General features: G+C 43.3%; 1 pseudogene; it reads left to right on the top strand.

Annotated features, from left to right (window-relative positions):
• Window positions 1–36,800: 36,800 nt before the first annotated feature.
• Window positions 36,801–36,917, top strand: LOC136656706 (5S ribosomal RNA; annotated as a pseudogene).
• Window positions 36,918–72,089: the final 35,172 nt, after the last annotated feature.

Genomic DNA, 72,089 nt, shown 5'->3' on the forward strand with positions numbered 1-72,089 from the left:
CCCGACCAATAGGGCCACAGCCTTGAAACTACGCCCCAGCTTGCCCCTCCCCCGACCAATAGGGCCCCAGCCTTGAAACTACGCCCCAGCTTGCCCCCTCCCCCCGACCAATAGGGCGCCAGCCTTGAAACTACGTCCCAGCTTGCCCCTCCCCCGACCAATAGGGCCCCAGCCTTGAAACTACGCCCCAGCTTGCCCCCTCCCCCCGACCAATAGGGCGCCAGCCTTGAAACTACGCCCCAGCTTGCCCCCTCCCCCGACCAATAGCTGCTCACCATGTCATGCAGGCCGGGAACCGGACAAATTTCCCTCCACCTGCATTAACAGCATTCCCAGGTTGGGAACCACTGTTCTACTGGTATATTGTTTACAGTGCACGGATAGTGTTTACAAAAAATTGATGAAGACCAGAATTTAAAAAGAATAAAAATATATCTTATGATCTTTTAGTATGTTTTTAATAAATTAGAGGCAGTACAGTTCTTAGGTAACAATTAGTGGTAAGTTATTTTTCAGGATCTGGCCTCGGGTAAAATCTGAGCACTGAGATTTTAGATTTTAAAATCTGAGCACTGAGAATTGCACTGAGACAATGTGCAAGAACATGGAAACAGAATTTCAGTGCGGACAAGGAAACCCTTATGCCATGCAGGGCCAGGAATTGCTCTCGGCATCTGACAGTTCAGCAAGTGAGAAAGCCCATAGTTGCTGGGAGCTTCATGGGTGCATTGGGCAACCTGAAGAGCTTCAGATTAGGGTGAACCAAAGTGACTGCCTGCATACTTCAAGTTGTTTTTCTAGTTAAGAGTAGGTGAGCTTCTTAAAAGAATCAAATGGGATACTTAACAGATGTTTTCTTATTTAAATTTGATTTAAAGCTTTAGCGGGTTTTCAGCAACTGCTTTCAAAGACTTTTCCTATTTAAATAATGGATTTATTTTATTCTCCAATAATTCAGAGTAATCCCTTGCTTTGCAGTTTACAGTTGCTGTAGCCAAGGTTAATTAATTAGAAATATTAAAGCCAGGATTAACACTTGCAATGGCTTCACAAATCACTTGCTTGCCAGAACCGGGAGCTGCCCAAGTAAGGGTTTTTCATACTTTAGCAAGTTTGTATTTATTTGGTAAAGAGTGTCATATCCAGTTGTAACATTAATTCAGAGGCATTTTCTTAAAGGCATAAAGGGAACATTTAAATTATGCTTCCATATGGAGTGAAGAGATAAATGTAAAATTGACAGCCGAACACTTGCACGCAGGAGAACACTCTAGAAGGAGCTGCCCCTGCGATGAGGCATGTGGCTGATAGCCCTCTTGGAGCAAGGATGTTTTGGCCTTCCTGAGCAGTTGCAGCATTGTGCAATGGCCTGAGGGACACATACAGCCTAACCATATCCCCCACCATTTAACGCTTTGCATCTGCACTGGAGAGTGCATGCTGCATGCTATGATGGGAGGAGGGGGTGAGCAGATGGCCTGGGAGAGTAAAGTAAATATGCTTTACTTAGCTCTCTACAGGCCACCTGGCTGTCAATGGGTGTCCTTGAACCTACGCCAGCTGTTTTGCTGGTGTAAGTCTGAAGAGAGCCGGGGGCATGTTGGGCTGGGAAAACGGGATAGGAACCCAGCATGTGCTTTGCCAAGATCAATCCCCTTACTTCCAAATCTCCCAGGTCCCAGCCCGCAACATCCTCCTCCCTGCCCGTGACCGTGTGGAGGAGGATGACACACCTCCTCTGTAAGGTATGCAAGGCAGATGGTATCACTCCCAGTTATAGTGCATGCTGTAGAGCAGCCAAGGGACAATACCACATCTACCAAACATCGGTCCCGTAGGACTGCATTGGTACCAGGACAATGAGAATATTACCAAATTAACACACATTAACATGAACACATGGGGAAAATCTACCTTGTGTTCTGGGATCCAGGACTGGCCTTAGAAGCTGTGGGGCCCAATTGGAAATATTTTTGCAGGGCCCTAAATTCACAGCCAAGGTCTGTAGAATCTTACAGGTATAAATAACATATATTATAAACTTTATATATGTTTGATAGAATGGAAAGTAATCAAAATATGAATTTAAAAAGTGCATGTGAGTTAACAGACCAAGGGCACAATCCTAACCCACTTTCCAGCACCAACATAAGGGCAACGCAGCTCCGAGGGAAGGGAACAAACATTCCCTTACTTTGAGGAGGGCTCCGTGAATGCCAGCCAATTACAGGATGCAGCACATGTCCCATTGGCCCAGCTATGCGAGTGCTTGAAAGTTGGTTGGGATTTGGGCCCAAATGGATCTAAGCACATTTTAATATAAAATTGCATAAATGTGAACTTACAAATAATCATACAAACATGGGGGGGGGAGAAGGGAGTAAGAAGGATGTCAGAAAATGAAAAAGGTATCCTAGGGGCAACTGGGGCTGGAGAACTGGAGTTTAGAGGGAAAGGAGTGGAGCTGACAATAGGAGTGAAGGAAACAAGTGAAAAGGGTCTCTGAGATTTGGGCAACAGCAGAAGGCTGAGACTGAGTTATGGTTCTCTGTAACTTGAACCATGGGCTACAGGCAAGAAGTAAGCCCCTCAGTGGCCATGAAGTCTCTTCAGTCACATAAAATGGTGAACTAGTCTCTTTCATGCTTTTAACCATGATAGTCAATGGGCTTACTCCTGGGTAAGTGTGGATAGAATTTCAGTTTTTGGGATATTTGGGACTTTTTTTTTTAACAAGCAGCTGCTTGGGAGAGGAAGGAGGGTTCTTTATTTTAAATAAGTTTTTAAAATTATACTTATTGTAAACTTTAAATTTACTTGATTAATTGATTAGATTTTGTCTTTTGGGAGGGTGTTAAAATTTTCCTGTTTGATGTCACTTCTGGCCATGACATCACTTCAAGATTAATGACATCACTTCCAGTGGGTCCTGACCAGTGGTGGACTTACTCCGCTCTGCCCAGCTTCCAACTGCATCAGGAGCCTCAATGAGGCTTCCTGCTCAGTCCTAGAGGTGCATGGACTTAGTGCCCAGGGCATTTGTCCTGTTTTCCCAGTGCTAGGTCTGAAGTTGGTCCTGACAGACTGTCATTCTAAAAATGGGTCCTGGTACTAAAAAGTTGGAGAACTACTGAGATAGAGGCACTAAGCATGTCAACAATTTGACTGTTCACAGGGCCACTGAGAGCTAGTATTGGGCTTGGGGCAAGATGACTAATTGCTCCCCACCTAAATTTCTTATAGCTCAGTTGTTACTAAGGCTGCAATCCTAACCTCACTTGCCTGGGAGTAAGTTCCATTGAAGACAATAGGACTTACTTCCGAGTAGACCTGGTTAGGCTTGTGCTCTAAATTTTTAAAAACAAGTTTTTAATTGACAGTTTTAAGTTAGCATGAGCAAGACTGAAAGTAAATGAAAATATCAGAATGGGATAATTTCCTTACTTTGAGTAGTGCTATTGCGTTTCCAGATCTGATTCCTCCTCCTCCCCACTCTATCGCTTCTCCTTTCCACCCATCCTCATCCTGTTGCTCCTATACAACCTTACATAAGGCTGCAAGAATCTGTGGTCCGTCATCATGCAGGCCCAGCCACTCACCACTTCTGCTAGCAGCCAGACTGCCTGCTCCGGTGTTGTCACATTTGCAACAACCAGAACACACAGTGTGTCAGCAGAATATTTGTTCTTCTGGCATAATACACTGTCTAGATTGTGCCCTGGGTTGGCACTTAGGAAGGGAAAGGAAAGAAGAAGATTAGAAATGAAAAGGCAGCAGACAGTTAATAGTCCTGGCTGAGGGTTGGCATGCTGGTTCTTGGTTCAGCAGCTGGAATGGGGGGGGGGGTTTCACAAAGCACTAGTGAGTCAAACAAATGAACAGACTTGCAGCAAGGCAGACAGATGATTAAGAGATGAAAGATACAAGGATCTGGGGTCCTGGCTTTTTATTCTTTATCTTCCCATGGAATCTTGTAGGGTCTTTTTTAGGGGGGATAAGCTAATCAAGGGACCTTCTTTTGTGACTTGATGACCCTTTGATTGCACAATCCTTGGCCCTAAATGGATGCCATTTTGCACCTTGCCAAGAGTGCAACAAAAAAAACTTGTGATAAACTTTGGAGGCCTGTTGCATCTGGATATCCTGACTGAATTTGGCCCTGGAATTGGTGAAAACAACTAGGGTTGGAGGCACTTCTTCTATGTCACTAACAGCTTTGTTCACCCCAGGTCAGGAAGTCTCAGGATGTGGCTTTTGTACACGTCCTCAAATGTGTTGTGCAATCATGGCGTGGCCACTCATGATTTTCCAAGGAGGAGCAAGAGCCAGGCAAGACTTCTTCCTTGCCAGCCTGATGAGAGGTAGGGCTGACAAATTAAGAAGTGTGATTTTCCTGTAGGCTTGTGGGTTCTGTGACCTCTTTGCTATCAATTCTGCTTTAAGACGTGTTATGATCTGGCTTGTGCTCCTTGGCACCCAGTATCACATACACTTGTAAGAAAGGTTATCTGGCAAAAGGGGACAGTAGCATGTATACATTTCAGAAAAAAAAAAAAAACTATACATTTCAGAAAAAAATCAACATATCCGACTTCTGTCAACATGAGTGTCGATATATTCTACTACTTCCCCCTTCCCAAGAGTGAAACTTATGAACTCATTACATTAAACTCAATGTTCAGTGGTTTCAGTGTTCAAACCCCAGAAGACGATAGTCTCTATACACACTTACAAGCAACTAATATTTCTACATTTTTTAGTGCTCAATACTGTAGTTTAAGGAGATTTACTTTGCACCAGGATGGATTACTTGTTTATGAACTATTATCAATCAACTTGAATAAATATGTTCATTCTGCAGTTTTTTTCCTCCTCAGTGAGTTAATATAGAAGCAGTTTCAGATCCATTTTTTGCAGCAAGTTAATTTAGAGCCTTCTATTTTTGAGCACACATATGGAAGAAATTATTGATTGTGTTTGTGTTTGTTCGGATATGTTAGTGATATTTCCAGGGCAACAGTAACTCTGAATTCATAGATACTTGCATATGAATTCAAGTGGTGTGTGAATTGATGCACTTATGAACAGTGAACAGTATGGGTGACAGCCTATTTCTAAACTACAGGAAGAAGCTGCCTCATGTTATTCAGGAAAAAAGAGGGTCTCCAAATTTCCCTCTGTTTGATATTAAGGTTTGAGACTGAATGCCAGGATCTGGAACCTCACAAGAATATGACTGAAATAAGTTTAGATTTTCAAAACAAAAATTATATTTGAACAGTGTCTTTTACATAGGAAGTGGGTCCATTCAGGTCAGTACTGTGATATTGACAGGCATTGGCCCTGCAAGGTTTCAAACAAGAAATTTTTTCTCTTCTATCTCGGGATTGGCTTCGGGACTGTCTGCAGTAAAGACTGACCCCCCCCCCCCCCCACTATGCTAGAGCCCTTTCTTTTCTTTGGTGTGACCTGCAATCTCTCTGATTTTCAGTCCAAGAACTTTGTTGAATTGGAAGTCATTTCAGCTTTCATTCTAAGAGCCCAAAGGGGCATTTAATCAAATTGCATTGACCACCTATTTAAGATAATGGAGAAAACGGATGAAGGGTGAACATGAAAGGTCTATGTAGTCTGCTAGCAACAGTGATTTATCCCTGTATGTTTTATTCAACTTGGTTTTATCCCCAGTCTTTAATGTTCAAGATGCACATCACTGCAGGTTCAGTGATATCCATATTTAGTAACCCTACTATAAGGGTAATAATAATAATACAGGTATTTATATACCACCTTTCTTGGTCGTCAGATTTCTCATCAGACTTTAATTCAAGGCAGTTTACATAGGCAGGCAATACTAAATCCCAATAGGGATTTTTACGATTGAAGAAGGTTCTTGTCTTTCAAGAACCACAAAATTTCAGATGGATCTTTAATGATGTGGTATCACATTCTGGCCTCCATTTTCCTCCCACACAGGCTGACAGCGGCCAAAGAGCAGGTGGAATAACTCAGCATAACTCGGCTCGGCTTGTCAGCTGCTTCAAGGTCTCGCTGTTCACGGTGCCGGTGGCCTCGAACTGGCAACCTTTGGATGTTATGTTCAGGCAAACGGAGGCTCTACCCTCTAGACCAGACCTCCTGCCCAGGGTACGCAGGTGACCTGTTCCAGCGTATGTTTATTCAGAAGGAAGTTCCACTATATTGAGTACTAACAAGTAACAGCTTGATCCTACCCGGCGGCATGGTCCCACAGCGCCGAGAAGAGTCACAAACATGCCGTAAGGCATGTTCGTGGGGCTCACCACCAAGCTAGCACCAGTGATAGCTTAGTGCTGACCGGTGCTGGGCTAACCCTGGACTAGCACGGGGCGGCAGTGGAGCTGCTGAACGGCAAACAGGGCCAGGGACAAGGACGTTCCAGGGAGGAGGGAGGCCAGTGTGATGCAGGGAGGGGGCATGCCAGAGATGTGCAGGGAGGTGGGCGGGAGGAGGACCCACGTAGCTCCGCAGAATTCTAGGCGCTCGTGAAGGCTGCGTGCCTTACACGAGTGCCTTTACTTTAGCTGCGACTTTTTGGTTGCCGCTAAAGAGAGTAGCCCCATTGCGGGGCTGCCTCCCTTACCCAGGGGAAGGGGACGAACGTCCCCTACTCCCAAGGTGCCTTCCGCGGTAGCACGGGAGGCACTGGATTCGGCGGCAACCCTTGCGGTGCCGCCGAGCTGAGCCGCCCGGGGCAGCTCAGGATTGGGCTGCCCGTTAGGATTGGGCTCTAAGTCCTGTATACAGAACGGTGGCAACATGGGTTATCCAGCTTGAATGTTTTACTCTGAGCTCATCCAAAGGCATTCAAAATACTTTTGCTTCACAAGTGCACTCTGTTCCTCACTCCATAAAGCAGCACTGCAGATAAAAGCTTATGGAACCAGCAAGTCTTAAGCAATAAGTGCTATTAAAACATTTAGCAAATAAAATAGTCTTTAGTGAGCACCATAAACAAAGTGAAGTAGGCACTCAGTAGATATATCTAGGAAGAATGATCCACAAATGGGGTGCCACCACAGAGCAGGCCATGTCTCTTGTAGCCACCCTGCGCACACTTTGCTGTCCCCTATTCCCTACCCAGTTCCTGAAAAGTGATATGTATTAGCTCTGGATTTCAATAGCAGTGTCTTTTCCTCATTAATGGCCCAATCCTATGGACACGTTATGCCAGCAGAATATGCGTTCCACCAGCATAATGTGCTCTACGACAGTTGCAAACATGACTATGCCAGTGAGCACGGCTTGGCTGCTGCCGCAAGTGGTGAGCAGCTGGGTTTGTGCTCTGATAGGCTGGGGATGCCCGCTGGTGCAGGGGATGGAATGGAAGACCATGCAGGAGATTGTGCAGGGGATGGAATGGGGCAGGCTGGGCAGAACATGGAAGAGATGGGGGTGGGGTGAAGGGTGGATCAGGCCCTGGAAGTACAGGTTCAGCAGCAGTGGCGCCCACTGAATCCTAACCCCCTTCCGGGGCCTGATCCACCTTCATGGATCAACATGGACTTGTGCATCAGTATCACTGTCACAGGTCTGAGTTGAGCCATGGCGGATGCTGGCACTTACCCCAGGGCTAGGGAAAAAAATGTTCCCTTACCTCTGAGGAAGCCTCAACACTCCAAAACTCCCCTGTGGGATACATTGAGTGCCAAGTTGGCGCATCAAAGCATGTTGGGTTAGGTAGGACGTTACTTAGGACTGATTCATGCAATTCATTCATATGAAGATGGTTCTAGATTTATTTCTAACGTATTTGGTATATTCCTTCTCCAGAGCAGAAGTTTTGGCTTTCCAATCACCCTGTGAGGTAGGTTAGATTGACAGATAATTACTTTCAAAAGTCTGGGTTCAAACTTGAGTGGAGATTTACTTGGATTTCTGTCTAATAAGTCCAAACTCCTAGCTACTACTCTACCCTGTTCTTATTCTTCCATTTACCTGCTTAACTCCCCAGAGGTGACATGGATGCCAGGGTATCATGTGGATTAGATGAGTTTCTCCATACCACTACTAATCTTATTAACAAGTGGCACACTGAAAAGATGCCCCAGGGACATGGTAAGTGATGGATACACTGTGACATTGGGTAAAAAGAAGTGGCCGCATGTGGCAGGTGCATAATTTGCACCACCCTTTGAAGGGAAGAGAGTACAATTTCTTAGTTTTATTATGATTTTTGCATATAAATGATGAGCAGAGATTGTTATTTCATGTGCAACCCACGTTAGAGCAAGCCCACTACTGACTAATCAATTTTGGTCTGATAGGCACTTACTGTTATCCTTCACATGCAACAATAAGGTTAAGAAGGGTAGCTGGCTTGAGAAATGACTGCTGTCATCGAGCTGGGGTGCAGAATCAATTTTAAAATGAAAAAGAATTACTATGTGAATTACCACTTTAGAAGAAGCACTTTACCTTTAGGTTTTCTTTAGCTGTTCTTAAAATATAGTCATCAGCCTCACTATAAACATTATCTTTCTTACTCATGAGTGTAACCTATGACAGGTTTCAATATAACTTGCCAGACTGTATTTCCAAGGAAATCTTCAACTCAACAAGAGTTGAATTTATGCCGGTATCAAATCCTTCCAATGAGTTAAAGGGTGAGGGAGAAGTAGAGAAGGGTGAAATATATTTTTTCTCGCCTTTCAGGCATTCCTGACTTGATTTGCTTAATATGAGAGTTATTTCACAGAAGAATCAGTATTCTAATGGACTTGTACCACTGTCTCTGTCAGATCAGGGGCACTGCATGGCTTACACCGGTGTTTCTCAAACTGGGTCGGGACCCACTAGGTGGGTCATGAACCAATTTCAGGGGGGTCCCCATTCATTTCAATATTTATTTTTAATATATTAGACTTGATACTACCTTGGTACGTGACTGCATTTGGGGAAATGTTATATAGGTACTTTGAACGAGCTACTATGTATATATTTTTAACAATGATAGTAAATGGAACTTACTCCTGGGTCAGTGTGGGTAGGATTGCAGCCAAGAGTTGTTAAAAATTTTCCTTCTTGATGATGTCACTTCCAGTCATGACTTCACTTCCGGTGTGTCCTGACAGATTCTCATTCTAAAAAGTGGGTCCCAGTGCGAAACGTTTGAGAACCACAGGCTTAGACTTTTGCATTTCTCATGGGAGCAAAAACCCTGTGCTTAGCCTCTCTTCACTATCTTAAGTGGTGACAGTGGGATCAAGATGTGTCATTCAAGATATGATGTCCATCTACAGACTTTCTATGACCCATTTTGGAAATGTTACAAAGGAATGGTTTGAATATCACCTTAGTGGTGCCCCAAAGTGTGATTTGAAGTGGGAGTGTATTGTGCTGCTCCTGCCCACTAGGCATGCCAGTCCCATTTTCACATGACCATGGGAGGGCAACAGGTCAACTGGTCCCTAATCGCACAGTTTAAATGCTACATTCAAGTGATATTTAAACTGCACAATTTAGGGTCTGGTTCTGGCCCCATGTGATCACTCATAGGGTAGGCAGGACCACAACAGTGCACTTCCAATTCTCTTTACATGTTGGGAGGTCCACATCACTTGGGCGGTAGCATCTGAACTGGACCTAAATGCTCCTTTCCAGTGGCGTGGCTAATGATTATGTAGGCCAGTGCCAAGCTCAAAATGTTGGCCTGGAAGTGATGTTACAACTGGAAGTGACGACACGCCTGGGCTTTTTAAAAAGAGAGAATTGGGAGGAACCCACCTTGTCTCCCCAGCAGCTTACCACCCACTTTCTCTGCTGCCTCCCCCCAGTCAGTGGCATAGCTAAGGCATCTATCTGCTCTTTGGGGTCAAAGAAGATTTTGTAGCTCCCCCCCATGACAAAATCAAATTTAATTAAGTAAATAAATAAAAAGTTATTGGTTCCATGCTGTATCATTATAACATCTCATTGGCACTCAGTACACTCAGTCTCATAGGTCAGTTTTGAGTTAAGCAAATTCACTTTGTGTTCCATGAAGGCAGTTTTGTTTTCATTTTCTGGTTAATTGGCCATAACTTTTGATAGAATACAGATATTACAATGCAATTTATTTCATTGCATTCTCCATTAAATTACCTTTCCAATGATATATAACATGATGGTATTAGTCATAGATACCAAGATTTTCACAAATTTGGTCACTAGTGTCAAGCTCAGCTTGTTGCCCCCCTAAAACTTGATGTCTAGTGCAACTACTACCCCCTGTACCTCCTTTGTTATGCCACTGCTCCTTTTTCATGTCCATGTCATCATGTTTACATGATGCTTGTAAATGTTGCACAGCCTTGCTTCCCTATATATTTTATTTCTTTTTTTCTTCCCTAATATTATATTCCTACACACACACACACACACACACACACACACACACACACACACGTCTGTCTGTCTGTCTGTCTGTCTGTCTGTCTGTCTGTGCGTGTGTGTCCTTCAAATTTTGATAGATGTCTTGCCTATGGATTTTTAGCACAATCCCATGCATGTTTACTCAAAAGTAAGCCCCATCATTGAGTTTAATGGAACTTCCCAATCCTAACTACCCCCTCCCCCAGCAAATACAGCCACCCCATTGGAGAGGGTACTGCATCCTGTTAGGGGACAGTCACAGAGGTCTCACTAAGGTAAGGGAACATTTGTTCCCTTTCCTGGGTTAAGCCTCCATTTTACACTTGTAGACTGGCCCTTGGAGATTGGCCTGGAAAAACTCCTGACTTCTCAGGTGTAAAACTGGAAGTGTATTTAAGAACATAAGAACAGCCCCACTGGATCAGGCCATAGGCCCATCTAGTCCAGCTTCCTGTATCTCACAGCGGCACACCAAATGCCCCAGGGAGCACACCAGATAACAAGAGACCTCATTCTGGTGCCCTCCCTTGCATCTGGCATTCTGACATAGCCCATTTCTAAAATCAGGAGGTTGCACATACACATCATGGCTTGTAACCCGTAATGGATTTTTCCTCCAGAAACTTGTCCAATCCCCTTTTAAAGGCGTCCAGGCCAGATGCCATCACCACATCCTGTGGCAAGGAGTTCCACAGACCAACCACACACTGAGTAAAGAAATATTTTCTTTTGTCTGTTCTAACTCTCCCAACACTCAATTTTAGCAGATGTGCCCTGGTTCTGCTGTTATGTGAGAGTGTAAAGAGCATCTCTCTATCCACTCTGTCCATCCCCTGCATAATTTTGTATGTCTCAATCATGTCCCCCCGAGGCGCCTCTTTTCTAGACTGAAGAGGCCCAAAGCCTTTCCTCATAAGGAAGGTGCCCCAGCCCCGTAATCATCTTAGTCGCTCTCTTTTGCACCTTTTCCATTTCCACTATGTCTTTTTTGAGAGTATTTACCTTGCTCATATTGGTCTCATGAAGACAAATGAGATAAGGAAATACTACATATTAATGGCCCAATCCTAAGTGGGCCTTTTGCTGCAGAACTTGCACTCCAGCACTTCTGGGCCACTGCCACAAATGATGAGGTGCAATGCTCACAGCGGGTCCAGGAGGTCCCACTAGTGTCAGTAAGTTGGCAGCAGAGACAGGGTGGGATAGATTTGGAATATTCTGGGGTGGGGAAGGGAGAAGGCAGGAGCAGGTTGGAGGGGGTGGATCTCAGCAGCAAAAGCACATGCCAGTTCTTATGTCCCATTTTTCAGTCTGCCCTACCTCCTTTCTCTTAGACTTATGCCAGCTACATTGATGATGCAGGTCCAAGGAGATCCATAGGTCCAAGGTGGCCAAAAGTCCTATCCAGACGTAAGTAAAACATTTTTTACTTTGATTAGCCTTCTGGTATCTCCATCCCCATTACTGCAGCACATGCTGCATCAGAACAGCTGCATAGTCGTCAATGGTAGGGGATAGAATTGGATTGTTAGTCTTCAGCCTGGATGGGCTCTCAAAACAAATAAGTGGCAGGCAGGAAAATGTCTCTTTTATCAAATACCAATCTCAGTGCTGCTCGCTTTTTGTTGAGTCCTTTAAAACATAATTAATTTGTGCATAGAATTCTTCTGCACAATTTGAGGCCAGAGAAAATGGAACGCTCGTCTATTTATCATAACCTCCCATTTCCATTTCATATATAAATAAATATGAATAGCTAATGCTATAATTATTTTCAGATTCAAACGGCTGCTAGGTGTGGCATAACCGTCCATTGAAGAGAAAATGGGTTGTGTGTGTGTGTGTGGTGTACATGCTGAAAGCCCGGGTTTATAATTTATTAGGCTGGTCATTCTCATTACATTGGGTACTTTATAATTCCCGTTCTTAGAATATCAAATAAAAAAAAAGAATGCGGTGTGGAGACTATTAATATTCAAATACAACATGGAGCTATTGTGAAGCTTCAGTGAGAAGAATGCTTTCATGTTCACACAATTGGAAAGTGATAGACAGCTCTGTTATCAAATTCACTAGTCATGTGGGATGGCTGAAGGGAAGGTACGCCATATACAATAGTAATTTACTTATTAAGCCTTAATTAATACATTTTACACAGAGCTACTCCTACAGAGACAGAATTTCATAAAAGTACTGCTGCAGAATAACATGGTAGGCCTGGATTTTGGTTCTGCAGCTGCTCCAAGAGCTACTAACTAGGCACAGGAGATTTTCTTGTGGGCAGGAAAGAAAGGGCAAGAGGCATGGTCTGGTGGTTCAGCTGAAGGCTGCCCAAAGAAAGCTAAGCAGGAGTGGCCTGGTTGGGTCTTGGATGGGAGACTGACAGCCCAGTCCTTCCCTTGCTGCTCAGTGATGGCAAGGCTCCCCCGAGGACGCTGACTGCTATAAAGCAGCCAGCACCTGTTGCACAAGGCACTCCAACAGTGTGATTTTACAGTCACCTTACCCCACTGAAGCCTCCTGGCCCCCACCCCCCACTATGGATGCAGCGTTCGCCAGTTTGGCATTGCTGCATTGATGGGGAGTATGCATAAGCTCAGGCTCTGAAACTGACAAAAGCTGTTGTGAGAGGGCAGAGCCAGGAGGTGTTGCTGTTGCTGACCTCACTGAGAAAGGATGACGGATTTGCAGTGAGAAACTGCAAGCCATAGGACTGCAAAGGAGTCAGCTTCCGAGAAGAACGATTAACAGCCTGACTGTTCTGCAGCTGGTCCTGCTGGAAGCTTGGAAGGCAGGCCCAGCAAAAGGAATGATGACCACACTGTGAAGGATTCCATCTTGCATGAAGGGGTCTGCAAATTGCTTTGTAGAACAATTATTGCAAAACTAATTTGTAAAAGCCCAACCCTATCCACACTTTCCTGAGAGAAAGCCCCACTGACTCTCATGGGACTTACTTCTGAGTAGACATGCACAGGATTGGGCTGACAGACATCTAGACCTTTGCATCTAGACCTTGGCAAGTCATAATACTGCTGTGGGGTCCTAAGGATTAATCTGCTTTGGAGAAAAAGATGCAACATGCTGGCAGGAGAGTGTATTATGGGCAGCCCAATCCAGCGCAAGTTCCCCCACACCGCTGCAACTGCACCAGCATGGCTTGCACTGCAATCTGCAGGGGAAATTAGCAGGCAGGAGGTCCCTAAGGTAAGGGGGCATTTGCCCTGCAACTCAGGCCTGTACTAACTCAATTGCTGGCACGTTAGACCATGTTGACGGATCAGGCCCAGGAAAGAGGATAGGACATGCGACATGCGCTGACACTGCAGATCCTGCCCCCTCCCAGGCCTGATCCACCCACCCCTGCCCCCATCGCTACCCTCCATGCCTACTCCATTCTGTTCTCCGAAGATAGCCTTGTCAATGCTTTTCTGGGTTGACTCCCGTTGGTCCCCAAACATGAAAAAAACTGAACTGTAGCCAGTCTTGCTCTCTTTTCCAGTGAGTCCACTTGTTCACATTCAAATGTTCCACTGTTTGAGATCCTTGACTCAGTTTTGGTTGGAGGTTTCTGCTTGTTCCCTGTTACCAGATGCTTTGGATTGGCTCATTTCCTGGGATCCATGATCAGACCTGGTACTGCCACATCCTTTTCCTGTTCTGCTTCGTCCTGACTGTCTTGACCTCCTCTGCTTCACAAAGTGTGGCCTTAAACACCATTGTTCCAATAACTGCAAATCTGCCTACCAGCTCTATAGCATGGTTATAAGAAATGAAATTCAGGGGATTGGATTTGAATAAAATTCATTGCTACATGTAAAGAGAAAAAAAATGCACTGCCCCAAAACTCATATTTTTTTGGTTTGGATTTTCTTTTTCCCCCCCAATCAAAAATTATAATTTTCTGGATAGGTTAGGCAAGTAAAGTTGAAATGTGTGTTATGAAAAGCTTTCTGGAAATTTCTTTAAAAATGTGCCCTCCTTGGAATTTACCACACTACCTGGAGTTTTCTTATAACGAATCTTACCAATACTTGGGTTAAATCATATTAGTGCAGACTTTTGTTTACATAAAAATGTAATTGTCTTGTTCCAGCAAGACATTTTTCTTTATAAGATGATGGAAAATGAAAGTTATATTTCATTTTTGCTAGCTTTTCAATATGATTGATGTAAACCTTTAATGTGTTAATTTTACAAAATGAATTCATATTCAAATAGATGGCTTTGTTAAGCAAGAGGAGCAGTACGAAAGTTGCTGTAGTGAAGCCAGAAAAGAAAAGAAAAAAAGCCAGACCAGTTGAAGTATTGGGTTATGCAGTATTTGTGCGATGCAGCAAATCTTTTTCCCCTTCTCCTTCTTAGTATAAAGTCTATTGCACAATACAAGTCAAAATCATCAACATAGCAATACCAGGTTGCTATTCCTGCAACATAACTATACCAGGTTCCAGTTCTTTTGGAACTGGAAAAGAACTGGAAAAAACAGTTTTTTTTCCAGAAAAGAAAAAGAACTGGAAGAAGAACTAGAAAAAACTGGAACTGGAAAAGAACTGGAAAAAACAACACAATAGAATGGTTTACAAGTAGAAATTGAAAGGCTGTGGCAGACAAAGACCAACGCGATCCCAGTGGTGATTGGCACCATCAGAGCTAGTCCAAAACACTTTGAAGAGCACCTGAACAGCATAGGGGCCACAGCAATTACCATCAATCAACTGCAAAAAGTAGCATTATTGGGAACAGCTTACATTTTGCGACAGTATTTGTAACATCAAAATAGGATAAAACCAGGCATCCCAGGTCCTTGGGAAGGACTCGATGTCTGGATAAAACAAACCATTCAATAGCATCTTCCTGACTCTGAAGGAGATCAGAGCAGCTGATGTGGTTCCACTTCTCAGTGGTGTAGCTAGCGGGGGGTGGGGGGTGGTCCGCCCTGGGTACCACTCTTGGGGGGTGTAACACCACAAATGCCCCAACATCCCTAACATCGTGAAGGTTATGGTAACCCCATCATGCTATATACTGTTGGATGTGGAATTTCCAGTGGAATGCAATGCAAAAAACCGCAGTGAAATATCTCATTTCCATCAAAAGTTATGGCCAAAAAACAGGAAATAAAAAAATGCCTATGGAAAATGAAACTTGAGCAATATCGTGTGTTTACTAGTGAGTAGGTGAACTTGCCATTGTTCGTCGAAAAGGGCAGACTGAGAAGAATCCAATGACACCAGAATGGTTCCTATCCAATGAAAGCAGCCCCCCAAAAACACCCAAGAAGGAAGTCCCTCCCTACAAGCAGATGAATGTTTTGAGCCCTATGAAAAGTGAGAGTAAAACACACAGTCGCATTTACTCTGGAGTAAGCAACTGTGCCTTGGTCAAGTCAGGCAAAGAGGAATGCAAGGCTAGCTGCACGGTCCCCATTTAATGAAAGTGGAGCTCAACAAATGCTCCAGAAGGCAGCACCCCCCAAAGAATAAACCAGAGGCTTGAGCTGGAAAGGTGGGCACTGGGGAGGGCTGAAAATCTCACTGCTTTATCTGTGTGTGTGGTGGGGGTCTTATTGCAGGCAGGCTACAGAGAAAATTCACTTGGTGAAACAGGGCTGGTTTCCCTTTATTTATTTATTTGTTTGTTTGTTTGTTTTGCTTTAATTTAATTATTTATAATTATTTTATTTTGCTTGATGATGTCACTTCCAGCCATGACATCACTTCCGGTGGGTCCTGGACAGATTGTCATTTTAAAAAGTGGGTCCCAGTGTTAAAAGTTTGAGAACTACTGCCTTAACTCAAAACAGGCCGATGAGACATTGGGGGGGGGAGGGGGGGTGACAGACTAGTGACCAAAATTCTGGAAATCGTGGCTTTTAGAAATAATACCATCATGTTATATACCATTTGATGCAGAATTTCAGCCATTGCTTATGGGGAAATATTCACTGCATTTATTTTTCTGGCCATTATTATTATTCATTCCATGTCATGACTATTACTACCTCTGTCTCACCTACCTCACAGGGTTGTTGTGAGGACAAAATAAGGGGAGGAACCATGTACATCACCCTGAGCTGCTTAGGGGAAGGGTGATATAAAAAGTTGATTAATTAATTAAACAATGTAATTAATTATATAATGTATTAATTATAACAATGTAATTAAGTCATATGGGGTGACAAAAATTTATGGGCCCCAGGTGTCAAATGACCTAGCTACACCTCTGCCACTTCTTCATGTGATCTTCAGAATATCTTTGTGTACTACGGACGAAACGGCTTTACACTGAATGAGACCATGGGTGCAGCCAGCCCACTGCTCTCAACTGATGTCCAACATTTCCTTAAGAGTGAAAATACTTCCAGTTCTCCGATCTAAAATCTTTTAAACCGGAAATGTGGGGCATTGAACCTGGAATTTTCTGCAATTAAAGCATGTGCTCTGCCACTGAGATTATGGCCACCAGCAGCCCAATCCTTATGGTAGTTGTAAAGATCATCTGGCTGTGTGTGGAGGTTCATGCTGCCGAAGCACTGATAGAAGGTTTCCAGCATTCCTGTATGAGCCGGTGAATCTCTCTGGACTCGCCGAGACAGGTAGGTTGGTAGGGTAGATGGGACAGAGTGGGTGGAGGGTAGAACAAGGCAGTGATGGTGGTGGGGAAGGGCAGAACAAGGAGGCAACAGGGGCAGAGGACAGGCGGATCTGGTCTGGGAAGTGGGTGGATTTGGCGGCAGCTGCTGAATCCTAGCCTCCTTCCAAGACCTGATCTTGTGGTGTGGGTCCACAGAGACCTACACCAGCAGTTTTGTTAGCACAAGTCTGAATAGACTCCTCTGCACTGTTTTTCCTAGTAAAATGACTTTAAAATATCTCAAGATCTGAACATTCTTCCGTTCTGTTGTCAGTACAAGTCCAGCCTATTTATACACAGATTTTTTAATACATTGATTTGACTCAACACAAATGGCCCCTGTAAATGAGAAGGAATGTGCTGATCCCTGGAGAAGGGGAAAATGCATCCCTTTAAAATCAGTTTAAAAAACTGAACAGTCCTTTAAAAGCAGCCTCCTTAATGGGAGAGAGAGAGAGAGAGAGAGAGAGAGAGAGAGAGAGAGAGGGCAGCTGGCTGACAATCCATCAATCCTTCTCTCTCCAGGCAACCCCTCCCTTCCCCCTGAGCATGTGAAAGAAAGGTGATCACTTTGCATTGGTGAAGGGAGGGGCTGAGTGAAGCGCTTGGAGGACAACTGGTTGATGGATTGTCTTCTTAATGACTCTTATCTTATATCACAAAGGTCAGCAAGGCTGTTTTTAAATCACCGGAGCAAAGAAACTTTGTTTTTTAAATTGATTTGCTATAGTGTGTTTTATGCCATCCACTGTGAGTGCTTGGAATGGAACCCATGCAAATAACGAGGCTCAACCTGTACTGCTCTCATATGTATATCTACACTGTTATTTTTGATAAGAATAAGAATATTTACAGTCCACTTTTCAACAAAAAATAGTTTGCAAGGCAGTTTACGTAGCTCAATCAATCCATGGTTCCTTGTCCCCAAGAGCTCACAATCTAAAACTGATGCGGAAGAGACAGTAGCGACACCATGCTAGGTTGAAAAGTGACAGTTGGTTGCTCTGCTACATGTAAGAGGATACTCGTTTAAAAAATGCCCCTTTGCTGATGTTACTGGAGTTCATTCATCATTAGCTGGTTTGGCATACAAATTTGTCCAGGTAATAATTCAACATCACCAGCTGTTCTTCTGCTTAGAATGTTAAAATTCTGCACACAAGTGGTCATTGTTAAACAGATTGGTTGTCCAAAGCCCTCATCGGTTCATAAGTAGAACTTCCTTATTGTTAACCCCTTAATGTTGAAGGAATTTCATTTTCATGAACAGCCCTACTAGATCACTTAACCTTTAGCTTGGTGAATTATCTTTCAGGTTCTGGTCAATTCCCTTGATGCTTTCTTGCAAAGGTTTTATGTGGTCATTGAGTCCAGTCCAGACATAAACCCATCCTTTATTTCGAGGTATGTGTGTTGGAGGAGGCAGTTTATTTATCAAAGCATTTGAGCAAGATATCATAAATCACAGAATAGTCAGGCATTAATATTCCAACATGTCGCAGACATGACCAAACTATAATATAATTCAGGGGAGAAATCATACTGAATTAGCCCTTTTCTGACAGCCTCTGAAGATTGTAATTTCATGGTACTTGGATGCCATTCACAGGACCTTCTGTTTTTCTGCAGTTCAGCAGACATGCTTTCTGTTATTATCTGGGCAGTCTAAACATCCCTAGAAAAGTAGAAGGGAAAAAAAAAGAGTGAATTAATGTAGCAATGTGTCAACAAATGATTCGGCATGAGAAATTATCCTAGCATCCATAAAAATCTAGTGATTTCAGACTTTGTATAATCAGTGGCGGACTGCCCCAGCCCCAAACCACAGGGCAAAGGTCCTAAAGGCTTGCGCCTGGGGCATTTGCCCCATCAAATATAATGGGAGGCCCGCCACTGTGTAAAGTTAATGGTGGAAGTTTGCTGTCTGTTAGGGCATACTGCATGGCAGTATGCACTAACACACACCACTGTTGCTCCAAGTTACACACCACTGATGCTCCAAGTAACTCACTGTTCTTGGTGCTGGTCTATGGATCAATGACTACTACCATTTTACTATGCAACATACTTTGCAGTACAGAGTACTCAGCAAAACACCCTAATAATATACAGTAGTGCCATGGTTCTCAAATCACAGAAAGCCTCCTCCACCATCAAGGGAACATAACAGGTACAGTGTGTCCCAAGAGATGAGACAATTCAACCACATGGAGCCAGAGACACTTTCCTCCCAAACAGAGGTGTGTAGAGATGGAAGAGTGGCCAGACTGATGACATTGCCAAGTCAAGTACTCATTTGTGGCCACCATTGCACACTTCAATTCTGCCAGTGCCTCTCCAGATGGCCACCAAAGCTGGCTTCCTCCACTGTCTCTCTCTGAACATATGCGGCCCCATCCCACTGCCCAGAGCCTACAGTGCATGCCTGACTGTGTGCTGCACTCGCAACAGAGTGGAAATGTGCCTGGAGCTGGGGCAATGTGAAGAAGTGAGCTTGTCCACCTACAAATATCAGCTGTTATCCATTGCTGAGGTGCAGCAGCTGCTCAGTGTCTGTCTGATGCCACTGCAAGAGCAGTCATCCCTCTCCTTTCCCCTGTACATGCCTGATCTTGTCTGATCTCAGAAGCTAAGCAGGGTCAGGCCTGGTTAGTACTTGGATGGGAGACCGCCTGGGAATACCAGGTGCTGTAGGCTTATACCATAGTCTTTCGACACTGAAGGTTGCCAACCACCTCTCCTTTCTCTGAGTCTGGACAACCAGCAGCAGCATCACCTATGCCCTCCTCCTCCACCAGCTGTGTCCAAGACCAGTATGGTTCATTCCCTTTCCCCACCCCCACCCTGCCAGAGAGTGGCCATGAATATGTATGTATTTTACTAGTACCTGATTGGGAAAATACTGGCTGAATTGGTTGTGGAATCAGGAGCGATGAATGATTTACCAAAAGCAAAAAAACCTGACGTATGGTTGGAGAGGTGTTTTCTACTGAGGTTCGACTGAAAAATTGGCTTCTTTGGGAATGGGATCTGGAGTATTTGCTGAGCTTGTTAAACTAAATACACATTCTCTCTCTCTCTCTCTCTCTCTCTCTCTCTCTCTCTCTCTCTCTCTCTCTCTGTGTGTGTGTGTGTGTGTGTGTGTGTGTGTGTGTGTGTGTGTGTGTGTGTGTGAGAGAGAGAGAGAGAGAGAGAGAGAGTAACTTGATGGATTGCTAGCCAGGAAAGGGATCCGGGATCTGAATCTGGTATTGTTAGAACTTGATTTGGTTTTTATTTTATTTTTGTTGTTTTGTATTATATTGGTGGGATGTAGCTATAGGAGGCATGGTTATGGGGCATCATGAAGAGTTCCAGAACTTCAAATATTACCCCTACACTCCTGCTTCCAATTGGTCTCAGGAGGGAACCTCAGATGCTATGTTCTAGCCCTCTTCTATTACCAGTGTTGGAGTAGCATCTCAGTGCATGGATCTTCACATGCATAGCAGTGGCCTAGCTTTGCACAAGGACGTTCTGAATTTGCCTGCTATGGAACGTTGCCAATGTGTTGGAAGTAAGAATAATAATTCAAAGTAGTATGCAGTAGAAGAAGTAGATGAAGTGCCTTTAACAGGTGGTACTGTATAGTACAAAAGGTTTGAAAAGACGTGGATTCGGAACAAATGACAAATCGGTCTAATCGGTCTACCTGTTTCATTTTGTGTCCTTCTCCCAATCTGTTTTGTTCCCCTTTCTTGTTGTTCCTAAAACTACTCTTTTAAACTCATTTCTTATAAGAAATACTCACAGCGCACAGTATGCATACAAAACTACGAGTTCTGCACCCTGACAGGTTCTCTGTTATCAGGAGATGACTGAGGTTCACGGTTAAATGATATACGAAGATATCTTTTGTCATTTTGTTTGGCTTATGCTACCCAGGATGTTGAATGATTGATTCATTCAGAGCAGAATGATTTGGCCAGCACGTGCCTTGAATTTGTGTATTAAAACAGGTTTCTGTATTCCTGGTAAGATGTATAGAAAATATTATCCTATTGGAAAGATGACAGTGCAAAAGCATTTGACATGTATTCTCATTCGGTTTGCTAGAATTTTGAAAAAAGGTCGGCCTAGGCAAGAGTTGGGAAGATCCAGGAGTCGCTCGTTAAAATTAAGTAAAAGTTGTCGTACGACCGTTCCACAAAGTTGAAGCACTACTTGTTAGTGCAAAGCAATGTCCCAAGGGTGTGATTATCTCCTGATAACCATAGCTCCCTCTTCTGCCTTATTGCTAATTAATTTAATTAATTAAGGAAACCTTTCCCCAAGTGGACTTGATTTAATATGCAGTCTGTAATTAGCATCTCTTAGAAATGCAGATGAGATTATTTTCGTTACTGTTAGACACACAAAAAAGAGGTGTAACTAGCTTTCATAGGCATTGTTCATTGCCATTTACTGCTTTATGAGACATGAAAAATGAGGGAGGCCTTGATGAGATTCTTTAGAAAAGAAAGGTACAGGCAGGACAGACTCAGGAGCCTGCATGTGCTGCGTTTCCAGTGATCAGAATGCATTCAGGGAAAGAAGAAGCAAAAGATTTATATTCCACTTTTCAGCAAAAGCAAAAAGTTATCAAAGTATTTTACATTGCCAAAGAAATTTAAAAAATGGTTTCCTATGCCAAAAGGGCTCACAATCTTAAAAAAGAAACATCACAAGGGAGACATCAAGAGACCAGCAAACAACCACTGGAAAAATATGTTATGTCATGCCTTTAATAACAATTTAGTAATAAATATAGGCAAATCACCACTGAACGGTGCAACTTCCTGGTTGACAGGAAGGGACTACTGGAATCAGAGCACAGTCCTCTTCAGCCAGCACAGAGCCAGCTCAAGAGTCAGCAGCACCAGCGGGGAGGCCTGTGTCACCCCACTAATGATGTGATCCCGACCCATCCTGATCTCCACTGGGGCAGGTAGGATTTGCATTGACCGATGCAGGGGCATGGAGAGGGCTGTGAAGAGGTGGGAAGGGGGTATTTCTGGGTGGGGGAGGGCAGAATGGGGAGGATTGGGTCCCAGAGGGGGCAGGATCAGTGAAGTCCTCTTCCACCATATCCTCCTCCTCAGGTCAGACAGGGTTACACCAGGCTGCTCGGACTTCCACCAACTATATAGCTAGCAGAGATTCAAGTAGCATCATAGGGCTGGTTGGAACATTACTCGGGGTAAGAGGAAAAATATTCCCTTACCCTGACAAGACATCCAACTGCCTAATCTGCACTAGGTGGACAGCTGGAAGAAAGGGGGTTGTAAAAAAAACATAGAAAACAACAGAGCTGGGAAGATGTGAAACAAAGAAAAAAAGATTGAAAGAAAGATAAAGCAGCCTGTTCAATACTGAAGGTTTCAATCCAGCCCCTTAACTTTACAGTGTGATCCTGGGCCCTGCTACTTTGAAGTAAGCCCCACTGAGCTCAATGGGACTTACAGGGAAATGTTCGTACAGCAACATTTTGTTTTAGGGTCCCATCTATATGTGTTGACTCTAAATGTTATATAGATCCTAATATAAGGATTCTGGGGAGGGGGGGACGTCAGGGAAGAGGTGATAGCTTAATGTTCACCATATGTTCTCAAGTAGCAGAATTCTGTTTTCAGGAGCATATTGGGCATTGATTATGAGAATGCTGAGATCTGGCATGAAAGCAAATGACAGATGTAGGAATTGTGGGAAATAAAATTGGAATGTGTTCCTTTATGTTGTGGCAATATACAGTAGTGTTCTTTTGGAGAAAATGAAAAGGGGGGGGGAATGGATCTGATTATGGACAGTGACATTCTTTTTGATCCAGAAATATTTGTGCTAGGTGACCCGAACAGTTCCTTGAATTTAAATGAAGCACAAAAGAAATTCCTATTAAGAACAAATGTGATTGTCTAGGAATGAGGCTATAGAAAGGGAAATATGCACTGGTATTAAATATGGCTCAACAACGTATGTGAATACAGACATTTATAGAAACACCTTTTGCAGAGCAAAGACACTGAGGAGCTGTGGCCTGTTATTTAAAAATTTATATGGTGTCCTCTCTATTGATGACATGATAATTGCAGTAAGCACCAGTATAACATCAAAATAATGCTGTTGTCATTTTCTTTAACAGTACAATTGCTTAAACTACATTACAATATCTCTTTCTAAGTTGAGGAGCACTGATTTCCAACTATTTGAAGTCATATTTAAACTAGAACCAACTAGTTTCCTATTTTTTTTTTAATTTTATATAATACATTAATATACATATAATATATAATAGACCAGTGTTTTTCCAACTGTGGTTTGGGATCCACTAGGTGGGTCGCGAGCCAATTTCAGTTGAATCCACATTCATTTCAATATTTATTTTTAATATATTAGACATGATGCTACCATGGTATGCGACTGCATTTGGGAAAATGTTACAGATCAGTATTTGAACAGGCTACTCTGTATATGCTTTTAGCAATGACAGTGAATGGAACTTAATCCTGGGTCAGTGTGGGTAGGATTGCAACCTAGGATTGTTAAAAATGTTCCTGCTTGATGATGTGATGTCACTTCCAGTCATGACATAACTTCCAGTGGGTCCTGACAGATTCTCATTCTAAAAAGTGGGTCCCGGTGCTAAAAGTTTGAGAAGCACTCAGAGTCTATTAAATAGACCATTAAAAATTACAAACCGAAAACCAGAATTTTATCTATAACATTCAAGACAGAGATCATTTTAAAATACATTATCGCCCTGTAGTGAACTGTTGTCTCAGCCGGAAGAAACTGACTCAACTGTCTTGTTGTTACACCACCTTCACATGTGAAATTTGTTATTATCAGTGAGCAGGTTACAAAAGCTCGCATTCAATGTCTGAACTTCTCATGTACAAAGAAAAAAAAACTTCAAGAGTCTGGAGTTATCATACAGAGGGTACCACAGAATATGCTGGGCCTCTGAGAGGAATTTTGTCAGGGGGTACAAAGTTTCTTTTGGGCCCCTTCCCAAAGGAGGAAGGGGCAAAACAGGTCAAGGAAGGGCGGTGATGGGGCTGAGTGGAAAGGGGTGTGGAGGGGGCAAAATAGGGCAATGGAAGGGTGGTCTACTGACTTTCCTGAGAATCAGTCCAGGTCTACCCACCTGTAGACCTGGCCTCCCAGACAGCCCAGTCCTCATCTTCTCCATGTGGACAGCTGAGGTTACAGGAAATTTCTGGGTCCCCTTCTTTGACTCCTGGGCCCATTTTTATCATGGGAACAGGTACAATTTATCCCTTGCATCCCGTCTCATGGCCCCCGACACAATGTCTACCATTTTGTGCAATCCAGGAAGGTACATAGGAAGTTGTCGTCTACTGAGTCAGACCCCTGGTCGAGCAAAGCCAGCACTGTCTACACACTGATTGGCAGTGGTTCTCCAAAGTGCCTGATGGGGCTGGGAAATGCAGGGAATGCACAGGGACATTCTGCATTCCCAGAATGTGCTCTTCCACATGCTCCCACCCCCTGAAATGTTTTAAAGGTCCAGTTTCACATTTCCTCTGGGCATTTCTGAGGCCCTGGGGATCCGAACCTCTGATGTCAAGTGTTCCAGCCAGCGTCATGGGCCTGCAACCGCCACACAGCTTGAAATCTTAGTCCCGAAAATGACATTATAAGAGTTGAAAATAGTTCATTTTGAATAGAAGATTTTTTAAAAAGGGGAAATCTCAAAAAAGGTGCGCAGAAGATAAAATTTATTGAGCATAATCTAAAATGGCAAATGTGTTTCAGCATAGACCTTCTTTAAACTTATTGATGCATGCAAGATTTTTCATTGATGGTGTAAAAATTCAGAAGACCATGATGACCATTTTAAATAAACTGCTGCTAAACATACCCTAAACATACCATATCGAAGTTTCCTTTTGTAACCCCCTGTATTCACACCAGTTCAAGTAATCTCCTGGAATATGCTAGTTTAAGTGTGATTGAAAGTGGAATTCCAAGTGCATCTTAGATCTGTAATGAATATTTATGGAGAGTGACCTCCCCTTGCAGTACTTCACTAAGGATAGGCCAGTACAATTTATAATGCCTGCAAATTTAAATCGGATTAGTTGGGAAACAGCAAAATCAGATGTATGAGAAGTGAACTCAGAAACTTGCAGGATGTGAGATTTTTTTTAAAAAAAAACTTCTAAAATGATCTTCTTGGTGCTGCCTGTTTGAAATTTGGCAGGTGTGGTACCCCGGAGGGGTCTTCAAATGATTGCAAAGGCCATGCGTAGTGGGTAAAATACTATAAAGTTACAGACAGGAGAAATGGAGATGGTTCTCCCATTAAAACCAATGGGGGATGAATTGATGCATCATCAAATAAAAAAGGGAGAATCTTGTGACAACAACACAAATATCATTTCCATGAATGCACACAGAGATGAACACGACTGTTAGAAACGAAAACACACTCATACCCATGTTGAAAGTTTGGCTACCAATGAAATATAATCTGTTATATTTCTGTCAAACCTTTTAGACATCCTTTTTGGAATTCATCTCCCTTGTCTTTGTTTTCATTTTGAATCACCAGCAATATATAGCCAAATCATGAGCTATTTGTTTCTATTTACTATGCTATACAGTATTCGGTTCTGCTTTATATGAAAGTCAGGGTAGTTTTCCCGAACATTTAGCTGTCCAGCCCATAGGCTCCTTGTTGTCTGTCCTCCTTCTTCCCAGTATCACCACCAACATGACAGTCTGTCTCATCTGGAGGCTCTGTGTGAGATTTCTGCCAAACCCACTTTCTTGTTCCGTCACAGTAGCTCACGTGATAATCCACATTTTGTTACTGATCCTCTCCCCTCAACACAGTTGATGGATCCAGTTGACACTTGATTGACCCAGCATCAAAAGCTTACCATAAACTAAATCAGATCAGGGGTCCATTGAACCCAAATACTATCTATTCCAGGGGTGTCAAACATAAGGACCGGGGGCCAGATGCGGCTCGTGGAAGCTTTTTATTCGGCCCTCAGGCTCTCAGCTGCTGAGCAGTGCTGAGGTATTACTGTTGTAAGGGTAGCCCACATGAAAATTAGGCTCTTCCATATCTTGAAATATGATTAAGATTTGTGTGTTTTCTCTTCTGTCATTTCCAGCTAATGAGTTCCTAAGTGAGAAAAAGTGCTTATTTTTGGTTATGACCTGTTTAATGACATCACTTCCTGCCTAATGACATCACTTCCGGCCCTCAGTAGGCATCATGAATGCTGTTCGGCCCTCGGTATGAAACAAGTTTGACTACTCTGATCTATTCCATTGGCCATATTTGATCACATTGGTTGCTCTTCTATTTTCATTTTTTTTTTTTAAATACACAACATCCACAAGGGCCCTGATCAGGATTGGGATCATGACACTGAGAAGGGGTATTAATCCCTTCCCCTGTGCCATAGGGTTAATCATCCTTCCCTCTTCCCACACAAAAATCAGGTCATTGTCTTGGCTGCTGTTTGCAAAAATACAAGGGCAAATGATGTGATTTAAGTCATATCTAATTTATTAAAAAGATTAGCATTGGTATTGTGCTTTTTGAACATGCAAAGCATTTCACATGCATTACTTTGATGGGATCCCTCTACTGACCCCTATAAGTCAGTGCTGGTACCCCCAAATTGCATGTGAGGAGTGGCCTGCCTAAGACCACCTAGTGGATTCACGGCAGAGGCAAGAATGGAACCAAGGAAGTTCTGATCTGTAGCTGAGTTGCTAAGTTACACCAGCTATCCTGGACTCATTGACAACTTTTCAAGGCAGCAAGAAGAGGAGATGTCAAACTCTTGCTGTTTGACATCTAAAACTGGGGGTTCTGGGAACAAGTCACACTGGTGGCACTTCCATGACTGAAGAAGCAAACAAATGAAAAGCCATCCAAGTTGATGTACGCATGAATAATAGGACTATTGGCCCAATCCTATCCCTTGCCACCCCATAGCATGCAGCCATGTGCTGCATACTATGGGGGCAGTCAGATGGTTAGTGAGAGGTAAATGAAAAGCTTTTTTACTTAGGTCCCAGTAGATCACCAGATCACCTATGATTCTCCTTGGACTCATGCTAGCTATTTTGCTGGCATGAGGAGACAAGGATGGGAGGGCTGGGAAAAGGATTCAGCACAAGCTTTTTCCACTGAGTTCCACCCTCCAGCCTGCTGCCCACCTCCTGCACTCCCCCACCCACTCCGAACCTACCCTGAAGTGCCCCCAAACTGCTGCCTTACCTGCTCCAGAGGTAAGTGTGTATAGGATTGCAGCCCAAGGGACTGACCTTGCTCCATGCCATGAACTCATTAGCTGGCTCAGTTGCAATATAGGAATCTTAGCAGTGGTGTAGCTAAGGGGGTGCAGGGGGTAGCAGTTGCACCGGGCAGCAAGCTTTATGGGGGCAACAAGCTGAGCTTGACACTAGTGACCAAAATTGTGAAAATCTTGATATATATGATTAATACCATCACGTTATATATCATTGGAAAGGTAATTTAATGTAGAATGCAATGAAACAAACCCCTTTGGAATATCTGCATTCTGTCAAATGTTATGGCCAATTAACCAGAAAATGAAAAAAAACAATTGCCTTATAGAACAAAAAGTGGATTTTCTTAACTCAGAACTGACCTATGAAACTGTTGTTCAGGAGGTGCCCCTCTTATAGTTAGCAAGAGAAGAGTAACCATCCTTCTTCACCCCAACACAGTGTTTCGAACCTACCAGGGGCACACTTTTTATTTATTAAATTAATTTGATTTTGTCTGGGGGAGGGGGACTATAAATCTTCTTTGACCCCAGGTAGCAGATAGATGCCTTTTCACTTCTGAAAAAGCCTGGGCATGACGTCATTTCTGGTTGTGACATCACTTCCCGGGCAACATTTTGACCTTGGCACCAGGCTACATGATCATTAGCTACGCCAATGGATCTTAGGTATTGAACGGCCAGCCATTGTTATCTGATTACATGTGAATGATATTTGGGTCTCATGATAATTTTCTCTAAACATAACAGGTGCTACAATATTACCTCCACCATTTACTCCATATAGTTTCTTGTTAGTCTCTGCTGCCTCTCAGCATAGCAGCTGTAATTCAGCATTCAGTTTATTCCTACTATAGGCTGAGAGCTCCTTCAAGAACAATGACATCAGAGTAAAGTGGCCACAAGAGGGCACAAGAGAATGAGACAATATGTCAAGAACCTGCAAGGGAATAATCCTTTCTGGTTAGATTGATAAGAAGCAGGATTTCAAAGATACCTGTGCAATCTGATTTATAATTGCACTAAGTGTTTCCTTTCCTTTCTCATCCCCAATTTTCAAATGAGGGACTCATTCACAGGCGTTTAAAAGAACATAAAGGCAGCATAAGAGGAGGAAAAGTTTGGATTATTTCAAAATACAAGCAGATTTTATTCTAGGGTTCCTTACAGGGCCATTTTTAAACCAGTTTGATCATTTCAAGTCATGTTGTTTATTTATGCTTTTAAAACTTGACTCAACTAAAAAAACTCTTAAGAATCTGAAATTTTATTCATTTTGAAAAATGAATGTATATGAAAGGGCAATAGCTTTTCTTTCTTAAGCAGGAAAAACCCTATTAAAGTCTATTTAATTAAACTTATATTATGATAGGACTAAACTTTAGCTATTAATGTGGCCAAAAAAATGTTTGCTGATTTTACTATCAGCAAATTCCAGTAAACGAAGAAACAAAGGGTGCAATCCAGAGACACCCAGGAGGGTCGCAAACATGCCATGAAGCATGTTTGCGCCTCCTCACGAGCAAGCTGCACTCGGAGGCTGAATCCAGCCTCTGTGGTGGCTTGCGCAGCGAGCCTTACGTCGGCCCAGCTGGGCCAATGCAAGGCTCTGAGGTGGGCAGGGAGGAGGTAGGAGGGAGGCGTCCTGGGCAGGGGGAGGGCAGGCGGTGGGCAGCCCCAGGGCTGGGCAGGTGGAGAGTGGGAGGCAAAGTTGGGACCAAGCAGTTATGCTGGATCTTAACCCCCGTTCCTGGGGAGTTTGGAGCGGCTTTAAGCGGCTTCACCTCCAGAGGTGGCACAAGTCTGAGGAGACCCATAGGGGCCAGGGTGGCTTGCCTCCCCTTACCTCTGGCTGAGCCACCTTGGGCCCCTATCCTGCACTGGATACACTGCAAGCCTGTTGGCTTGTCTGTTCCAGCACCGGATAGGATTGCACCCAAAGTCAATTAAAATTATACATCCAGAATAGGTATTGATTCTGTTAGATCAGAATTGTCAAAAAGAACAGTTGACCTGGAAAATTAACTGTATGAGTTGGTTCTCATTAAGAAAATATTTACTATATCAACAAGTTTGGGAAGTTGAGCCTCCGTATTAACTGACCAAGAGAACTAACAATGAAACTTCCCAAAGCTGAGAGCTGATTCTTAAGGCTCTTATTCCACGCTGAAGACATCTGAGTAGGCTTGAAGCCTACATTGCTGACTGCCCAATATTTATAGCTCTTCATTTGTCCTGATTCATTTTCCAGATAAATGGAAAGTCCACCATTTTTATAATTCTTGTGGACAATGGAGCATTCAGACTCCATGTCTATATGTCTTCCTTACAGAGAACTAGAATGTTTGGGAGACCTCATTTCTACTATTTCTTTTTCCACAGCAACTTCTATGTTTGAGAAAGTGGGAAAGAGAGAGAGGAGGAGAAAACTGGCAGCTGAGAAGACTAGTGAGAAGATTGAGAAGACTTTTAGAAGTAGGCTACCTCAGAATGCTAGGTGCAAGGGACTGGCAACAGGATGAAGGTATCTTGTTGTCTTGTGTGCTCCCCAAGATATCTGGTGGGCCACTGTGTGATACAGGAAGCTGGACTAGATAGGCCTTTGAACTGATCCAGCGGGGCTCTTCTTATGTCCTTATTTTAGTGTTATTTGGAAATTTCTGAAAAACTTGATTTTTCTGGGCTTTGGAGTCTTTGTCAAAAAAACTTGGAGAGATCCAGGTCATTCTAACTAGATCTAAATAGACCTCAGCCATCTATCCTTTCCTAACGTAGGATTATATTACCTTCTTCAACTTTCAGACCAGATCAACCTCAGTTGGGACCAAAGACTCGTGAGTTCAAAAACTCTCACAAATTCTGGGACACTATCATGAGACCCAGAAAACCCTATTGGCAAAGATTGATTCAAACTGGCAGTGGTAAGGAATAATTTCACATTGGCCCATATTCAGTGAGTGAAGGAATGATCCACTGATAACTCATCTTCAGGGAAGGGTCACGGTTCTGACACTGCTCGTTAACATAGCAACAGAAATGAATTCCTCTCTTGAACTTCCCCTTTCATCCGTGGGTCAGGTTTTATGAATATTATTGGCAGTCAGACAATGAATGACGACAAAATAATGGACCAGCAGTGGTTGTATGTCAAGGAGCTTGGATATGGAAAGTGTTGAACTAGTAAACTTTAAAGTTTAACTTAATTGTATTTTTTCTTCCACAGAAGACGCCAGGGGAAATGGAAGTTTCCAAGCTTATAATAAAAGCACATCTATATTGAAGCACCAGGAGCTTGCACTGACTTATCCTTTAGAAAGCTCTCCAGAGTGAAACTGTGATGTCTCTCAATTAACAGATGCATTTTAGTTCAAACGGTCAGTAACATTTGTGTTGACTTACTGAGCATCATCTTTTCAGGCACAAAACAAAGACAGGTTCCTGTGGACAAACTAGTATGTGAGCGTGTAATTAAAAACAGCATCACACCGAATGCAGACGAGAGCACTAAAGTTTTGCAGGCTGTCATCTATGGAGGAGACGAATAGCTTTAAATTCAGAGTAAATGTCTAAGACTGGCTTCTAGACCATTCCTGTCCCACACCATTAGTGCACAAGCAGCTGTGCAATGGAGGCATGCATTGCATGCTGTGGTGCTGGGGAGGCGATCAGGAGGCCTGTGAGAGGTAAGGAAATATATTTTTTCCCTACCTTTGTGCAGGTCCCATTGAGTTCTTTTGCAAGGAGGGAGGGAAATAGATTTTAAGGCAGTATCCCCAACTCATCATTTTTGCCTACATCAACATTTGTTCTGTTATACTTGTTGTGGCCTTTGTCATTTTCCCAAGATGTCTTGCTCCAAGGGGAATCAAAAGAGCTATCTTGGGAAAACTAAACTGGCCAACGCAATAGCAACAGAGCTCCAAAAATAATTGATAATTGTGGGTGTGTAGGTGTATGCAGACATGCATCCATGCGCGTGGCTCATCACTACTTTAGGGATAGTTCAGGATATTTCAGGAAGTCCAGCGAAGATGCATAAAATAAACTGTGCATCTTCTTTTTGACTTACGATGTATCATTTCTGTCTCACAGACAGAGGATCAATAACAGTCAGTGCTTCAGGGTCCAATCCTAAACCCTCCAAGTGCTGGTGCTGAGCTCCAGTGCCAGCGCTAGGTGCCATAAACCTTCCATAAAGCACATTTACGGCACCGGGACAGCAAGCACTGCCAGCACTGGGCCCATGTGCTGGACCCAGTGCTGGGAGGCTGATGCTAGAGGAGTGCCTGCGGTAAGGTGCACTACTGGATGGTGGTGCAGGGTTCCTGGGCAGGAGGGGAGGCGTTCTGGGTGGGGGAAGGGTGGGAGAGGAACCAGGGCGGGAGGGGGGATCCTATGCTCTGTGTTGGGCTGAAAAGCCTGACACAGAGCTCCTTCAGTCTGTGCCGTCAAAATAGCCAAAAGAGACTGAAGGAGACCCATTGCAGGGCATGGGGAAGGGGATGTATGTCCCCTTCTCCTGAGCAGACTCCGGCGGCTGCTGTGGCACCCATAGGATGCAGTAATAGCCATTTTGGTGTCACTGCTCCTTAGGGCTCTGGGCAGCCTAGGATTGGGCTGGTAGTCAGTACCCAGAGTCACTTGTACAATCTCTCTTAATGCTTCCTGTAACAACTGAGATGGCCACCAGGAATTTTTACCTCATACCAGGAATTCAATAGATTGTCAGTCAATGCTGATATGTGGGTTGTCATACAGCCCAATCCTAAGCTATACTTGGGCTAGTGCAAGTCCCTTGCGCCAACCTAGGAGGGTCATAAACATGCCATAAAGCACATTTATGCCCCCTCATGAGCAAGCCGTGCCGGCACATGGAGGTGTGCTGGCACACAGAGTTGTACTGGGACACATAGGTGTGCTGGCACATGGAGGCTGAATCCAGCCTCCATGGTGGCTTGCGCAGTGAGTCATGCGTTGGCCCAGCTGGGCCGACGCAAGGCTTTGGGGTGGGCGGGAAGGAGGAGGGAGGAGGTGGGAAGGAGGCATTCCTGGGCAGGGGGAGGGCAGGTGGTAGGCAGCCCCGGGGCGGGTGGGTGGAGAGCGGGAGGTGGGGCTGGGATCCGGCAGTTATGCCGGATCTCAACCCCTAATCCTGGGGAGTTTGGAGTTGCTTGAAGCCACTCCGCTCTCATTGGACTTGCGCCACTTCTGGACTTGCGCCACCATAGGGTCCAGGGTGTCTTACCAGGAGTAAAGGTAAAAATTTCCCTTTATATCTGGTTGAGCCCATTCTGGCCCCTATCCTGCTCTGGATCCAGCACAAGCCTCTTGGCTTGCCTGTTCCAGTGCAGGTTAGGATTGCGCCCTTAGGTGTTATTCTTGTCTTGACCTTTCATAAGACCTAATGGAAGGGAGCAATAGTAGTCTTTTGAGGCTATAAATGTTGTGAAAAAATTAATCTACTTATTCCCCAGAGAGCAACAAACATTTTTCCCTTGCATTCAAACGTATGAGTTCAATAAGGTGAGAAATCCTAGATCTTTGGTTTATGAAGCAAGTTAATTTTGAATCACGCTGCATACTTGCAGCAAAGCTCATATCCAACAATCTACCTCTTATCAAGTTTCTTCTGTTGAATCTGTCAGATTCTCTAGAAATAGGCCATTTATCGAGGTGCTTTGCATGTATCTTAAGACAAACAGCAAATGTGTGCTAGTGTTGACTTTTCAGACATCGTATGGATTTGGGCTCATTTTAACAAATGAGATGAGGGGAGAAATCATGTTTGACAAATATGCCCCTCCCCTATGACAAGGTGGGATTGAAAACAGGAAATTAAGAATTCAGGTAATATACCACAGTGTGCACCATGTTTTCAAAAGAAGCACTGACAGAATTGTTTCTCTGCAAGAGGTCCAGGAGTGTTAACATTCTCCACTGCATTAAGTTCCCACTGAGAGCTACAGAGATCAGAGGCCATGTCTCCACTGGGAATTTACATAGGATGGTTTGGCATCTATAGCCCTGTGTCTGTTTGCATTGCAGCTGAAACTGGGCATGGCGAAAGTGGAACAATCCGGAATTATTGTTGGTATGTGCTTCTAGAATCTTCTAGCTTTGCATTTAGGTTACCTGAATTTGAAGTGTACGCAGCCTGCTCCCTGCCTCCTGACACATCCCCATGTTCTTTATCATTCCATGCTTTTCCAGACTCATTTAAATGTAGACTCCATCTTCCAGGATCCCTGCAACTGGGCTACTGTAGCAATGTTCCATGCAGTACCAGAGAGAGAGAGAGAGAGAGAGAGAATTTTGATTCTGTTGGGTGTGAATGGTGTCATTGGAAGTACAACTGGGTCTGCATCTGACTTGCAATTGGGGTCAGAGTTACCCCAGGGGTCAGAGTTACAATTGGGGTCAGAGTGAAATTGGGGTCAGAGTTACAACTGAAAAATACATTTTTCAATTGTATTTTATTTTTAAACAGTTCAGTTTACTGAACCCAACTCCATATACAGTCAATATTCCTTTTAGGCTTCCAGCTGTTTTCATAGAAGTGAGCTTTTTTTTATCCATGATGCAGGCGTGACACGGCAGTCTCCAATAAACATAAGGAAAAGTACTTGAATAGATGACATAAAGCAAGGACCTAGGCAGAAAAGAGATGTGGATTGAGCTACTAAACAGTTTTAGAACTATCATGGAGATCTGCTTTAAAAAGCACACACACAACAATCCATCTCTATGTTTTTAGAGAAGCATTTCATCATTGATCCACTTCTCGTTGAAGAAAGAAGCCACCGTCATAAAGTTTTATATTAATTTGCTTAATAACTCTTATGCCATTAGTATCAATTTGTAGGACAGGCCCATCTCAGTTCTGCACAAAGTGATCAGTCATCGCTAAAAGCCAGTTGAAATAATTTATAGTTAGAGAAATAGAAAATACATTACATCTTTGACCATTAATTTTGCATGTTTTGACTTTTTATGACTAATTCATCATGCATGTTTTATAACAAAACATTTCAAAAATAATATCTTGCCAAATGTCTCCTGCTGATGCACAGATTGATATAATTTTTATGATTTCTTGCAAGACTGCGGTATGTATGTTTTTTAAAATAACTTCATACAAACTGAAACAAAGTTTTTTTTAAAATGGGAAACCTGCACAATATTTATTCAGCATTGATCAGTAAGATGATGGAGTAAGATGATGGACCTTCTTGCATTTTTTGTCTGGCCACTAAAATTTTGATCTTAAATTTCATTAGAATATCATTAAACGTTCTAATGTATATGAGTTTCAGTTCTTCAGATACTCTGTCAGATACGCTGTCATCTCAGTGACACTTCTCAGGATTTAAAGTGACACATACACCAAGCAGATCTGGGTATATGTATTTTTGTGGGCTAGTCATGTATTAGTTTCATGGAAACAAAAAGCAGATCTAGATCAGTTTTTCTCAATGTTTATCCTCTACTGTACCACTTCAGAAGTCACTGGCAATGACATCATCGCCAAATTCCATCATCGCTGCTGGGTTGGGAGGTCAGATGCAACACAAAAAACACAGTAAGAGGCTCAGTGTGGATGGGATGGCTTTTCTGAGCATGGAAATGCATGCTTTGGAACTCTTCCCTCCAACCTGAGTCTCCTACCACTGTTTGTTGCATCATATTCCTGGTCTTGCTGCCAGACGGCAGATCCAGGGGTTCTGTGAGTACCACCAGACATCACATCAAGTGCCATTGGTTGTACCCATACCACTGGTTGAGAAACACTGGTCTAGATGGAACTTGGGTGTGACCCAACAACTGTTTGTATTGTTCATAGAGATGACAAGGAGTCAAAGCAGCCATCCCATACATATTTACCTTGGTGTAAGATCTATTGAACTCTTATATGGGACATCCTTCTGAGCAGACATGCATAGCGTTGCACTAACTAATATCTTGGGAACACTACCAGAGAGATAACCCTGTTGATCTGTTGTTGAGATAACCCTGTTGATCTGAAGAACCAACAGTCTTCTGGCATCTTAAAGTCTTGACACATTTATTGTGGAATACATTTTCACAGACCAAGGTCCACTTTGTGAAATGAAGTCATTCTCAGATGGCAATCCATAGTCACACAAGAAACAAAAGATATAAACAGGGGAACCAAAAGTCCATGAAATACAAGAGGGACAGTCATGGACCAGAGCCAACCTTGTGAGGCGTGATCTTAAAAATAATCACATAAAAGAGATCAACTTTGTGTCAATCCTCTATGTACTACCCGCAGTGGCCGGTCTACCTGGTTGCACCAGGAGGAGAGGGGAGACAGTGAGGCCCCATCCATTGTTTCAGCTGGCATCTCTGCCTTTTAACTTTTACTCTCCATGATCTGTCTCCTGCAATGACTATTACATTGGACATTGTATAACATCATGAAAGACCTGATCTTGCTTATTTTCCTCTTCCCTTGCCTTTCCATTTTCATCACGTTCCTTATTATTATAAAACATAGACTGCATTGAGTGGTTTGGCAGGAAAAAAGTATATGAATGTAGTGAAGGCGTGAAAAAGATCAATCAGTAAAACAAAATATATAGCACTATACTAGATGGGCATTTGGAATTTCCTTTCGTTGACTTTTCAATATTTACATTGCTCAGTCCGTCATTGTTTCATTCTGATAATTCTCTTCTTTAATTCATCCTTCTCTCCAGTTAATTTTATTTTAGGTGATTCTTGGTGTGGTTATAATAATTTATTTCATTCAACTTTAGCATAATCTTGAACTTTAGCAATATACATATTCATAGCAATATAATCTATATTCTCTTATATGGATTGCTGTCAGGCTGTATGTATCTCTGCCTGTGTAGGGCAGAAAAGAATATCATACTGTCAAGATCCATTACGCTTCCTTTAATGATTGTGGCACAAAAATGATTCTGGTAATACATTTTTGTAATGCTATGAACAGGTCTTATGTTGTTAAACTCATTAATTTTATTTTGCAGGGGTGCATATGAGAATTTCCTATTGTAAGAGCTTGAGTTTCAAATGAACCCACTTCATCGGTTAGTTATTTTTGCAGAGTGCACTGAAAATTAGAAGAAAAAGCCAATTTAATGTTATACCTAAAATAAATTGGTCATTTTTCTGTTGTGGTCATTTCTTGATGTTCCGTCACTGAATGATGAACTCACCACGTATTAATTTATTGTGAACTGCTTGAAATCCAAAGCCTTACAACTGTAAAGCATACCTAGCAAACAAAAACCAAACCCTTTCCAAAACTAAGAGCAAATGTACAATGGCACTGTAAGAAGAAAAATATGCATTCAGGGTTGACCCACTCCTCCCTTCTACACAATCCCCCTCCCCAGATTGTGGTTTTACTGCCCATGCATATGGGCATGCACACACATGAACACCTGAGAATAGAAGAGGAGGCAGGTAAGCAACTGTTACCCTGCACATGCCCAATCTCGTCTGATCTTGGAAGCTAAGCAGGGTCAGACCTGGTTAGTACTTGGATGGGAGACCGCCTGGGAATACTGGGTGCTGTAGGCTTATGCCATAGTCTTTCCAGACTGAAGGTTGCTAACCAGGTAAGCAAGAGATCAAGAAGGAAAGTGGGCAAGAGAGTGGGAAGGGCCATACTAACTTGCCCACCTGCCTGATCATTTGCTGTCCTTACCTACAGGGAACACGGGGAAGCTAGCATGCCCCCCCATAGTTAAGGATGGGGAAAGAGGTGCCCCACTCCTTAACTTACTAGAAGTGTAGTGCATAGCTTCCTTCCTCCATGGGGCTTCCGGTTTGAATGCTGGGAATTCAGCATGCTCTGCTTCATTCAAACCAGAAGCTTTATGAAGGAAAGAAGATGCACACTGAACTGATAAAGGAAAGGGGGCAAGGGGAGCAGGCTCCACACACGTCTTCCTGTCTACTTGCTCCTTTGGAATCACAAGTTGGGCAGGAAGAAGCAATTCGGAGCTATGGAATTTTTTTTTAATCCCCTTTCTTCCTCCAGTAAAAGGAGAAGGGGCTGCCGCTATCCACTCTCAGCAGTCTAGAAGATAATTGGGGCACAATTGGAGTGGCAGGCTGGAGAGGGCAGCAGACTGATGGGCCGGTGGCTTGTAAGGTCAGCTACAAGCCCATTAACATTGCCACTCCATGCAACTGTTTCAAGTCACTTCATGTAAAGGTTGGCCCTGCAGCCATTGTTGCTAACAGGGGTAAATGAGCCATGGGGTTGTTATCCAAGATAACTTATAGAGCGGTGTGGGGGGTGCCTATGCGAGTCTTTTGCACCTGAGGAGGTTCCCAAATGTTTGATGGTGAAGTACAACCTTTGGAGTGGTACAACAAAGCTTGTTGGATGCAGATTGTGTCTGTTGTCTTGTGTACTCCCTGGGACATTTGGTGGGTCACTGTGAGATACAGGACGCTGGTCTAGATGGGCCTTTGGCCTGATCCAGCAGGGCTCATCTTGTTCCTTGAGCAGATTTGCCCAATAGGATTGGCCTGCAAGGCTCAAACATCAAGAAGTAATGGCAAGGGGTGAGTTCTGGCAATATTTTTCCTCCCAGACCAGTCCCATTAATGCCCTCATGGTGCATGCACATCAGCTAATACATAGGGCTGATTTGGGAGGAATTCAAATGATTAACATATGGGGCTGATTGGAAGGAATAGCTGTAGGTGAAATTTGTCCTTTGATACTTGACATAATTCACTGTTTTCAGTATTATGGTTGTGTAAGTTTTATTGTACTGTTTTAATATTGATTTGTGCCACCTTTAAAGATTTGGAGAAACAGGCTTTACATTTTTTAAAGAAAATAAAATAGAGCAAATTAAAGAATAGTGTATATGAAATTAGGTAGTTAGTTGACTGTAGGAAATAAACGGACTTTCCCCCTTTTCTTTCACAAAGAACAGGTGCTATCCTTTTTAAACCAGCACCGTATGTGCTGGCTCCTTTGTGAGATATGACAATGGAGCACATTATTTCCCATCATTGTGCTACCTCGAGATCATGGCTGAAACCTGTTTGCTTGGATGGGCCCAGAATCAATTTATAACATATGAAAACGTAGAAAATCTAATCATAAAACAGCTGCTTCCTACGCGACATCTATTCTGAGGGTACAAAGAGGACTCATTCTCTCAGACTGTCAGTTCACTGCCTCAAATATTAAAAATATAATCTCGGAGAACTGTGATACTGGGACTTAGCTTGGAAATGGAAGCATCAGAGAAGGCAGACTCATACGTGAGAAATATCTATTTTCACCTAACCGCATTAGTGGATATGTTTTGTCCTATGTGAATCATGAACTACCTAACAACATACTTTCATTCCCTACTTTCTAGTCACAGAGGACAAGGCTCAATTTACTGGAGACACTTAAATTGTGATTACAAATGTGCTGACATTCTAAGAACCTTGCTTCATGTTCTGTTTTATGCTCGACTCTCTTGAGAGTTCTCCAGATTGCAGCAGGACGCCATGACAGATGAGCTCCAGGTCTGAGATTGTTTTTTTATGATTTAAGATATCATTTTGACATGAATGCTCTTCTGATCTGTAAAACATACTTCGGTAATGTTCCCAAATAGCACATTACCTCTGATGTGACCTCAGTTGTGCATAAAAATTAAATAACTTATGAATCTACCAAGTCAGTGAATGCTGGTATGCATGAAATGTAGCTGTCTGTTACAGTGTGTCTCAAACATTTTACCGCCACGATCTATCTCAGAGGTCATGGCTGCTGCATCAAGCCCCAGAATGCCTTGAGGCTCCCAGATTGCACCCCAGAATGCAATGTCACAAGACATTCTTGGCTGTGACACAGTGTAGCCAATGAGGTGCATCACATGCCAGCTCTTACCAGAAGATGCAAAGCATTCCGGGGTGTGAATTATCCACAGGATGCAATCCTAACCCCTTATGTCAGTGCTTTCTAGCACGTGACCCATTGGTACTGCTATTCCAGTGCTGGAAAGCACTGACATTAGGGGTTAAGATTGCGCCCACAATGTCTTGTGACATCTAGGTTGTGCTGCCCTGCAACCCACCAAAAATTGGATCATGATCCACAGTTTGAGAACTACTGGTCTTATTATTTTATGAGCACGGACATGGGCCTTAATTGGAGAAAAAGGGATTATTGTCAGCACTCTTCTCCTCTGAGATTCCCAAGTCCATGGTTAACTATACTATCTTATTTCTAGGCTTTGCAGAAGAGTCCAAATCTATCCAAAAAAATCATTTAGCTCTTTTAGGGTATATCTGATAAAATATAGATCTTTCCTCAGCTTCATATGAGTTGCTTGTGTGAAAGCCTACAAGTGAAAATCTAATAACTCACCAACCTTCAGTCTCGAAAGACTATGGTATCGCGCTCTGAATGGTGGTTCTGGCACAGCGTCTAGTGTGACTGAAAAGGCTGATTCAGGAGTGACAATCCTTTCCACACTGGGAGCAAGTGCAGTCTGTCCCTGGTCTGTCTCCCTGGCTATAGGCCTTCCTTCTTTGCCTCTTTGCCTCAGTCTGTTGGCCAAGTGTCTCTTCAAACTGGAAGAGGCCATGCTGCACAGCCTGCCTCCTAGCGGGCCGCTCAGAGGCCAGGGTTTCCCACCTGTTGAGGTCCACTCCTAAGGCCTTCAGATCCCTCTTGCAGATGTCCTTGTATCACAGCTGTGGTCTACCTGTAGGGCGCTTTCCTTGCACGAGTTCTCCATAGAGGAGATCCTTTGGGATCCGGCCATCATCCATTCTAATGACATGACTGAGCCAACGCATGCGTCTCTGTTTCAGCAGTGCATACATGCTAGGGATTCCAGCTCGTTCCAGGACTGTGTTGTTTGGAACTTTGTCCTGCCAGGTGATGCCAAGGATGCAACGGAGGCAGCACATGTGGAAAGCATTCAGTTTCCTCTCCTGTTGTGAGCGAAGAGTCCATGACTCGCTGCAGTACAGAAGTGTACTCAGGACGCAAGCTCTGTAGATCTGGATCTTGGTATGTTCCATCAACTTCTTGTTGGACCAGACTCTCTTTGTGACTCACCACATGTTGTGAAAATTACCCAGATATATTTTTTTTCTCAAGAACCACCTTGTTTCATTTGCATCCAGCACTTGCAGGCAGATAGGAAGCAAGATCTTTAGTTGTGTTCACAGTGGAACCTCGCTGTTCTAAGTCAACTTCCAAGTCAACTTTCATCAAGCCGCCATGTGGGACTGGTTCTCCCCTAAGCAGTGGCATCACTAGGAGGGTGCGAGGGGTGCGGGTCGCACCGGGTGACGCACTGGGGGGGTGACACGCCCTGGGGGTGATGAGCTAAAATCACAGATTTAGGAGCAACCCCATCATGCCATACACCGTTGGATGCTGAATTCCCAGTGGAATGCAATGCAAAAAAACAGAATTGAAATAGCTCCTTTCATTCAAAAGTTATGGCCAAAAAACCAGAAAAAAAAAAAAGAATGGATCCCTATGGAAAGTGAAAATGAGCTGTATCACATGTTAACTCATAAGTAGGCATACTTGCCATAGTCTGTCGGAAAGGGCAGGCTGAGAGGAATCCAATGGCACCAGAATGGTCCTGATCCAAAGAAAGCAGCCCAAAAAAAAACCCGAGAAGGTGGTCCCATCCCTCCCAGCTGCGAGTCTATTGAGCCTGAAATGAAGTCATGTGGCCCCGTTTACTCGTGAGTAGGTGAACTTACCTTAGTCCGACGGAAAGGGCAGGCTGAGAGGACTCGAAGGACATCAGAATGGTCCTGATCCAATGAATGCAGCCCCCCAAAACACCGGAGAAGGAGGTGCCTCCCTCCCAGCTGGAAGTCTATTGAGCCCTATGGAAAGCTAAGCAGCCTCACGGTTGTGTTTACTCATGAGTAGGCAGGCTGGCTTGGCTGGGGGTCAGACCAGGCAAAGGGGAATGTGAGGACACCAGAATGGTCCTGATCTGATGCAGCTGGAATACAACCAATGCTCCAGAAGGCAGCCTCCCTCCCCACTAAAAAGGACAACAAAAGAGGCTTCAACTGGCAAGGGGTATGTTTTCTATTTTGCACTTGCAAAGCCAGGTGGGTCTTTGTATTGATATGCCTGAAATAGAAGAACTTTAAACTGGGCACTGGGGAGAGCTGGAAATCTCACTGATTCTTTGGGGGGGGGTGTTATTGCAAGCAGGCTACAGAGTAAGCTCCATTGATCACTATGGGACTTCTGTGTAGACATGCATAGGCTTGAGCTCAGAGGCTGCAATACTACCCACACTTTCCTGAGAGTAAGCCCCATTGACCACAATAGGACTTACTTCAGAGTAGATTCACTTGGTGGAACAGGACTGGCTCCCCCTTATTTAATTATTTCTTTTATTTTAATTTAATTATTTATAATTATTTATTTTAATTTGCTTGATGATGTCACTTCTGCCCATGACATCACTTCCAATGGGTCCTGGACAGATTGTCATTCTAAAAAGTGGGTCCCGGTGCTAAATGTTTGAGAACTGCTGCAATAAGATGTTAGTAAGTTGACACAGGGGTGTGTGTGTGTGTGTGTGTGTGTGTGTGACTCTACAAGTTTCCAAAATCACTAAAATCAGAGTTTGGAGGAATAATACCATAATGTTATATATCAATCAATGCGTAATTTCATGCAGAATGCAATGAAAAAAACCACATTGAAATATCTGTGTTCTAACAAAAGGTACAGCCAAAAAACCAATGAGGGTGGGGCGATGGTACATCACCACGCCCACCACCTGGGGTGCTGCCCCGCCCACTGCATGGGATGACACGCAGGCCTCCCGCACCAAGTGATGCGAATCCTAGTGACGCCACTGCCCCTAAGACTTCCTGCCCTATAACTTCCTGTTGCCTTTCCCATCGGTATTTCCCTAGATCCTGAGTGTCTCCACATAGTTCTCTTCCTCACAAAATACTCACTGCATTTGTACTCATTACTTTGTGATATTTCACTGACAGCTTCCTAAGTGAAACAGGCAGGATGCAATCCCTGCTGGAGGACTGTACCACATAAGAACTGGCTGATCTAAGCTTTGACCTTCACTTTTTCGATGAGCCATACTCCATACAGGTTCTATTATCAGAGTCCGTGCATTTCCTGCAATATAAAAATGACCATTTTCTCAGGTTGGGCTGCTTGAAATGTACTCTTTTTATTTTCCCTGTCAGGTGAAGTTACTGTACATGGAACAGACTAGATGAACTGCTCTCATTCAACTATTATTACCTGGATGTTACAGCCTGTGTAGCCATCCTCACTATTCCTTTATTATATTCCTTTTACATTCTTCTGTAAGTGGCCTCTGGTAGCTAAAGTGGTGTTCAATTTGGTGTCCCTGTAGTGTAAAATTTGCTCCTCAAGTCTGCCCTGCATAGGTCCTCATTTTGGATTGAGGGAAGACTTTTCTTTAGTTTAGGTTTTTGCTGACACTGCACAGTGTGTGAATTTCATCTGGAATCATTATTTTAAAATGTATATTATCCCCTGTTGGATTGAGAGATTTTATTTTATCTATTTTATCTCTCCCAGTGAGGTGATTTTCTGCCTCCTTCCCCACTCAGCCATCGTCTACATTAACTGCCTTATGGGAAGTCCAGTGAATGTGGGTCACACACCAATTCAAGACAAAGGAGCATGACTTCAGAGGTTCCATATACTTGTAATGAGGTGTTGACCTGAAATGAGCAGTCAAAACTGGGCCATTTTGAAGACCAATGGAAGTTACTGTGGATGATGTGCTTATGTAGGAGAGCAAGAACATCTATATGTGGTTTCTCTTCAGGGGAAAAATAGCAGCCCAATTCTAACTAACTTCTATGACAGAGGTTCCACTGTTATAAATGACCAGGTGGCACACTGCTGGTGGCCATTTTGGAGCTGCTGTTGCAAATGGCAGCAATGTCAGCAGACCACTGCTGCCACCAACTATGTGTTCAGGTCAAGTGTATGAATGGCTACCAGTCATGATGGCTATGCAGTATGTTCTAGTATGTTCAGCAGCAGTATACCATTGTGTACCAGTTGCAGGGGAGCACTGACAGGAAACGGGTTTGTCTTTCTCTCCTGCTCATGAGATTTTCAGAAGTCAGTAATGAGTCACTGTGGGAAACAGGACACTGTACTAGATGGGTGTTCAGCCCAATTCAGCAGGACGTTTCTTATGTTCTTAAGGCTGCAACCCTATGCATACTTTCCTAGGAATCCATGGGACTTACTTAGATGAGTAGATATGCCTAGGATTGGGCTGTCACATACAGCGTTTAGGAGCATTTTGGGAGCACTGCTGTACAAGGCAGCAGCACTCCTGATCCACCACCAGATTGCCAGCCACCTGCCAGAGCAGGTAAGGCAGCAACAGGGGCAGGGAGGGGGGCAAAACTAGGGGAGGAAGGGGAGGAATGGGGCAGGGAGGCTGCAGGAGGGGGTGAATCCGGTGCTGATGGCACTTGCCAGGTTTCACTGGTGCAAGTCCAAAGACACCCATTTTGGAGCAGGAGGCTTACAGAGGTGTAAGGGGATTTAAATCCCCCTTTGCCTCCAAAGCCTCCTGATTAGCTCCTAACCCTGGATACAGCACATCCATTTTTGGTGTGGCTGCACCAGCAGGAGGGGGGGGAAGGCTCTGAGTCTATGAAATGTGTGGTGTCAAACTTGGCCCTTTCTCAACTCAGTGGCCTGCATTCAGTCTCTTGCTATGGCAAAGATTCTGAGCAAGCATGAAAGCTGCGCATATATAATGTAAATTTATGACTGAATTCGGTTGCATTCCACTTTGTCCGACTCTGGATTTATCTATCTTCTAAAAATTAAGAGGGCAGCTCATAAAACATGAGAAATTTGGTGCTCCTCATAACTTTTGCATACTTCTCAGACGATATAATTAAAAAAATCTCCAGATAATTAGGGTGAAGGATCACATTTCAGACTCCCTGAACTCACTCGGAGGTTGACTTCTTCTTCCACTCTATTCATGACATTCATTATTCATACAAATTAATATCCTGCCTGCGCTATGCTCGAGTCCCATTATACAAAGTGAGTCTGCTTACACGGCTCCTAGTAAATAATACCTCTTTGTGGAGCTCCACCAAGATGCTTGTAAATATTTACTGCCCCTTTGTACTTGACCTGCTCAACAGTGAGCGCAGCAGGGGATTTCTCCTCCAGGTTTTTCTCCAAGTTCCTGCACATATACTGATTATTGAGGCATGGCAGACAATTTAAGCCTGTCTCCCCACTGAACTCTAAGAGTTGCCTACAATATAAGCAGAGCTACAGTGCATATATGCTATGTGCCATGTGCATTCGGCTTTGGCACACTAACAGCAGTATCAGAGACATTCTAAGGTCCTTTTTAATATTGTTACATACTTCACAAAACATATCCTATCGCAGGTTTTTCTTATTGAGAATACACAATTCAATAGTACTGAGCAATGCTGACTTTCGGTCTCTCACAGTATTACAGTTCAACATAACGTTACATCATGTTACAGTTTGATAATATATGTAACAGCCCATTCCTACCTAACAGCCCAATCCTGAGCTGCCCAGAACGCCCAGGCTCAGCGGCACAGAAAAGGGCTGGTGCTGAAGCCTGCGCCTCCCGCGCTACCGCAGGAGGCTCCTCAGGAGAAGGGGACGTTCATCCCCTTCCCCCGAGTAAGGTATGCAGCCCCGCAATGGGGTTACTCACTTTACCGGGTGCTTGGGTAGGTCGCGCAAACCTCCATGAGCGCCCTGGATCCTGCAGAGCTTGGCTCTGCGGATCCTCCTCCCACCAGCCCCTTGGCATGCCTCCTGCCCGCCTCCTCCCCACCCCATTGGTGTCCCCCCTCCCTGAAATGCCTCCCCCATGCCCCCGTCCATGACACCACCTCCCGTTCCGCAGTCCGGTGGTCTGGGAGACCACTGGGCCGTGGAACCTGGGCCACTGCCTGGCACTAGCCCAGCACTAGCCAGTGCTGGGCTAGCACTGTTGGGAGCCCAGCGGTGAGCTCCGCAAACGTGCCTTACAGCATGTTTGCGACTGTGGTTGGCTGCACGGAGCCGTGCCGCTGACCACAGGATTGGGCTCTAAATCGCTGTGCGGTGATGCAGCAGGGTGGGTGGGGCTTCTGCTGCATCCTGTGGGGGATTTTGCCACAGCCGTTAAGTGGCCTCCACCAGAGCAATTCTAGTTATGCTGGAGGAGGAGGGGTTTTGGATCAGGCCGTAAGATCTGTGGCCAGTATCTTTGAGCACCTTGACAGCCTCACCACAAGTATATCAAGTCTGCTGATGGAGCAGAACATTTCCAACACTTAAAATGATCAGCATTAAACATCATATATCGTCAACCACAAGTCAAATACCATTGAAATGATTTTTATTTTGTGCCTCTTTGATAGCCATGCTAACCGATACTACTTTTAAAGAAGTAAACTTCTTCTTCCATCTCAGATCTGATACACTTCATGCTAGATGTCTTTCCCAATAAAGCCTAGATTTACGACTCTTCAGTTAGCATTCCATAAATACTTGCCAACATTCCCTTGTTTTGGCCTATGGAAAGTTCCTCCTCATTGTAATTTGTCCCAAAAACTAACCAGCTCAGATGGTAATTGCGCTCACAGATTCTCTTATTTGTAAACATTAGAACCAGCCAAGGATCTGCCATCAGCACCATTAAAATTTCTGTAGGTTGCAAATTTCCTTCCTGCTATCAGGTCTTTCTACTTGTCCACACCTATCCTTGTTCATCTTGAGATGTCTTCTAACAAGACCAGCAATGCGGCACAACGAACAGCAGTAGGAGGCTTGGCTTGGTGTGCAGAGCTCCAAAGCATGCTTTTCAGCGCTCAAAAAAGCCTTCTTGTTCACCTTGAGCCTCTTAAAGATGTCACATCTGGTCTCCCAACCCAGAATTAACTGGGGATGATGTCATCACCAGTTACTTCCAGTGGTACTTTGAAGAGGTGGCCATGTGAAGTGGTACAGGGGAGGACAAGCATTGCGAAACACTGACTTAGGGGGAAATCTGTCACACCTGTCATGTTAGCCCAAAATTGTATTGTGGCAGAAGTAATGTGCTACTTTTCAGTAGGTGTGTTTATCCCTAAGAAAAGTAATGTGCTACTTTTCTTAGGAATAAACACACCTACTGCCAGGTAAGGGGACAGTACTGTGCTGCCTCAGGCTTGGGGCAGAGGCTACAGCCAGCCCTGAAAATAGCTATTAAAAGTGAGCCATCTTGGAGGGTTACTGCTCAGAGAGAATTCGATAACACAGTGTTTCTCAAACTGTGGGTTGGGACCCACTAGGTGGGTTGCAAGCCAATTTCAGGTGGGTCCCCATTCATTTCAATATTTGTTTTTAATATATTAGACTTGATGCTACCATGGTATGCGTTTGCATTTGGGGAAATGTTACAAGTGACTATGTGTATGTTTATGATAGTAAATGGGACTTACTCCTGGATAAGTGTGAGTAGGATTGCTGCTTAGAATTGTTAAAAATGTTCCTGCTTGATGATGTCACTTTCGGTCATTACATCACTTCTGGTGGGTCCTGACAGATTCTCATTCTAAAAAGTGGGTCCCAGTGCTAAATGTTTGAAAACCACTGTGATTGCATGTTTGAGATTCTAATAGCACAATCCTATGTGTGTATACTCAGAAGTAAGTCCCACTGTATTCAGTGGCTGTTACTCCCAGGTAAGTGTGTATAAGGTATGGGTGAATTAGGAGGGAGAAAGTCCAAGCAGAATGTCTATTGCTTGGGAGAATCCCATTTGATGGTAGGAGGATAGGAATATCAAAGAGGCCCTTGATATTCAGATCACATCCTCCTCTGTTCATGTGGAATCTGAAGTCTGCAAAGGAAATCTGGAAAGTACTAAGAGATTGATGTTTAGAAAGGAGAAATGATAAAGAAGCATTTTCTGGTTATATTGTTAGTATCCCACCTTTTTTTTTTTTTTCCAAACCCATTGGCTGTCTTAATACAGAGTGTTTTTAAATAGTGTTTTTAATGATCCTCAGAGAACAATAAAAAGAAAGAAAAACCAATGTCTCTCAAGATTTAAAATCAAATTTAAATCCCTCTCCTTTTGTGTTTAAATCTCCTTTTGCTCACATTTCTACCCTTTTTGCTCACATTTCTATGTTCCTGGTTGGCAGGAGTTTGCTGCCGTTTTATTAGACTGTAAACGATCTGTCAGGATTTTTGGGGTGATCAACTTCCTTGCTTTCCTCCTTTGGCTCCGAGTGGCTTTTGCGATCTGTTCTCACCTCCTCCTCCCAGCCAGGAAATAGGGAACTGTGCCAATTAAATCCATGGTTAAAAAAAAAAATCAATACGATTACAACATGGAGTGAAGCGACCTTATTACTTCACTTGTCTGCAAAGTGGGTATGGAGAATCTGAAAATGTATGAGATGAGCAAGGAGGGGGAAAAGCCCCTTTAAAGCCTCCAAACACTTGCAGTGTGCCAGTTATCGCACACTGTGACAGTGATAAATTCCCTCAGTGAATCTCAGGTGCCCCATTGTTATCTTCAACTGTCTTCTGGCTTGTCAATCTTCAGCTTCCAGATGGTATCAGTCATTCACACAGGCAGAACCTTGCTTAGAGGGACTTACACTCTGTGCTGGTAATAGGTGCTTTATCTTCCGTGGTATTATTTGCACACTGCCTGTGTGGATTTTTACAAAAGAAGCATCTTTGATTATCTGACCATTTATCTTTTGTAAGAATCTTGTTGGAGACTGAATCACCGGATGAGGGTGGTTCTCTCTCGGAGCTGGCCCTCTTTCCCTGGCTTTTTTATCCAAGGCTAATAAGTGCAGTGTTTGGGATTGTAGATGATGAGGGAGGGGCACAGGAGAAGGCTTCATCCCTCAAATGACTGAAGCATCAGGAATTCCGTACAATGCATTCGACTTGCTAGAATTTAAGCTGCCTGTGAAAAGAAATGGTCTGCTTGTTATCAGATTGTATGCTTCTGTCTAACAAACAGAGATCAAAAAGGAGGAGTTTGAGGAAAAATTTTCAAGCATGGGTAAAAAACACACATATTGAGAGCTACGAGTTCAGTCAGCCCTCAGCATCCTCTGTCACGTCTGGAGGTATTCGGAGGCCCAGGGATGTCAAAACCGAAAGGGTCTTTTCAATATCTCCGGGGGCGGGGGCCTCAGAACACCCCCCGAAAGGTGTTAGAAAGGCACTTCCTGGTGCTTCCAGTTGCATCTAGGAGGTCAGGTGGGGCCCTCCACCACGGGTTTGGAACCCGTGGCAAATCAAATCCATGGTTATTGAACATGTGGATAAAAAGGACTGGCCTGTATTTTAAATTTTGCCTTTTCACTGTTGCCTTTGAAACAGTCCTGTTTTACAATTTATGCACTGCCTCTGTTACATTTAATGTCTTGTTATATTGCCCACATGGTGGGATCTTTATGATCTTGGTTGCTGGTAAACCAAATCTTGACATCAGCTGGAAGCGACTGCTTGCCCATGACAAAAATGTTCTGTATCAATATACAAGTGATGATAAACATACAGATTGGACTTCAGTGCTTTCCCCACCAAATAGCAGCTGCAGCTCCCCCCCCCCTTCCCGGTATCCAGATGTCATAACCACAAGAGAGGAGAAAATGTAGGACATCCAAGAAAAAGTGTAGGACATGACAAAATATAAGCTAAAAACACTCATATATTGATTTCATGGGGTAAATTGGAACACTATGGACACAATCCAAGCCAGGTCTACTCAGAAGTAAGTTCAATGTTCAATGGGCCTTACTCTCAGGAAAGTGTGGTTAGGATTGCAGCCTATATTACTTATTTTTAAATTTAGAACTATATTACATATCATTTATTGCATATAGGCTACAATCCTAACCACACTTTCCTGAGAGTAAGCCCCATTGAACAAAATAGGACTTACTTCTGAGTAGACCTGGTTAGAATTGTGCCCATAATGTCTAAATTACAAGAAGGCTATGCACTGCCTGCAATGGCCTGCTCACAGGGAAAAGGAGGACATTTCACTTTTTTTACAGGCTAAAAAAGAGGACACGTCCTGGAAAAAAAGACGTCTGGTCACCCTGCCCCCGACCAATCTGAACCATGGTACAGGTGGAGGGAGTATTTAAGCCATTCTTGCCATGATATGTTATGCTGCTGAAGCTGTGATTCACCCATAAAGGAATGTTCCCCCAGACACCTATTGAACTATAATTGACATATGACAGAAATTGCAGTCAACCAGAGTATCTGCCAATTATGATCATCTTGTTAAAAGGCTTGCCAAGTATATCCTACCTTCTTTTGGAGGCACATTTGAATTTCCCCCATCAAACTGTTGATCATGGCTCTGCTTTCAAACATTGCCATCTAGCTCTCTAAGTGAAGCATCAATGCCAGGTGAACTGGCTCAGAGTTTCTCAACTTGTGGCTTTCAATGGAAAGAGAAGCACCTGGGGTATCATTTCCAGAGGCTGCTTTGCCATTGGTAGATCTATTTTCTTCTCTAGAGCCTACTGAAGGAAGTAAGGGGGGCACTGCAGCAGGGAGTATTTCTGTATTATAACTAGGATATATATAATAAGATGTTCCATACTGTTGTCATTGTCATCCTTGGTTTGCATCGGGGTGGGGGGTTTCTTTGTTACTGGTCTTTAATTAAAACTCTCCAAAGCTGTGACCAAATTAATTTGCCGCCACCCAACAGCTGGTTTCCGATTTTGCCAGGCTTTGGAAGCATTTTCGTGTGCTTTTGGATTATGCCGTCTTGCACTTAATGTGGGTAATCCATGTCTGCATTAAAGGGATACTTGACCGCATTTGGTGTAAATATCATCAGCACTATTTAGTCTCATGAAGGCAACTGGTAAATCAGCTTACAATTAGTTTGCTTCATTTTACCAGACTAGCAGTAATCCACAGCGCTAAGAATCTCAGTGGCAATGCTTGTTATTAAAAGTAAAGTCACAACAGTAACATTGCCATTATGCTGAGATTTCTGGATTTTTGAGGTGTGGAAAAAAGAAATATGTGTAATTCACATCAGGCTTTGCAGAACCATCTTGTTAAGGGCTGGAAGGGCAGTTCCTAAGGAAACAGGATCTAAAGTGAGAGCATTCAGTCATTCTTATTATAATGACTGATAATAAGGGCTGGGCTGGCTGGCTGAAGGCTCTAGGAAGCAAGAGACCTCAAAAACAAGGAGAGAATAGGGAGAGAAGAAAGTGAGAAGGAAGTAGAGTGAAGTGAAAAAAAATCCAGGAAATGGCACAAGAAGAAAAGAAGAGATGAGGAACAGCCTGGAGTGGGGCATGAGGCCAAGATAAGAGAAACACCTCAGATGGGATGAAAGAAGGATCAAAGTAAGATGAAGGAGGGAAGCCAGATGGAGGGAGACTACAAGGCTGAAGAATCTACTGATACAAGGGAAAGAGGCTGACCAGAACAGGAAAAGAGGCAAGAAGCTGGAATGGAGGGCAGGATGGAGGACAGAAGGAAAAGCAGCCCAGGGACCCTGTTCTGGTGTCAATCCTTGTGAGGCACAAGACACACAGCCTCCAGTGGGAATGACAAGGGGCTGAAGATTTGGATCAAGATGTGGGCCGTCCTTTTTGTTCTGGAATTTCTTGCTTACTTCTGTCCAAATAAGCCTTGCCTGAGGCATGCTCTTGCCAGAGCATGGTCTCTCAAATGTAGAAGACTCCAGGTATGCCTGACAACAACTCTTGCAATGTAGATCTGTCTCCTCTCTGTGCCCATAGTCTTTTCTGTGATGGTGATAGTAGAACAACTATGGAGTGGAAGGCAGCTTTGCCCTTGAAACCTGAAAAGATTCTGAGAATCCCTCATGCATCTGCCACATATTCTAAGATACAAAATGCTATTTGGCTGCAAACCTATGCACACCGGAAGTATGTGCGCTGTTCAACACAGTGGGATATACTTCTGGGTAAACATGCATAGAATTACTGTGTTAATATTTGTATCCTTTTTCACCACTCTAACTACAAACACCCTCCAGACATGGTACTCTTCATTTTTAAACTTCTCTTCTTACTTAATGTCCACCTGCACCGGAAGCTTCAGTTAAGCACTTAAATATGCAATAGTAAATGCAGGAAGAATGGTCACCAAGGCATGCTATTCATTCCCTGGTGCAACATAGAAAGCAGTCGTAATGCTGAGAAGGTTCTGCCCTGATGAGTTTGTTTTCCTGGAGAATACAAAGAAAGGAGCTTCAGCTGTTTCTAACCAAAATAAATATACTTCCCCAGGTACATCCTGAATCCAGACGTAAAGTGCTCTCCTAGCATTATGGTATAAATGAATGACTCCACATTGATCAAATGCATTTGAGACACTAGGGTTTTCGTCATCCATCATGGGAGGCCAGCGTGTCACTCCATGATGGACTTCCTTCCATGTAGTGGGCGGGGCAACAACCTGAATAGCGGCCATGGTGATGTACCATTTCCCTGTCCCTGCTGGATTTTTGGCCATACCTTTTGATAGAATAGAAAAATGTCAAAGTGATTTGTTTCATTGCATTCTGCTGTAAATTACACATCAAATGGTATATAACATGATGCTATTATTCCTACAAACTGCAATTGTAGCTATTTTGGTCACTAGTGGTGTCTCACGCATCTTCCCCCCCCCCCAAGTATCACCTTACTAACACCTTATTGGTTCCATGCTGTGTCATAACAACATCTAATTGGCTCTTTGAACAATCAGTTTCATTGGTCTGTTTTGAATTAAGGAAATGTACTTTTTGTTACATAAGACCGTTGCATTTTTGTTTTCTAGTTTTTCAGCCATAACTTTTGATAGAATGGAGATAGTTCACTCCAGTTTTTTTATTGCATTCTGCTGTGAATTACACATCAAATGGTATATAACATGATGGTATTATTCCCACAAACTGCAATTTTAGTGATTTTGGTCACTAGTGGTGTCACTGTCCCCCAGAGCTCATCACCTACTCTGTGCGTGTCACCCAGTATGGGCCGCACCGCCTACACCCTCCCAGTGACACCACTGCATTTGAGTGCTGGTATAATCTGTCAAATGTATATACTGGTTTCTAGGATATTTTTGTTTTTTTAATAGAGAAAAAAATAATTTATAAATAATTTTATAATAATTTATAAAGTGATAATCAGTATATAAATTATATTCATGTATATGAATATACATATTTATAAACTCCTTTTTACCCCAAAGAGCCTGGTAGGCAGCTTACAATAATCCCTTTAAAAGCTACAATAATTAAAATTGATTTAAAAAATGAATAATCAAACAGAGAAGCAGAAATATAGTATAGTAAAAGTTGTGTTACTTGAGATGCATGGGGAACATGGGTTACTCGTTATCCAAATAGGCGGGGCAACGCATCTTTTAGAAGCCCCACCTCCTCCACAGGGCTTCTTCTGTACCTCCCTTTACCCCCCCCCCCAAGAAGTTGGTAGGTCTCCCTATATGCTGCTCTACCTTCCTTCCTTCTACACAAGACTTTTCACTTTGTTCCTCAAGAGGGTCTTGTAAGAAAGGGACTGTCTTTGTTCTAAAAGGGTCATTGTGTAGAAGGAAGGAGGGTGGAGCAGCACAGTCTAAGGAGCCATGTCAGGTGACAGAGGGAGGGCATAGGGGTGGGGTTTATTCAATTGATGCTTTGGTAAGCAGCAAACTCCTTTAACTGGTTGGTGGTGATTCTTGATCCCTATGCCAAATATTTTAGTCTCTAACTCAAAGTGCTAATGCTTATATCAACAAGCATTATACATTCTTAAAAAATCTGCAGTCCCATGATAGACTAAGACTTTCACACTAGATCTCCTGTGCTCCCATGAGATGTGATTCCATCTCTAACAAGTTATACATGCAACACATGTTGCACATGCAACCAAGGCAGAAATCCCTCACAAAGTGGCCAAATGTTTATATAACTTTAAGACAATCCCAAGATGTATTCTGTCTGCAAGAAAAAGGCAAACAGCAAAGTGCCTATATAGCACTTTGTCCTTGGACACATGGCCCACTAAGGTAAAAATACGTTTGCCTCCCACCTCCTGCTCAATGCAAAACCAAAACATTAACCCTTCCCTGCCTCCTGGCTGGAACTTCCCTGCTGCTCGCCCAGTCTGAATGATGGCCCCACAAGGTCTTTCACACCACAAAAAAAGTAAGCAAGCACACCCAGACACAGACAGACTTGAGTCTACATGCATGGGACCTAGTGCTGAGTCAGTGGCCTCAAACTCAAGTCAGTTCCCAAGTTATCGACAAGGTGACTTGTGTCTGCATGAGTCAGCGAAAAATACATGTTTTTGCAACTTGGACTTGATTCACCTGACTTGAGTCTAGAACACAGAGCACTGCAATATTTTTGCATAGAGGGCCTCCCCATGGGACAGCATTCTCAAACCTGACAACTGCTGCCATAACAGTAGCTTTCAAAATTTGTCCTACCAGCCTAAGGATTTGGCATCATCCATTCCTGGTCCAGGAACCTACCATGTCTTGAATGTCTCACAAGGCATTATCAAAAGAACCAACAGGAACCTATGGACTTCTACACTGAAAACATATAATGCAATATGGTCTTATTTTTTAGACCACCTTATTTTCTTAGAGTGTAAATTCAAGAGATAGTGGCATGGATACAACAGCTATTGATTTGGACAAGGCTACCTGGCAGTAAGGCACAATTGCAGGTAACATGCTTGTGAAGGGTCAGGTGATCTGAACGTGACAAACAGTGCGATAATCTGCAACACATGATTGTTCTTCCTAATACTCTTGCAGTCTTCTTAAACATATAATAATAGTCTGTGTTGATGGTGGGCCTTAATACCTTCAAAGGCGAAGAGAGTAGTTAATGGAGCCCTATGGATTTAAGACTGAGTTATTCATTATACCCAGACAGTTTGGCTTTGTTTTAATGACACTGCCTGCTAAATCACCTAATTCCTGACCTAAAGTCACAATACTCTTGTCTAGGAATTAAAAAAAAAAAAAATGTTTATTATGCTTAAGTGTAGATGGGAGCACAAACTGGGAATAAAGGACCAGTGGCATAAAATTTGAAAGCATCAAATGTTCACTTGAGAGCCACCATGTTCACGAATAAGTCTTTGCACATGCAGCCCACCAAGAAGCACATGAGACGAGTGCTGGATTTTAAACTGGGCCACATTTATCAATTAAACAGCTCAACAGGCCGCTCAGGTCAGTGAAGCAAAAAATTCCTATCTGGTCTCCGAAGGTAACCAGTGAATCCCACATTGCAAACTAGACAGGTGGCCTAAGTTTCAGTTAATGCTTTCCTATAGCCCAACCCCTTGATACCTAACATCTATTTGGATGCTTAGCTTGATGCACAAGCTTCATGCACTGGGCAGGCTGTGCAAAGCTGGCCACACGTCAACATGAAGCACAGGAGAATACTATATACAACAGTGCTATTTGGGGAAGGTGGGGGTAGCCAGTCTCTTAGCACCAGGGCTTTCCCAAGCCCCCCTCCCCACCAGCACACCCCCATTATCCACTGGTGTGCCAGTGCTGCTGTTACTCCCTCTGGACAATACTCACCACATTATCTTGGGAATGGGCCAGTGTTGGCAGCACCACGACTCCTTCATCTTCTCACTAGATATTAAGCCATTTCTGCCCAATATTGCATATACGCAACAGGGATCAAATGTATATATCTGTGAGCTGGGCATAAATGGGTTAAATAGGAAGAGGAGAATGGAGTACAAGAGGAAGTGTGGAGGAGAGGAGAGGCTTGAGTGCAGGGGCAGCCCAAGTGATCCTTTGGGGAGTTGTAGTCTTTGTGAGGAGTACTTCAACTACTTCAATGGCAGTAGCCCTCACAAAGAGAGCAGTCCCATATTTTTTTTTTTTGGCCTTCCATCCTGGTTGGAGAAAAGGAAAAAGAAACAAACATTTGTGCAGAAGTTTATTTTCATGCAGCATCCAATGCAATGAGCAAAAGAAAGGAGCTCCCTCAGTGACTCTAGGGTCAAGAAAGGGTCTGTTGAGACATGGAAGGCTGGCGAGGAGAACATTGGAGGGATGAGAGAACTGGCAAAGGCACATATCAGGTCTCAAAATGGCTCTGTAAATTATCCAATTTGGTCCAATTTTGTGAAGAAAAGATTGGATCATTTTCAAATCATTTAGAGGTGAACTCAGCCAGCTTGCTCATCTCTAACAAAGTGCTGGTTTTTTCCCCTATAAAGTTCTACCCAAGAAAGGATCCTGGCACCATGCCCATGTGAAGAGCTACTACATGAATCTTAGACCTTTGCCAAATCTTTTCTCTCCCCTGACACACAACTGAAATAACATCATTCACAAAAGAGGTGCTGATGACATTGCCTTGTCATGTACAGGCATACCCAGGGTTCTGCGGAGGTTCCATTCCAGAACCCCACATGGTTAAGTGAAATCACGGATACCCAGGGATGCCCCTCGGCCTTCGGAGGTGAGAGGAGCTGGAATCCCTTCACCTCCAGAGGCTTTCTTAGCCCAGCAGAGGCCACGTGTGACCGCCTGTGGCTTCTGTGGGCCTCAGAATGACCTAAAGTGCTTTTAAAAAGTGACTTCTAGTTTTAGGATAAAACTGGAAGTTGCTTTTTTTTTTTTTTAAAGTATATTAGGCCATTCTGAGTCCTGCAGCAGCTGTGGACGGTCACATGCAATCTCTGCTGGCCTCAGAAAGCCTCCAGAGTCTAGGAGAGCCCAGCTCCCCTCACCTCTGCAGAAGGTGCACGGGGCAGCCCTTGAACCCTTGGCCCTTGGATTTGTGGTTAACAGAAACTGTGGATACAGGATCCGTGGATATGGGGACACCCCTGTATTTGTTGCCTGATAGCTAGCAAATGGCTAGAGAGGTACATTCATATCTATGGAAAATCTGGGTTCTAATTTCACTATTGACACCGTTTATATGAATTCCAATGAGTGGAAATTTTTTTTTCTTTTCAGCTGTGATTTATGTTACTTTAAAAAAATTGAAATGAAGAGGTGAAGAAACAGCTTCTGCACCTCATTTAGCAGCAGCATTTTGCTCTTTAATGATTTCTCTCACTGTAATGTATGGAAGCCTTTCATATGAATGAATGGCTTTGTTTCCAGAAATGAATGCCAGATACACCATACTGACTAATGAAATTTCAAACCTTGTTCTGAGAGCTACAGATTGTTTATTTCCCTGGCTCTGATTACTTGAAGGGGCGGGGTACTTTGATAATGATGCTACAAAATGGAAAATCTCATTGATATTTTATACCTTGAAATAACACTTGAAATAGAACTTTAAGAATAAATATATATTTAAGAACTTTAAGAATATATATATATATATATATATATATATATATATATATATATATATATATATATATATATATATATATATATACAGCTATATATACAGCTGTATATATACATATATACAGAATATATATATACAGCTGTTGTGTTTAAAAACAGATGCACAGAACTGTATTTTATACTTGAATTACACATCTAATTTAAAAGAAGCGTATCCCCAGTGGCAGATGGTATTCTGGGCTGTCAACAAATGTAATGTGGTTGTGATGGGGAGCCAGTAATTCTTGATACTATGGCATGAATCAACATTTTGATTACTTATGAATACATAAATAGAGTGGTATGTTGGGGCTGGTTCACACTGCTCAATTCCTCCAAGGAGTCTTTTACATGGATTATAAAATTCCTCCACATAATTCATAAATGTGCATGCCTTCATTGTAGTTTACATGCACATACCCATACCCATATACACTTTATGTAAATAATAATGTAGAAAGAGCAGGCTGCATGTTCTAGAAATCAGCACCTCTTTTTCCATTGTGACTGCTAGGAACAATGCAGCTATGGTCATGGAATGCTAATAGCCCAATCTTAACCACACTTTCCTGGGAGTAAGCCCCACTGACTAAGGAGACTTACTTCTGAGTAGACATGCATAGGATTGGGCTCTTAATACTCAGGTCTGAGAAAGCACCTTCTGAAAGGCACATATTGAGGAAGAATTGTGCGTGTGAATAAGTGTCAGGGAGCACAAATCCCTACCCACAATGTGCAATTCATCACTCTTCCATAATCCATTTTGTTGTGGTTTACAGTTGTAACTACGGTATGTTTTTGTTTAAAAAAAATGTTCTAGGAAGTCCTGAGATGGTGCCATTGTTCATAAAGGGGTGTGTGGGTGGGTTGAGAAGGTGCCAAGTGATGAATGTACCTAGAGGAGTTCACAACCACTAAATGGCCTGTGGATTGCATTCTGTATTCATTAAAGCATACTTTCTTGTAGGTATCCTGATACCTGCTATACCACAGTGGATTAGAATGGTGTATGCCAAGGGTTGCCAGCCTTTCAACCTTAGGGCTCCTGGACCTTTAACAAATGTGTAGAGGAGGGAATTTCAGCAGCTGCAGTTTGTCATCTCACAAATGTGTAGAGCAGTGTGTGACAGGACCTACCTGGTGGGTCGCAAGTCAATTTCAGGTAGGTCCCCCTTCATTTCAATGTGTATTTTATGTTTAATACACATAATGTAGTAAACCTTGATGCCTTGATGCTACCATGGTATGTGACTGCATCTGGGGAAATGTTACAGATCTGTATTTTTAGCAGGATACTATGTGTGTGCTTTTAACAATGAGAGTCAATGGGATTTGGCTGATAATGTCACTTCATTATTGATAATATCAACAATGGTTGATAATGTCACTTCTGGCCATGACATTACTTCCAGTGGGTCCCAACAGATTCTCATTCTAAAAAGTGAGTCCCAGTGCTAAAAAATTTGAAAACCCCTGGTGTAGAGTCTTCTACACATTTGTTAAAGGTTCAGGAGCACTAAAGTCAAAAGGTTGGCCATTCCTGGTGTATACTCCTGGGGTATACCAAAAGCTTTATATAAAAAATGTCACTTGCGGCCCAATCCTATTCAAGTGCTGCACTGGCAGGACTCAAGCTCAACCAGTGCACGCTGTCGCAAGAATGCCACAAAGTGCTTTGTGGCAGCATTAGAAACTGGCATGCTGGCATGAAGGCTAAACCCTTCCTTCCCATGCTAGTGGCCATCACAATGCAAGCCGGACCAGATAAGTTGAGGCAGGAAAGGGGTAGGACGGGTTGGGGGCAGAAAAGGAAGGAGATGCAGCAGAGATTGTTGTTTCGGGTGCAGGAGTGGCAGCAACAATAAGTGTCGTATCCTAACCCCCTTCCAGGTTAGATCTGCCTGCACGGATCAGCTCAGACTTGCACCAGCAATATTGCTGGCACAGATCCAAGTTGACCCACAGTGGTTGCTGAGACTTACCCAGAGCAAGGAGACAAAGGTCCCTTTCCCTGAGGAGACCTCCAGCAACCAAAAATCCCATGTGGGGGTACAGCCATAGCCACACCGATACTGTTTCATTACTGCATTTGAATTTAGATAGGATTGGACTGTTAGAGTTCAAGTGTATACACACACACAGAAAGTGGAGAGAGAGAGAGAGAGAGAGAGAGAGAGAGAGAGAGAGAGAGAGAGAGAGAGAGAGAGAGGAAATCCCTTGTTTCATCCTACTGGACCTATTATTTTACTGCTAAGTATGTCACTATATAACCCCTGCTAATTGAGTAAGAGGCACTTTTTCAAGTGGGTGCTCCTTTTTTTTTTTTTTTTTTAGCAGGGGGAGAGTATCTGGCCCACCTCACCCCAGCAGTGTCTGTTCTGGTGGCTGTCTGCTGGTATTCTTTTGCATCTTTTTAGATTATGAGCCCTTTTGGGACAGGGAGCAATTTAGTTATTTGATTTTTCTCTGTAAACCGCTTTGTGAACTTTTAGTTAAAAAGCAATATATAAATACTGTTAATAATAATAATAATAATAATAATAATAATAATAATAATAATAATAATAATAATAATAATAATATGTAATTAGAAGACACAGGCAGGCTGTTGCTAAGGCTTTCTGTAATTCCATATTTTGTTTTGTGTTATCTTGTTCTCAGATTTGAGACTTTTAAATAACAAAGTAAAACAAAAATAGCATATTAACAAGGACTGGGAGGAGAAAACAAAAAGGATGTGTGGGTCACTTTGTTAACTGGACAGACTTCATTTTCCCAAAGACTGTTCTAGGAATCAGGGAGCAGAAAGTACAGCACACTGCATCCAAATATGCACAAGAAAGTGCCTTCCAGAAAGCAGCTGTTTTGAATTTGTTTTAGAAAAGGATAATGATCCACAGTGGATTTTATCCACCCCAAAACTATAGGAAGCATTTTAAAACAGGAGAGTCTAGACAGCTAATTACGATTGGTGCCTTCTAAAGCCCCTGAACTTTAACCTTCAGAAGTGAAGATCTACTTGAAAAGACTGTATTAAACTGTTGTTATTTATGTGTGTTACCTTTAAAATGTTACTACCTCAACGAGGTGTCACGGAGCCATATAATTACATCCATATGCAGACTTTTGAACCATAAGCAGTGTTTGCATTAATATGAACAGTTCTACAACAAATCAAAGGGTAATATAATCTCCTTACATGAGTTCAGACTTAAAAGGATGTCGACTTGAGCATTGCTTGTTGGATGGGATTTCTTGACTCTAAGTCTTTGGTTTTGGTTCTTGTCTGTATCACTACTGTGAACCCTCCTGCTATGCGTTTTTATCAGCTTGTTTCATTACCTTTCCACGCAACTATTTAAAAAAAATGCTCATATAATAGCTCTAGTGGTGCTTATTCCATTGCACGTGAAAAGGCTGATTTTCCCTTGTGATAGAACTATGTCTACATCTCACTTACCAACTTTTATTTATGTCAAAGCATTAGGGCAAAATCCATCCAAAATTAAGCACTTTTGAAGCCTGCAGTAGGAAATATTTATACATGTGCTTAGCAGTAGTAAGAAAACTAATCTGCTAGTAGGATTTACTGATATAGCAATTAAAAAAAAAAGAAGCAAAAACTCACACTCTGTCAACTTTCCCAATCTAATCTATTAGCAGTATTATGCTGAGGTAGGAAGTTTCAACAAGTTGGAATTGTCCATAAGTTTGATCAGCAGAAAATTCTACAGACTGGAAAACCTGATGAGGTAAAAGTTTAGTTGTTACACTGGCCTCACCTCCAGAAAGATTTATTTGTTTTTTCATATTTTGATAGCACCCTTCCTCCAAGGATGGTGTTTCCTCCTTTTGTCCTCACAACAATCCTCTGGCTGAGAGGTAGTGACTGGCCCAAGGTCACCCAGGAAGCTTCAGGACTGAGTGGGGATTTACACCTGGCTCTTCCAGGTCTAAGTCCAACTCCCAAACCACTACACCATCCTGCCTCTCAAGACTGACAAGGGAGGGAATTCTTATCCTTACCAGCTGAGAGATGATAGTGAAGGCAGCAGTATAGATTTGTAATAGTGCATGGTTGATGCTCCAACTGATGTCAGAAGCCCTATGCAAACCAGGAGTGACTATCACAACAGGGGTTAACAAGTAGATGCTTACAAAGTTCTTTTTGAGGAAGCCCTACCTGTTTGTCCAACTCAGAATGCCTGAATTTCCTTCTCTCAGTTAGGGCCTAATCCTATCCAACTTTCCAGCGTTGATACAGTTGTGCCAATGGGGCGTTCACTGCAACCTGCGGGGGGGGGGGCAGCCATGGAGGCCTCTCAAGTTAAGGGAAAATTTGTTCCCTTGTGACATGGTTGCATTGTGGCTGCATCAGCCATGGAAAGTTGGAGAGGATTGGCCCCTTAATCTGCAGCATGAGTCTTACAGAATTCAGTGATGTTTGTTCCAGGTAAAGTGTGCATAGGATTTTAATCTAGAAGCTAATTAGAATAATTATTAACATTAGAATAATGTATTTTCACATAAGAGAAGATAAGTTCAACACTATCAACAATGTCTATCTCCTCCACTTTCAAAAATGAAGAATATACAGCCCAATCCTATTGAGCCAGTGTGCTGGAGGAACATACGTGGGTAGATCGCATGTGAGGGTGGGTAGATTACCCGGGGGGGGGGGCAGGATCAGCAGTGGCAGTGTGCACCATATACTATCCCCCCATTCCTGGGCTTGATTCACCCAATACAGATCAATGTGGACTTGAGCCAGCAATATTGCAGGTCCAAGTTGGCATGTTGCATCTGCAGGGGCTTACCCTGGGGGGCAAGTGGACTTCCCATAGTCACAATTCTCCCAAGGGATACAGAATAGCCTGTGCTGGTGCTGCTGCATTGCCGTGTAGAAATTCAGTTAGGATTGGGCTGTTAGATGCTTTGTGCATCCAGTTAAGTATGCCTATCTCTTGTATTGGTGTCTCATTTTATTGGAAAGGGCACCTTTTGTATCCTGGTGCATCAATTTGTGCCCTCCAAGAACAGGAAGGAGGAAACTGAGCTTGCATGTTAAAGCATGTTAATGATTTCTAATAGTGAATAGTACGACCTATTGCTTACTTGATCTTCCAAATCCAGTCCCTTTTCCAAGGCTCAAACCAGGTGTGCTGATAATTATGTCTTCTTCTTTTTTTACAGGGCCCTGCTTGAGTGAATAGTAATCTTATTCTCTACCTGTTACCTGTGCCTCTGCTTTTCTGAACTCTCATGCATGATGTGCCTTTTACTATGCCCCCTACCATTTGACTGAACAATCACAACTTCACTACTTTGCCTTTGCCAAGATCATTGCATGCTGGAGCATCTCTGAGCAACTTCGGTCATCTCTGTTGTTAAAAATTCGTTTAACTGATCGCCAACATATGATCTGTGCTTGGAGAGTCATCCGGGAAACTGTGCCTGACCGAAACATCTTGCGTCTGACGAAAGAAAGAAAAAGAAAAGGAATGTGCCTGGAAAGCAGGCATGCATTTAATGTCACATCTGGTTTAACCCCGGGACAGGATATTTTGTAGTTAAAAGTCCCCAGGGCTGTTGCAAAGACAAAATTAAATGAACCTTATATAAAGCAACATTAACTCCTTGCTGGGGAAGAAGGATGCCCATGTAATAGATAAATAAATAGCTGTAACCATATGCAGCATATTCATAATTTCTCTCATATTTACTCAGTAAAGCCTTCCATATTCTGCAGTGAGAAGCAAAAAGACCCAGGCAATTGAAATGCAAGGGATCACCTTCCAACTTAGAGACACACACAGAAGTTTGTGTTCTGCAATGTTGTTTGCAACAGCTTTGTTCCTAAAGAGGCAATCTATTTGTATAATTAGTCAAAATATCCCCAAGGATTCTTCCTTCCCCGCACCCCCTCCCCCAAAGATACCTTTTGTTCTTCACAAAGTAATGAAAACATTTCATCAAGGTTTTCTGTTGTGATTGATGGTCTTTGTTGAATTTGGTTGAAGGTATTTTTGTCTAAACAGTGCCTTGAGCTCTTTATTCGCTTCCGCGGGGAGATGGAGCATCACTTTAATTCTTTACAAGTAACAGGTGGTTCCTCTATAGGAATTCATTAGCTCTATGTTTTTAAACAATACAAATCTGATTTTGATTTTAGGCATGAATTTAAAAAAAAGAACCACACCAGAATGCATTAAATAATGTACAAGCCAACCTCAAAAGCTATGAGAGACAAGCATTCAAAGACTAAAGGCTGAGTTCATAGACAAGTTCTCCTCCAGCTCAATATGGTTTCCAATTATGGTTGTAAGCATGACAATGAGCATGCTGTACATACATTGCCCATTTTAATGATGTATTGAGTTATCCTTTTCAGCAAAGGCAGGCAGTGAAGGGTTAGCAATTGATCCTCCTGCAGGTCTAGAACTCAAGGGACGCTAAGGGGAAAGCAGACTTTCCCCTGGAAATGAAGTTATCACTTTGATCTAGAGAGAGAACAAAGCAGGGGTTCTTTACACATGATCCAAAGGAAAGCAAAGCTGAAATAAAGCATATGAAAAGCAGTCAATTTCTTGACTGAACTGAGAGAGTCTTGGAATGTGTGAATGAAGGCATTGCAGTTGTGTCTTCCTTCTGCTGAAGCAAATGTTTCCTGGCTCCTGCTTCCTGTTCTAGATGTGACTACTCTTTTTGTAGATGGATATACTGTACTGTAGTATAAACTAGGAAATGTGTATTTTATTTCTCTTTTTCTATTTTCATTTTAAGAGAGAGTGAGAGTGAGAGTGAGAGTGAGAGAGAGAGAGAGAGAGAGAGAGAGAGAGAGAGAGAGAGATGTTTCTTTTTGGAGGACCCAAAGCAGGAAGAGACTACAAGGAAGCAGCAGTGGCATAGCTAAGGGGGGCAAAAGGGTACATTGCCCTGGGTACCATGCCTTGAGGGGGCATGCAAAAGGCACTTCCTGTTTTTGGTGAAAGAGGCCTTCTGAGGCTCATGGGAGGTAGGGGAGGGATTCTGAGGACTGTATGCTGCCTCCCTGGTCCTCAGAAGGCCTCAGAAGGCCTCTGAAAGGCACTTCAGTTTTTGGAGGCCTCTAATATTTTGTACAGGGGTGTTAAAATTGGGGGGGAGGTGTTATGGGGTTGTTAAAAATGTTTGTGGCCCCAGGTGTCAGAGGCCTTAGCTATGCCACTGGGAAGCAGGTAGGCCATGTATCTCACAAGGTTACTTCTCATCTACTTGCCCCTTGAGCTATTTGGCGGTGTTTGCACTTTGCTTTTTGTGAGTCTGTTCTGTCTGATTGTGCATGTTCAGATCCAGATGTCCTGTTTTCCATGCTGATCAATTTGCACAGATATGTGCTACCTGTACTGTCTATTCAGACCATTTTGGAGCCAATTCTGCAAAGGTTCTGTGAGCCCGTTCTTGTAAGATCACCAAGTCTTCCCATCTTTTACTTCTAGATGTATAAATCCACCTCTGTTTGCTTCTGGAAACTGAAAGCTTGTTCAAACAAAATAAACTTAATAGTGCCTGATAGGTACTCTACTGTCTTGAGTGCTGTGACCTCCACACCCATTGCCTACAGCTGTGCTTAGGACTCTGCTGCATCCCATCCCCTGAATAGCCTTTCTAATCAAGCCACATTTTCTGTACTTTGTGCTAACTCTTAACTTTCTCTAGTCCAACATTACCAAAAGCCCAGTCCTATCCTTTTCCCCTCCAGTGCAGCTGTGCCAAAAAGGAGCATGCTGTATCCAGGAGGGGAGAGCGGACTGGGAGGCTTCAGAGGGGAAAGAAGATTTATTTCCTCTTACCCTCCATAAGTCTCCCACTCAGTAGGTCTCCTTGGACTTGCACCACATCTGGTGCAAGTCTGAGGAGATGAAAGGGGTGGGTAGGCTGAGAAAAGAGGGGATAGGATCTGGCGTGCATAGAGGTATTTGTTTTCTGGTGAGTGAGATAGGATTACAGCCTGAGAGCCCAATCCTGCGGTCCGTGCCATGCCTCCACTGCACGGACCATAGTTGCAAACATGCTGTAAGGCAGGTTTGCGGGGCTTACTGCCGGGCTCCTGCCAGAGCTGGCTCAACCCCAGCAGGCGCTGAGCCAGCGTGCGGCGGGCACCCATGTTCCATGGCTCAGCAGTCTCTGTGACCGCAGGGCTTTGGAAAGGGAAATGGGGGCATGGTCAGGGCATTGGGGAGGCGTTCTGGGGAGGGGGGAGGCGTGGTCAGGGGCATGGGGGGCATTCCCAGGGGCGGGAGAGAGGCAGGTCCGTGGAGTTGAGCTCCACAGGATCCAGAGCGCCCAGGTAGGGCTGCTCGCCCTACACAACCACCTTCACTTTAGCGGCGACCAAACAGTCACCACTAAAGTGAGTACTCCCATTGCGGGACTGCTTCCCTTACTCGGGGGAAGGGGACAAATGTCCCTTCTCCCAAGGAGCCTCCAGCGGTAGTGTGGGAGGCTCTGGATCTGGTGGGAGCCCTTTGTGGAGCTGCTGGGTCCCGCAGCTCTGGGCAGCTCAGGATTGGGCTGTAACTCATACTGAATACAATGGGCTGAGTAAGGTAAATGAGATCATTTTCAAACACCTCTAGGCATGTGCCATTGTCACTGAATCTACCCCCTCCTACAACCTACTCATCCCCATTCTTTCCCCTTCCTGCCCAGTTTATTCCTTTCTGCCCATCCACTGCCCCTACCACTCTCCGCCCCTACCACTGCCTTACCTGTTCTGGTGGACATGGCAGGGTCGTTTGGTGGACACGTTTTGACACCCACCTCTTGTGGAAGCACTGCCAATATGGCTTTCCTGCTGGCACTATTAACTCCTATGCTGTCACAAAGTGCTTTATGGCACATTTGTGACAGCCTGCACCAGTGGAGCATGCACTCTGACAGAACAAAGTATAGGTTTGTGCTGTCAGTTGATGTCAATGGAACGTATTTCCAGGAAATCATGCTTACAACTGCAGCCTAAACTAAGTTTAGGATTAGAGGGCAGATTAGAGGGCAGTCCATATGGACTGAAACCAGAATGCTTGGAATTAAGCTATTTCACACCTCAATCATATTTCCCGAGGAATGAATTCAATTGATTTCAATTTAATTCAGACTAATGTGTTTGTGGTTTGGCCTCTAAAGATCCAGGAGAAGAAATAACAGAACTGTGAACTACGAACTAATAAGCAGAGGAAACAAATGGACAGACTTCCCAAGAGGTGCAATTCAAGTTCACACATTTGATTAAAGCATGAATACTCCAAACTTCTCCACTCTAAAATGAAGAATAATATCCAATTTCCAATTCAGGTATGTTCCCCAATAGGATATATTTACTTCCCTTTGTCTAGAGCAGCTAGTAAGCTAAATAAATTCCTCTATAGCTATGGGAACTTAATGTTCAATTAAGAGTTCAGTATGAGTTACAGCAATGAATCACAATGCATTAGATCTTTTATGGCTATGAATACCATCAGCCTCTTAACAGCAGAGTTACCTGTAGGCAAAGCTCATAAAGACATATGCTTGCCTTGTACTCTCATTTTCCCATTGATGTTAGCATTGCTGCAAAGCATGACCTTTCCAAAACGTTTTAATGGAGGCTTGTTGCATTTGGGCTTTTAATCTCTTTCCCGTTCCTTCTGAACCCTGTGCATTAGCAATTATTTAGGCACACAGAGAAGAAATTTAGGAGAAAATTAAATTCTTCATGCGCGCGTGCTATTACAATGCTCTAAAGATGCAGTTTTGTGGAGAAGGCTTCATTTTCAGGTGATCTGTGAAAGCAGATCCCTTCCACAGCACTTGGGTAATGGGTATATTGCTCTATGCCTTTATCATATCATTAGATACTGGTATGCAAATGCCATTTGCCTTACAGTAAAGTACAGTTTCAACTTATTTGTTCCTCTGATATCTCTGGTGGAAAAAATGACCTAAGGATGGTAAGGCAATTCAGAACCTGAAAGTGCTTTGGAAATTACTATCTTCCTTGTTCCTTAAGCAAGACATACTTGTGAAAGACCTAGTATTTAAATTAATTTCTGCCAAATCCTGTTTACTTTGAAATATGTGAGATGTTAGAGTCCTGCAGAGATTTGGCTCACAGCCCCATACATTTTTGCAAAGCTTATTTTATGCCAATCTCACTTCCCTTTGAGAAAGAGAAAGTTAAAAAAAAACAAAAAACAAAAAAACTGCTGCCTCTTCATTTGCCCATAGACTCCTCAGTGAACATGTGAGACACATGATATGGGAGAAATGCCCACTTTATTGTTGAAATGGAAGAGAATGATACATCCAACACCTAATGCAACTATGCGACTGTAGTGCAAAGGCTGGATCATTAAAGGGGTGCCAGATGACTGTTCAACCCCCAGGCCAGGTGTTACCACCCTGGCTCAAAGCTGCACCCCTTGAAGCATCAAGCAAGCTTATCCCAGGCAATCCAACAAGGGGTTGAGGCAGTCGAAACACGCAGGGCCACCCCAAGCTGCTTAGCATTTGAGCCAGCCCCTGTGATCTGGATCAGGGACAACCTAACCAGCCCCTCGCACCACTGAGGAATTTGGAATCTAGTTGCTCTGCTTTTAAACTGATAACCTAAGACTAACTTTCCACAATATTTGTTGATGTTCTTGTGGTTATTTTTCTTTTACAAGCGGAGCCTACTTATCTGTGGATTTTCTACCTGCAAATCTGTCTCAACACAGGTCCCCCTATGAGCCCCATATTGAGCCAGATTTGGCCTAACTCCGAAAGTGTCTGAAACTGTCCCGCAGGGGCCACTGAGAGCTTTCCCGAAGAGCTTCCCTGGCCCTCAGAATGCATTTTAAAGACATAAAAATGTCACGTCTGGTTTTCCTACAAAAACTGAAAATAGCATTTTTTTTTTTTGCCTCTAGGAGGCATTCTGAAGCTCGTAGAGGCTGTGGGTGGACACGTATGGCCTCTATGGGTTTCAGAAAGCCCTCCAGAGGTGATCCAAGCACAATTCCGGTTGTCTATGGAGGGCTTCAATGATCCAAAACCATGCATTTTCTTATCCACAGTTTTCTGTTTCAGTGGAGGGGTCTCTGAGAACAGATCCCCCACAGATACTGAGGCTTCACCTGAATTTCAGTTTATTTCAGTTTTGTATGCATTCACATACAGTATAGTGACTACATCTCATTTTATAGTTTGTTATTTAGGTTTTTCACTGGTCAAAATACATCCGCAAGTTCAAAAAGGCTATGCTTTGACATTCATCCGTTACTGACTTCCATCCTTGCTCGGGTCCCTAACCAGATGGAAGTGCAAAGTATTGCTGTACTATACAGTGAAGACAGCAAACTCCAGTACTGCTAATAAATAAATGGTAACATGGCAACATAAGAGCAGAGACTTGGAGGAAGTAAGCAGCGGTCGTTAATAACATGTTTAGTTTTGTTTGGGATATGTGTTTGTGTGTGTATGCAAGAACATTAGGCAAGAGATGTAACAGATGGTCTGATCCCAGACCTAGTTCCTTCTGAATGTATTACAGCCTTCCTCTACTGTACTACATGACTCTTAAAGTCCATATGTTTTGCCTGCTTCAATGCTACACATTCAAAAATCTGCTACTGAGACCTTTCAAAGAGGAAAAATTTACAATTGTTCTGTTTGAGCTGTCAGTTTTCCCATGAACAGCAACCATGTCATTAACCCAGCTTCCAGTCCATCTGCTGGCAGAATTATTTCTTACTTGCTTTTGGGGGAGCAGGTGAAGGGTGCTTACCCTTGCTATTGTTGATGGGCTTTATTCTTTTACCGTTTTTCTTTTTTGTTGTATCTCTGCAGGCATCAACAGCAGCTTCACCAGCTCTTCAAATATTCTGGGATGATGGTGTTTATTTTTAAAATATTTTTATCATGCCTCTGTTGGCAACAGCAACTAGAAGAGAGCTGGCTACCTTTTTTTGTTTTTTTCCTCCCTATACTGAGCAGGAAAGAAGAGCTGGGAAACTTGGGATGGGACAAACAATCAGACAGGCTGTTCTGGCTTTAACTTGATGAATATGGCTTGATGGTGTATTGGAATCTGGAAGAACTGGCGAGGAGGTAGATGTGGTGTCAGCAGTGGCCCCTTTAAAGGTAAGGCCTGGGCATCCAGCAGATTGGGCTGCACAGCTGCAGCCACTGGAAGGCAATAGGGCCCTCAGTGATATAAGGAGCACCTGAAGCAGGAAGGGTTGGTGGGTTTTGAAGGAGTGCAGGTTGGAGGTAGGAGAGGAGACTGAGTTGGCTTATTGAACTTGGAATCTTATTGTGGATTGTGACTGGACTTTGGCTTTGGACTTGGACACCTTGATGGATTTGACTGACCCACCTGGAAACTGACCTTGGACTGTAACTTGGCTTATTGGCTCTGGACTCTGATTTGGCAACTCTAATTGATTGTACTAGTTTACTTGGCATCTGTGGACTGGAACTGGACTCTGACTTTTGCTTGCTGCACTGGTGAGTTGCACAAGGGGGACTGATCAGCCTTAAGCGGGCATGAAGCCCAGTGGATTGGGATTTGGCAGAACAGATGGTTCCTGCTTTTTGCCTGGTGGCCTAGATGGCCCTGTGGGTCTTTCAAAACTGCACTTCTGTGATTTTTCTCTGCTTGCACGAATAAGATGAACAAACATAAGAGAGTAAACACATTTGTAAATGAGAAAGAATTGTTACTACCAATGCAGGAGTCCCTGCGTTCTGTAGCATAGCTAGAGAGTTGCAAAATTGGAAGTGCAGGCTCCCAATCACGAGTGTAAGCAGCCCCTCCCACTTGACTTGGAGCCATCCAGGCAGCAATAGCAACACACAACTGTTGCTGCCTGAATGGCTCCAAGGGCTAGTTGGGGGGGGGGCTGCTTACACGTGGTCAGGAGCCTGCACTTAGTTCCAGTTTTGCACCCCTCTAGCTATGCTACTGCCTGCATTCTGTTTTAGCTGTCAGTTTTATTTATATAGGACTACAAGGGGTGTAGGTGCATATTGTACCATATTGTCAGAGCCCTGGACAGTGGAGACTTTCCATTTCAAAGCCAGTTGACTTATGAGTCTCTCTTTTACTTAGCAAGAAGCTCAAATGTTTTCTTCCAGAGCAGTGGTTCTCACACATTTAGCACCGGGACCCACCGGGACAGAATGGGAATCTGTCGGGACCCACCGGAAGTGATGTCATGACCAGAAGTGACATCATCAAGCAGGAAAATTTTTAACTACCCTAGGCTGCAATCCTACTCACACTTACCCGGGGTAAATTTCCTTTTCTATCATTGTTAAAAGAATATACATAGTAGTTTGCTAAAAGTACAGATCTATAGCATTTCCCCAAATGCAGTTACATATCATCAAGTCTAATATATTAAAAATAAAATATTGAAATGAATGGGGACCCACTTGAAATTGTCTCGTGACCCACTTAGTGGGTCCCGACCCACAGTTTGAGAAACACTGTTCTAGAGCCTATCCTGCTTTCATAACTGCATCTACAGAACATGGGGTGTGGTGTTTTTTGTTTTTTTTTAAACTTTCTCCAATATCCATTCAACCGTTTTCTGGACACCAAATAATAATTTGCTTTTCTTTTTCCCATCAGTTTCGCACAGAAATAAAAATCAGCACCAGCTTCCAGATACATAAAATACATTCCCTTGTATGTATTTGAGCTTTTATTCCCTGTTTAAAACTAAAATGCAATAGCCAACAGGTAAATTTCAATGATGTTTTAAGATTGAGCAATCAATATGTGATTTCCTCTGTGATTTATTCAGAATCGCCCCCTTTGCTACTGTGCTAAAAGCACTTCCATTGCATCTTTGCAGTTCTCAGATGGTTCCACCATTGCAATGAACTTTGATTTGTAATGACAACTTAGCCCATTGCTTCCCAGGGAAGTCATCAAGTGAAACCACTTTATCTATATTGGGGCTGCAACATTGTGACAGCAATCCCCCCCCCCAATTGTGCCACCACAGGGGATGTGCACCAGCGTTGCATTTGCACCCTTATTAGCCATCCCATTATGAACAAAGGGGGCTTTAAATTACATGTCAATTTCATCCTAACCTAAGCTTGGCACAGTCAGGCATGAAAATCCCAGTACCTCAGCATCCCTCAGCATGGAACTGCAGTGGCATTGCCAGGCAGAAGAAACATCCCCAGCATGGGAGGTAAACTTCTGTAAATTTGCAGATTTGTTGTTCCACAGAGCTGTTTTTTTCTTTGACTTTGGCAAGCAATGTAAACAATAAAAAGATCCACATGTTGGGATATTTTTTTTTCAGGCTTCCCTCTCCTCCTTGAATTTGCAGAGAATTGGCTGAGTTGTGCTGGCATAGCTAATAAACCTCTGAATCACTCATTTAATTAGTGCCATAACCCAGACAGACAGACAGACAGACTGGGGACCCACAGCCAATCCCACCCCTTCACAGGACCTGATCCACCCATCCCCCTATCTCTTCACAACAACCCTGTCAGATAGCAGCCTGAGCAAGGCTGGACTTAGGAGCTGCGGGGCAAAACAGAAAGAAGAGGCAGTACAGGATTATATCAACAATTCATTTGGATAAGGCAGTACCATTATGGGATTGAATCCAAGCCCTCTCTTACACAGACTTTGAAAGGTTGCCACGATCCCCCAAATGAGGCTTCGCGATCCCATTGGGGTTGAGACCCACAGGTTGAAGGCCTAGAATCAATAGACGACATTAGCTCTGCAAAAGTTAGACTGAAAAGTGTTAATGCAGGGGTGCCCAAACCCCGGCCCCAATCTGGGGGCCACTTGCGGCCCTCAGGGGCTCCCAATCTGGCCTGCGGGGAGCCCCCAGTCTCCAATGAGCCTCTGGCTCTCCAGAGATTTGCTGGAGCCCATGCTGGCCCAATGCAACTGCTATCAGCGTGAGGTTGGCTGTTTGACCTCTCATGTGAGCTGTGCGACAAGAGCTGCTTGCTGTTTGACATCTGTGATGCAGTAGCAGCAGTGAAGGAAACACCTGCCTTGTTTTGTGCAAGGTCTTTTATAGGCCTTGAGCTATTGCAAGACCTTCATTCATTCATATAAGTTCCATCTCTAATATATTCATTTAGGTAAATTTATTCAAATTTTATTCCTGGCCCCCACTACAGTGTCAGAGAGATGATGTGGCCCTCCTGCCAAAAAGTTTGGACAGCCCTGTGTTAATGTGAAGAGCAGAACCCTGAAAAAGAATAGGTGAGCTGTGCTATCAGTGGGAATGGCCGAAAGTGCATTTTGACAC

Source organism: Tiliqua scincoides, chromosome 6 (genome assembly GCF_035046505.1).
Source record: "Tiliqua scincoides isolate rTilSci1 chromosome 6, rTilSci1.hap2, whole genome shotgun sequence".
Classification (NCBI taxonomy): domain Eukaryota; kingdom Metazoa; phylum Chordata; class Lepidosauria; order Squamata; family Scincidae; genus Tiliqua; species Tiliqua scincoides.